This window comes from Ochotona curzoniae, unplaced genomic scaffold, assembly GCF_017591425.1.
Source record: "Ochotona curzoniae isolate NIBS_2020 unplaced genomic scaffold, NIBS_Ocur_1.0 scaffold_4701, whole genome shotgun sequence".
Classification (NCBI taxonomy): Eukaryota; Metazoa; Chordata; class Mammalia; order Lagomorpha; family Ochotonidae; genus Ochotona; species Ochotona curzoniae.
The window spans coordinates 41779323-41844287 of NW_024467122.1; the positions used below are offsets into that span (position 1 = coordinate 41779323).

Below are 64965 nucleotides of genomic sequence, written 5' to 3' on the forward strand. Positions count from 1 at the left end.
GTCCTTTTATGCGTTTGGGGATTGAACATTTGCAGTGAAGTTAGAGTGGAAGCCGAGGCTGAGGACGAGGATCCTGACAGTCGCTTTCCTTTCTTGTGCCCACCAGGCATGAGCACCGTGCCAGAAGTGATCGTCGCCCGGCACTGCGGACTTCGAGTCTTTGGCTTCTCACTCATCACTAACAAAGTCATCTTTGATTATGAAAAGCTGGAAAAGGCCAACCACGAGGAAGTCTTGGAAGCCGGGAAACAAGCTGCCCATAAACTGGAACAGTTTGTCTCCATTCTCGTGTCCAGCCTTCCGCTCCCTGGCAATGTCAGCTGACCAGCCCTGGGGTGGCCAGGCCTCTCCGTGTTCGGATCCGAGTAGCTGCTATCTACTTGGGCCCCCTAGCTGGAGTCACATGCCTGTGTGCCCTTACTAGCAACAAGAGGGAGATCCTTATCCTTTACCTTCTCTACTTTGTTCCACTAAACACTCCAGTGCCCGGTTCTCTTGCCCAGTTGTCTTCTCAAACAAGTTTGCTCCTAGTCCCTCATCTGCCGTAAGACCTGGAGCTGGTGCCCTATGACACACGCGTGGACGTGCTTGGGATTTGACCTGGGCCTTTGGACTTTGCACAGTAGCTGTTGCTACCTGTTTGGGACGATGCTTCTCACGTTCCTGGGGATTCAGTTCTGCCTCACTAACACTCTGGAGACCAAACAAGGACTAGACCAATACCTCGTAGAAGCTTTATTTAATACTGAAATGTTTTGAGAATAAAGAAGAAAAAAAAAAGAAAAGAAAATCTTGTGCTTTCTTGTTGCAATTTGTGGTGAGCCTGAGGCTCAGGCCAGGACTGTGACTCAGCTTCAGAGTCAAGGAGCTGAGACTGAGAGCACTACCGCAAAGGAGGGAGGAGCCGCGAAAGGCAGCAAGGTGGCCGTAGGTGGGGAGGAGGAGGACTCGCTTCTGCTCCGTGGTGACCACTTCCTTCAGCCCAGTGCTAGGCCTTCTGGTTTCACTCCTAAATCTGTGAAGTTTAATCCCAGAACCACTTGGAGCATACATAATCCATAAGTGGGAATGCTCAAGGGAAATTTTGGGCTTCTCCCTCCTGGGATACTACTCCCAATGGAGAGCGTAAAAACTAGGACTGGGGCAGGGGTGGCTATACAGAAAGTCACCCAACAGCATGTGTAGGCTGGGAAAGCAGTCGAGGATGGTCCAAAGCCTTGGAATCCTGTACTCAGGTGGGAGACCTAGAAGAAGCTCCTGGCTTTGGATTGGCTCAGCTCCAGCTGTTGCAGCCACTTGGTGAGTGAACCATCATCGGACGGAAGATCTTCCTCTCTCTGTATCTGCCTTTCCAAAAAAAATAAATCTTTTTTTTCCACATTCTTAAATTTTTGACAATTTATGTAGTCAAATATGGGAAAAACAGTTCAAGGGCTACCAGAAAGTGGGTAAGACTGTTATTTCCACATTGTTTTTTCATGTATCTCAGGTAAAGGGGGAGTTAAAGGGAGAAGCTCCACCCAGTCTCCCACCCATCCCACGTCCCTGATGTGGGGCATGCTCTGAGGGTCTTGCTCAAGTGGTTTTGATAGTTCAACAGTTATGAATCGCTGCCAATCTCGCCACTCCAAGCATGATGATGTGCTGAAGATTCCACTGATTGACATAGTTCATCTTAGAGTCTCCTCTCTCTGTATATCTGACTTTCCAATAAAAAATAATTAAATAAAGCTTTAAAAAAATCATTGGTCTTTAAAGAGACCACCATATGCTTTTTCTTATTTCCTGGCTCTGCTGCCCTAATATGGACAGCTGTCAAGTCAAGACCAAGTTCCTGACATGCACTCATTTTCTTCCCTCCAGAATCCATATTATACCAAACAGTTGTAACTATATCATCAGCAAGCCATAGTTTAAGGTGCCAACAATAAGTTAAATGCTCTATGATATTATGATCTCTCTCAGCTCCCCCATATATGTACACACACACATAGTTACCTAATTAGTTGTTCAAGGTTTTACTCATAGCTACCTCCCCAATATAGGCCATAGCAACCTAAAGACCTTCCCTCATTCCAAAAGAGTCCTACTCCATTTCTAAGAGAAAGAAATGCTCAAGAATCTGAATAGACAGGTCTTGCTGCATTTCCCCACACAGTCTGTTATTAGCAATCCTGCCTATGCAATGACATCTCCAGTAGATTCCAGAACAGTAATCAGACACCGCTGAACGCTGAAATTCCTGAAGGGTGTTGCACCAGGAGAGTGTGGAAGCTCTGCATCTCTTCCCCCAGGCCTCATCCTGGGCATCTCCATTACCCTTTTCAACATCCTGTGTAATAAACCAGTAAATGTTAGTGTTCCCTTGAATTCTCCCAATACTCAAAAGAATGAATGGCTACAGGATTGCAGCTGGCTGGTCAGAAACACAGGTAAAATAGCCTGGGCCTTGCAACTGCCATTTAAAGAGGGAGAGGGGAGCAGTCTTGGAGATTAACACCTCAACCCGTGGGATCTGATGCTATGTCCGGGAAGGTAGTGTCAGAACTGAATTTGAGAACATCCAGCTTGTGTCAGTTGCAGAACTGATTGCTTGCTTGGTTTGTAGAGAAAACCTCACACATGTCTGGTATCACAGTGATCTGTATTGTGAGAGTGAGCAAGAGAAGCTGAATTCGGGTTGGTTTTCCCTTGCATGGCCAAAAGTCCCATTTAACTTCTTCACCACAGCACAGGTCACCTTGTCTTCTTTTCATTATTACCTAAGTCCCACTTGGTTTCTTTCTGTTTCAAGACGTCTCCAATAAAAAAAAAAGGATGTCTCCAATCATCCAAAAAAAGAATTATTTCCCCAAACTCACATCTATCCTCCAGCTGTGACTCTCCTATGTTACAAAATTTCTCAAGAGTTGCTCATTGCATTTACTTTTCATCTCTATTTCCCCATCTCTCATTCATTGTGGTTTCTATTCTACTCAAGAGATGACACACGCCACTGAGACCACTTGCCAAGGGGACCTTGACCACTCTCTCTGGTTGAAGTAGGTTTTTTTTTTTTTTTAGATTTATTATTATTATTTGAAAGGCAGATTTAGAGAGAGACACAGAGAGAATTTTTTCATCCACTGATTCACTTCCCAAATGACCACAATGGCCAGAGCTGAGCCTATCCAAAGTTGAGAGCCAGGAGTTCCCTCCAGGTCTCCCACATAGGTACAGAAGTAAGAGGACCTGAGTCATCCTTGACTACTTTTTCAGGCCATAAGCAGGGAGCCGAATTGGAAGTAGAGCAGCTAGAACTATAACCATATGGGATGCCAATGCTGTAAGACAGAGGATTAGCCAATTGAACCACTGAGCCAGCCCCGAAAACTTTGTACTCACCTCCCAAGACAGTCTGCTTTTCTGGTTTTCTTGTACCTCCATGATGGCTCCTTTTCACATTTCCTTTTTGCATCCTTCTTCTCATCATGAGGATGGAATGGTGTCCAGACCATATGTGCTAAATGCCATTTATGTGTTAATAACTTCCAAATTAATGAATGTAGCTTAAGCCCTGTCGCTTGATGTCCAGACACATTTACCCGAGTAGAAATTCTATATGTCCATCTGGAAGAAAAGATTTTTCCAATCTTCACAGCTGTGAGCAAAATTTAGCTATCCTGCCAAAATCACTTTTTCCTTCAAGGCTTCATCTGAGTAAATGGAACCTTGTTTTACCTATTAAATCATATTAAAAGCTTGGGAGCCAATCTAAACTTTTTTCTTTCTTCCTCAGATTTTTTTGACTGCAAACCCTTTCTACCTTCAAAATATCTCCAGTCTGAACTTTTCTTTCTGACTGAACATTACCACCAATGGTGGAAGCCAAAACCAACTGGTAGCTTGGTTGGTCTACTACAGGGCTCTCCTAATCAATCTCTCTACTTCCATATTTACTTCATATCATTGGTTTTTCTATGAGGCAATCGGTGAAATTCTGTAAAGATGAGTCAGTTAAAAATGATTTAAATGATATTCTTTCATGCTCAAAACTCAGACTTTGTACCACGACCTACAACATCTACCTATGTCTCCATCCTCTTATCAACCACCATTCTCTCCTTTCTTCACTGAACTCTAGTGAAATATGTTGTAAGACTCTTTCTGGGGGCTGGTGTTATGGCGTAACAGGTAAAGCCTCTGCCTTCAACACCAGCATCCCATATGGGTGCTGGTTCATGTCTTGACTGTGTCACTTGCTCCCTGCTAATGCATCAGGCAAAACAGCTAAAGATGGTCCAGGTACTTTGTAAGAATGGTTTTTTGTAAGTGAAAGTCTTTAGGTTTTCTTATATGCTTACTCTGCCAATTTCTCATTCTATGTTATGAATGGATACAAACCATTCATTATTTAAAAACAAACATGGAAGTATAGTAAGAGTAGCTGGATATTTTCTGCCAATCCCTGATTCTTTGTAGTTGTTCAGCTTCTAAACTGTTTTATACTTGTTAACTCTTCACTTTAGGATAAGCCCTATGTCAGGTCTCCCAAAGATGCGAGGAACTGATGTGATTTTACTGGGTTCAGGAATTTGCTCAGATCAAATTATCTTAGCCTGGAAAGTCTGAGAGATCCTTGGAGAACCAAACTGCACCTTGAAGCAATGATGGTGAGCACTGCATAATCTTCAGACTTATGAGGCACCCCTGCCCCTGAAGGAGCTTTGGGCAGATCTACAGGTGCTTGTGATCTCAGCTAGACTGGACAAAGATGAGCATGCATGCATAGTCTCTCCACTTCCAGTACAGGAGCTTTCCATCCTAATGCAGTAAGCTCTCTATGAAAATTCTAGAGTCAAAAGCTTCTGCTTCTGTCTGAACTGGAAAGTTTGGTTTGTCTCAGTGAGCTACTATGAGCCCTTGGGCTAAATAACCCTCTTTGGCTTATGTAAATAATATTATGTTGACTCTCATCAGTCTGCACCTGAGTTTTCCATTTGTCAACATGGGTTGGCCACCCAGTTTCTAAATAACTGTAACATTTACTTAACAACCCTGCACAACACTTTTGTCCTTTTGTTTTCTCCTCATCTTATTTGAAATTTGTTCTTCTGAAATTTGAATGTATTAAGTTTCATGAAAAAGTGCTGGCGTGTGTGTGCGTTTTGTATGTGGACCATCATCTTCCCATGAAATCATGAGGAAGCTTAAAATCCTTCATAGTTCCAACACAGGATGCCAGCCAACATGGCTCCCTAGGCTGCTGAGCAGCAGTAGATGCTTGAGGTTGTATGTTTACTCATTTATTAAACAAATGGTTTAGGGTTAGGGATAGAGAAAAGAACAAGAAAACATTCTTACTTTTTGTAGTCTGGGGTCAGACTACAAATAAATATGCATGTCAAAAATATACAGCTGGTGCTATCACACAGCAGGTTGCTGTCACTTGTGATACTATCAACTCATTCATGTCTGCTTGCCTGTTCAGGACCTGGCTGTTCCACTTCTGGTCCATCTCCCTACTAGAGTGCCTGGGAAGTCAGGGGAAGATGGCCCAAATGCTTGGACCTCTGCTACCCATGGTGGAGATCCTTCAGGTTCTTAGGATAAGACTGACAAGGCCTTGGGCCATTGTGGATATTTGGGAAATGAATTAGTGGATTGAATACTCTCTGTAACTTTGCCTTTAAGTAGGTAAATAAATCTTTTAAAAACCATGAAAATTGTCAAAATTGAACAGCCAACAAGCAAGATGGAAATAAAAATATAAATATGAGGACTGACACATTGGATTAACTGACTAATCCTCCAGCTCAAACCATAAACACTCCATATGGGCACCGGTTCATGTCCCATCTGCTGTGCTTCCCATCCAGCTCTCTGCTTATGGTTTGGTAAAACGGTAGACGAAGGCCCAAAGCCTTGGGCCCTGCACTCACATGGGAGACTCAGAGGAAGCTTTTGGCTCCTGGCTTCAGATTGGCTCAACTCTGGATGTTATGGCCATTTGGGGTGTGAACCATTGGGTGGAAGATCTTTTCGTGACTCCTTTCTATAAATCTGCTTTTCCAATAAAAATAAATCTTTAAAAAAGTGCAAATAAGAGAAGATAAAAAGAACATGAAATGACCCAGCACGGTAGCCTAGTAGCTAAAGTCCTACCTTGTACATGCCTGGATCCCATAAGGGTGCCAGTTGTAATCCCAGCAGCCCCACTTCCCATTCAGCTCCCTGCGTGTGGCCTGGGAAAGCAGTCAAGGCTGCCCCAAAGCCTTGAGAGCCTGCACCCATATGGGAGACCCAGAGGAAGCTCTTGGCTCTGACTTTGGATCAGCTCAGCTCTGGCTATTGCTGCCACTTAGGGAGTGAATCAGTGCACAGAAAATCTTTCTCTTTGTCTCTCTTCCTCTCTGTATATCTTACTATCCAATAAAAACAAATAAAGTAAATCTTAAAACAACATAAAATGAACATGAAAAATAAGAAAACAGCAAGTGAGATAGTCAACTTAATAAAATGGACATAGAAACTCAAAATGGAAATGAAAGTGAAAGGCAAATGGAGGAGTAGGATTTTCCAACCCAGAAATAACACAAGGGTAGATTCATCCAGAAGGATATCAAATTTAATTTAGACCAAAGCTAAAAATCAGGCAAGATTAAAGATAGGAAATTTCTCCTTTTTATTGAGTTCCAAAGTCATAGTAACAGAAAAACCAGGCGCATGACCAGTATTTGTTCAAAAGATATCCCATAGAAACAAAACATCATTAATGAAAAGCAGAGGCCTATTTACAAGAGAGAAAGGCAACAGAAATCTAAGCCAAATTAAATTTCGGCCCAGAACAGAACGAACAGCTCTCCCCTCACCCTTTCATGAGCTGATGACATTACGTCTTTGTCTCCATTACCATGAATAAGCCATAAAGTTTTTGTAAGTGGCTAAAAAAGAAAAATCAGGATATATTCTTCTTTTGCTTCTAAAACCTTTGAGATCACAGGCATGTAAACTTGGCAGCACTGACTTCATTCATTAAGAAAACACTAATTTATTAATGTGAAATGATCTCTAGGATAGATTAAAACAGAGCAGCAAGAGGCACAACAGTACACAGAGCACTCTTTTCAATGTGGAAGAGAAGTAAAAAGAAGAATTTGTCTGGCACCAAAAGACAGATACTGTATGCTCTCTCTTGTATGTCGAAGTCAAAATGTTGATCTTAGGAAACTAGAGAACTAGAGTGGTCATCAGAGCCCGGGAAGGGTGCCGCGGGGGAGGATGGAAGGGGGCGGTTACCAGGTACCGGTGTGTGGAAGGAAGGGAGGAGGCGCTTCTCACGCTCTCCAGCATTGCAGGATCACGGTGGCAGGCGATACTTACGTGAATAATTCAAAATCATTGGCCGAGAAGATTTTGAACATTCCCAAGAATGATGAATGGTATGGGTGAGGGATATGCCAATGATCCTATTCTAATCATTATACATTGTATATATTAATGAAAATGCTTAATCACACCCTCTGAACAAAATTACGATGTGCTCACTAAAAAATAAAAACAGAGCGGCTAGCATTGTGGCACAACAGATTGGGCTGCCTGCTGCTTGTGAAGCCAGCACCCCCAGAGCACTTGGTTGTTCCACTTCTGATCCAGCTCCCTGTTCTTGGAATTGGAAAAGTAGTTATAGGATAGCCCACGTGCTGGTACCCCTGCACCCATGTGGGAGACCTGGAGGAAACTCCTGGCTCTTGGCTAGAGTCTAGTCCCTGTGGTTACAGTTATTTGGGAATTAAGCCAGCAGATGGAAGATCTCTGTGTCACTCCATCTCACTTTTTTAAATTGGAAAGTCAGATATACAGAGAAGAGGAGAGACAGAGAAAGAACTTCTGCCCGTTGATTCACTCCCAAAGTGGCCGCAACAGCCAGAGTTGAGCTGATCCAAACCCAGGAACCCAGAACCTCTTTCAGGTCTCCCACATGGGTGCGGGCCACAAGCAGGGAGTTAGATGGAAAGGGGGCTGGGCCTGGCACAATAGCATAGTGGCTAAAATCCTCACCTTGCACGGGCCTGGGATCCCATGTGGGCACCAGTTCTGAAACTGGCAGTCACACTTCCCATCCAGCTCCCTGCTTCTGGCCAGGGAAAGCAGTCGAGGATGGCCCAAAGCTTTGGGACCCTGTACCCGCGCGGGAGATCTCGATACTCCTGGCTTTGGATTGGCTCAGCTCCAGCCGTTGTGGCCGCTTAGGGAGTGAACCATCGGACAGAAGATCTTCCTCTCTGTATATCAGACTTTCCAATAAAATTAAATAAATCATAAAAAAAAAAGAAAAAAGAAAAAAAGAAAGTGGGACTGTGGCTGCCAGAACACAACTGGAGCCCATAAGGGATCCCAGCGTTTACAAGGTGAGGACTTTAGCCACTAGGCTACTGTACTGGGACTCTTCATCTGTTTCTGACACTGCATGTTAAATAAGTCAATCATTAATAGATAGCTAGATAGTGTTGTGGCATAGTTGGCATCATTTTCATCATTCCATCCAGGAGGCAGATCAGAGATTGGAATGGAAAGATCCCTTTGTGTGACAATGACTTAGGAACATATCTAGAACTCTTCATCACTCTGTGCTTTGGTTTATTCTGATGTGGAGCCCTAGTCCTCTTTCTCATCCTTCAAGGCTAAGCTCAAAAGTTTAACAAAAGTTTTTCCCTAGAGCCAGAACGTGTGCAGCAGGTTAGGCTGCCACTTGCAGCACTGGCATCCATCCCACACGGACACTGGTTTGAGTCCTGGTTGCTCTACTTCTGATCCAACTCCCTGCTAATGTGCCTGGAAAAGCCACAGAAGATGGCCCACGTGCCCGTGCCCCTGCACCCACATGAAACCTGGATCAAATTCTGGCTGCTGTCCCTAGCTGACCCAACATTGGCTACTGTGACCATTTGGGAACTGAACCAGCAAACGGAAAATCTCTTTTTCTATGCTTTTCCTTCTGTTACACTGCCTTTAAAATAAATAAAGATGAATAAATTACACCTAATAGCTGTACTGCACTTCCCTCTAAATCAACTTCTAGACACAGATGTGAGCAGATTGCTTGAAGGCGCAGTGATGGATCTCCTGGTGAACAGAAGTACAGAAAACTGATGACAGGGACACATCTGAAGCCTCTGCATTTGGTTCTGTGAAAGAGCTAAATTGCTGAAATCTTCCCATTGCAAGCACTGGATCTCACAAGGACTCTGGTTCGTATCCTGACTGCTCCAATTCCCATCCAGTTCCCTGCTTATGGTCTGGGAAGGCAGCAGAAGACGGCCCAAAAACTTAGAACCCTGACCCATGTGGACACCTGGAACAAGTTCTTAGCTCCTGGCTTTGGATGGGCTAAGTTACAGGTGTTATGGCCACTTGGAGAATGCAGTGGGTGGAAGAGCTATCTCTGTCTCTCCTCTCAGAAAACCTGACTTTCCAATGAAAAAGAATCCTTTACATTGAGTTCAGCTCCTATCAGAAATACCTCTCCATATCATATTAACAGTAAGTGAAAGGTTCGTTACCGTTAGAGGCTCATCAAACACATAGGCCCGGGAGGGTAGTGTGGTTTTTCAAAGCTGCTAGCCAGTTGAATGCACATTGAAAAGCAAAGATAAGGGAGTGCAGTGAGTCAACAATGAGCAATGCCTGAGAGCAGCTTCATAGCTAAGATCTAGCCATGCAAAAGAAACAGACAAAGCGAGAAATGCTGGAGGGCAGGGGTACCCGCTGCACTGTCAGAATGGAGCAGAGTGTATATGGCTGCTGAAGTCACAAACAGTACGGGAGAAAGGGCAGACAGAACAAATACACCCAGAAATGAAACTAGGAAGTGGCAGCTAAATACAGCGCAGAAGCTGAGATCAGTGAGCGCATCCAAATATCATAAGCAGATTTAGAGTGAAACCAGAAGGCCTAGCACTGGGCTGAAGGAAGTGGTCACCACGGAGCAGAAGCGAGTCCTCCTCCTCCCCACCTACGGCCACCTTGCTGCCCGTCGCGGCTCCTCCCTCCTTTGCGGTAGTGTTCTCAGTCTCAGCTCCTTGACTCTGAAGCTGAGTCACAGTCCTGGCCTGAGCCTCAGGCTCACCCCAAATTGCAACAAGAAAGCACAAGATTTCTTTTTTTTTTCTTCTTTATTCTCAAAACATTTCAGTATTAAATAAAGCTTCTACGAGGTATTGGTCTAGTCCTTGTTTGGTCTCCAGAGTGTTAGTGAGGCAGAACTGAATCCCCAGGATCGTGAGAAGCATCGTCCCAAACAGGTAGCAACAGCTACTGTGCAAAGTCCAAAGGCCCAGGTCAAATCCCAAGCACGTCCACGCGTGTGTCATAGGGCACCAGCTCCAGGTCTTACGGTAGATGAGGGACTAGGAGCAAACTTGTTTGAGAAGACAACTGGGCAAGAGAACCGGGCACTGGAGTGTTTAGTGGAACAAAGTGGAGAAGGTAAAGGATAAGGATCTCCCTCTTGTTGCTAGTAAGGGCACACAGGCATGTGACTCCAGCTAGGGGGCCCAAGTAGTAGCAGCTACTCGGATCCGAACACGGAGAGGCCTGGCCACCCCAGGGCTGGTCAGCTGACATTGCCAGGGAGCGGAAGGCTGGACACGAGAATGGAGACAAACTGTTCCAGTTTATGGGCAGCTTGTTTCCCGGCTTCCAAGACTTCCTCGTGGTTGGCCTTTTCCAGCTTTTCATAATCGAAGATGACTTTGTTAGTGATGAGTGAGAAGCCAAAGACTCGAAGTCCGCAGTGCCGGGCGACGATCACTTCTGGCACGGTGCTCATGCCTGGTGGGCACAAGAAAGGAAAGTGACCGTCAGGATCCTCGTCCTCAGCCTCGGCTTCCACTCTAACTTCACTGCAAATGTTCAATCCCCAAACGCATAAAAGGACACTCAACACTAAATTAGCACGGGGCTTATTGCTCCGTATGACTTGAAATAAGTGGGGCTTTACAGGGCTTATTTCTGCATTGCTTATACAACAGTACCGAAGCCATGTTTTTTATAGAAACAAAAACAAACATATTGTGGTCATTTTGAAGTTGGTTCTGTTGACACAGATGTCTCTGTCTCTGAGCCAGAGGTATGGCTGTAACAAGAACCCCTCCCTCTTGAAGACTCCAACCAAAGTTCCCCTTCTCACCAACAGCATCCGCCCCCAACTTCTGCAGCAGATGACACTCTGCGATAGTCTCGAAGCTGGGACCTGCCACCATCACATAGGTGCCTTCTTGCAGCTCTCGCTGCTCCCCCATCTGCTTCCAAGTACTCAGAGCCTTCTGCCTGATAGTCCGGTCATAAGCATCTGACATGGCAGGGAAACGAACTCCAAACCTAGGGCACAAGTTGGACCAGCTCAGACACCGGAACCTTAGGCAAATGCCACGGAGCATGCACATCTAGGAACGAAGGAATGAGACACGTACCTGTCCTCATTGGGTCCTTTGAGAGGGTTCTGTCCACAGAAACCAGGAAGGTTGATGTGATCGCGAATCAGCATGATGTCTCCAACCTCAAATTTGGGGTTAAGACCTCCAGCTGCGTTGGTGACCACCAAGGTGTCCACACCCAGAAGCCGGAAAACCCTCACAGGGAATGTCACCTTAGAAACACAAGATGAGAAAAGGTGTTCTGAACTCTCCCATAGCTGCCTCTGTAGAAGTACCCGAGGAAGCGAGGAATACAACACAACAGACACTTCTCTTCCTTTTCTCTCCGGGCTTACCTTCCAGAGTGGGTACCCTTCATACAAATGGAACCTGCCTTTCATCATCACACACGATCTGCCATTCAGGAAGCCAAACACCAGCTGACCAGCATGACCTGGCACTGTATAACAGAAAGGGGGAAGTGGGGAGAATGATTAGGCTCGGGCTTTCATACAACACGTAGCCATTGGGCACCTGCTGTGAGCCACTTGCTGCTCCACAGAGGAGGGCATAATTAAGCAAAAGATATTATCTCTGCTTTCAGCAAGTTTGGTCTGTTATGGTCGACGGGCATTAGTCATAATTATGCAAACACAACCTGCAATTAGAGGTAAAACTGATCCATGTGAACATACAAAGGAAAAGGAAAGGCTTGCTAAAGAAATTGCAAAAGAATGAGAAAGCTACATTGTAAAACAAAGAAAAAAGAGCAAAACATAGTGATTGTCATAATGATAGACCTCTTTCAAAATACCAAAATTATCTCCTTCACTCTCCTATATAGCTCCCCAACACGGCAAGGGAGCCCACTTATCACTTAATGCAGTGCCCAGCTCACTGGGGATGGGAATGGCAGATGCAGCCAATGTCACTACTACCTTAAAACAATTAAAAAAAAATAAGAAAACCTTCCTTTTCGCTGTAATATTTCCTTCTCCAACCCCCATTCTCATCTCTCTATTCTAGGCTTCCATTCTTGTCCAAAAAGTTTAACCATCTTTATTCAAAGGATGAATTCTGCAGAGACAGAAGATAGGAATCTTAAGCATTCATGAATAAGCCCAGGGAAGCAAGTTACTGACAAAATCAATAAGTCAACCAAATAAAGTACCCTTGGCCCTCCCTTGCCAGTTTCACCTTGCCGAGTCTGGCCATTTGGTGCTTTCCCAAGCTCTCAGGGCTCCCCTGTAGATAAGGGGCTATCTGCTGCTTTGCCTTTCCAAAGGGTCAGGTAGTCAGGTCTTTCCACCCGTGCAGCGAGCTGTGGCTATGTCTGCAGAGCACCCTATGCCACCTTTCCACCTGCTGCTGTGCACAAAGGTGTGTCTTAACCCAGACAGGGAAGGTGTGACTTTGACCCGGATCTAGATACTGCTTGCCCTCACACTACTATAGACAGTCTGAACGTGCTGACAGTACCGGGAGGAGGCACGTGGCTGGGAAGTGGGCAAGTGTTTTATCCTGGGGTCATGAGGAGCTCTGAGTCAGCAAAGCTTAGGAAAGATGGAATGATGCCACCCTAGTTGCGCTAACACATACTTGTCCTATTACCACATTTCTGCCACAAAAGCTTCCATCCCAAGTCATTCTGGCTGAGACGGGACATTTTTCTTCTCTTACATTGGTTGAGCAAATGCTGGGGCATAGGACAATAAGCTTTGACCTCCTTGATTGGATTCCACAGCATCCCATCAATATATATCCCCCCCACCCCAGGGCATCCTGTGAGTGCTGGTTGGAGTCCCAGGCATTTAGGGAGTGAACCAGCAGATGGGATCTCTTCTCTAACTGTCTTTCACATAAAAATAAAAATTTATATATACTTATTTATATAAATGTTTTATATCTAAATATTTATACAAACATATGTACCTATATATTTCCCTTAGTCCCACCCCCAGCATCCCTCTGATCGTACCTGTACTTTGGGGAAAATTGGGTATCTCACTGTAGTTAAAGGCCTGGGCCTCCGTTAATTTATCAGTCAGACCTCCTAGGCCAGAACCACAGATCACGGCCACTTGAGGGCGGTGCGTGGTGTGAGACAGCAGCCATTCTGCAGTGTTCTGATAATCTTCATATGTGAATCTAGAAGAGAAAACGAAAGTGAGTGCTGCTCCCAGCCACAGGTGTCCAACAAATGACCAACAGGTTGGCAGGTGCACCGAGACAGCAGGGGACAGAGAAACTGGCTCCGAGGAGAAGCCACAGCATACTCGCCCACACATTCCACCAGCCCTTTCTGAATTCAGCCTGGTGAGAGATAGACATGAAATTCCCCTCGCGGGAGAGCCTAAGTTTATAAAGCCCATGTCTCTACCAACAGCCCCGCCTCTGTCCTGTTACCCATAGCTGATTTCATCTCCCTTCTTAGATGACTTCATCCAGGCAGGCAGGTCAAAGGCTCAACCAGAGTCTGAAAAGCTTCGGGAGAGCACTCACAGTGGGACCAGTGTGGTGGAGCCACACCAGAGGGCGGGTGCTGGTGCCTGGGGTAGCATTGTCACCCTGGGTTAAGCCACCGCTTGCTTGCAACACCAGCATTCAAATGTCAAGGTCTAGTTCTGGCTGCTCCACCTCTGATCCAGCCTCCTGCTAACACGTCTGGGAAAGCAGAGGAAAAGATGGCCAAGTCCTTGAGCCCCTGCCACCTATGGAGAAGGCCAGGATGGATTCTTGACTCCTGGCTTGGATCTGGCCAGTAGATGGGAGATTCTCTTTGCTCTCTGCCTTTCGAATCAATACATCTCATTTTAAAAAGTGGGATTAAGACTTTACTGTGGGCAGTAGCAAGTCTAAGACAATTTTGCTCAGGATTTTATCTATGCCCTAGGGACATACAAAATGTAATGACCGGACTGGAGCCAGCCTGGGACTCTGGGTTTACACTGTTGCCTGTGATACCCGCATCTCACAAGGGGGTATGGGTTTGAGTCCCAGTTGCTCCACTTTCAATCCAGTTTCCTGCTAACATGCCTGGGAAGGCAGTGAACCATGTCTCAAGCACTTGGGCTCCTGCACCCGGTGTAAGACCTGCATGGAGCTCCTAACTCTGTTTTGGGCTTGGCCCAGCCTCACGTGCAGCAGCCATCTGAGCTGTGAATCAGCACATGGAAGGCCTGTGTCTAAATCTCATTTAAAATGCAATGAAAGTTACCTTTAGGGCAGGAGGAAATCCAATTTCCTTTTGTTGTCTCACTCTGCAACTCTTTTCTCAAATACCAAAGGATCGATGTTTTAAGGAGAAAAGCACTAGGAACCGGCTAGAAGGTCTGGGTGCCATTCATGGTTCCCTGGGTTCTTTCTGGGATACCCAGGCCCACAAAGATCCCTGTCATCAGACGTGCAAGGGTGCATATAAAGGCATACAAAAGCACACCTAAGCCACAACGCGGTCGCCAAAAGCTAAGCCAGACTGACGGCATACATTCTCACATGAAGCTTGTGAAAGACACAAGGCCCACACTTGTGGCTGGAACACTTCTGGAGAGTGGCCAGAGAATTCCCATTTCCGTAAGACGGCTCACATAACTGATTCCAAAGTCATGTTTGGGAATCTGGGTGGAGAGGGAAGCAGAACTCAATCTAGATTCTTGCTGAGGTTGTCTCTTTCAGTGAGTAATCTCTGCTTTCATCTGCCTCCGGTATAAAGTAAGGCCATGTTATTTGCCCCGTCTATCACTGGACAGACTCAGCTCCCAAGTGAATTTAAAACTTGCTAACCAGCTCCTGGAACACTGTCTCGCACACCTGACACTTTCTCTTCCTTCTCTTCACCAAGACTCTACGTCCTTGAAGGATCTGGCCACCTACACTACCCAGAACCCCTGCCTCTACTTCGCCAGCAAGAGTAACTCAGAATGCTTCTTACAGTTCCAAGTCCAGTTCTCACTCCCCTCTGAAAAGCCAATGATTGCCTGCGGTGGCACTGAGGTGTGGCAGGGCTGCAAAACTGGCCAAGCCAACTGAGACACTCTTTCCCTTCAAAAGCAGAGCAGAGGAAGCCAGACTTACTCCCCAGGACACGAGGTGGTGGGCAAGGGGGAGCTGGGGGTGATGGTGAGAGCAAGTGTCACAAAATGAAAAAGAGGCAATGAGGCTGGTAAAAAAAAAAAAAAAAAAAAAAAAAAGAGTCAAATGGTATCTCCAAGAGGTGCAAAGGAAAGCAAAATGTTGGAGCAGCTGCCCCCTGGTGTAATAGCCCCAGCTCAGGGGTTTCCTCCCTGGCCCTCAGTCCCCCAGGGATTCCCCGATCCCTGGGCAGCCGAAAGTTCCTGTGATCCCCAATGCTGGTGAGTTAGACTGGAAATCACCTGACAGACATGGTGAGAGCGGCATCCCAGAACAGGGTGAGGATCGAGAGGAGGGGTCCCGCTCAGCTCAGTAATAATTTCTGTCTTCACTGGGAGACATCATTCTCCATTGACTGATCTCATCTCCAATTCGGAGGGAAACCAACGAGAAGCAACCTGCGAGGGAGGCGGGCACGCTTCTCTCTAAATGGGGAACTGGGGCTTCGGGCACAAACACCTCGTGGCTTTGAGATCCTAGGATGGGCTGGAGGGCCGTCTGCCCTGCTTCGAAGCGGGTCCTATGCCTCTGTCTCCACTCGCACCCTAATCCAGGCACGCGAGCTCCCACACAACGGTCCCTTTTACGAGGAGCCCGCACCACACCAACCTGTGCCCTTCCCGCCGCGGTGGCGCCACCCTAGCTCCATTCCCGCGCGCGCCCCTGCCAGCGCGGGCTGCCTCACTGCTCTGTCGCCTCGCCCAGGACACCTAGGTTCCATGCCGGGCCTCTGCATCTCCAAGGCATTTGCGCCCTCTCCCGTCCCCCTCGGGGCCCAGCGAGCCAAGTTTCCCAGGCTTGGTGACAGCCATTTCCCCTTCGCAGCAGCCTCTGGGGCTCCCTGGGCTTGGTGCCCGACTCACTGGTTCTCCATGGTCCCGCGTCGTCCTCTCCAAGAGCCTTTGCCTAGCTGCGATCCGCTCCGACGAGAGAAGGACGAGGTGGCTGGCTCTAGCAGGCACAGTTAGTTCACTGTTCCCGAGCGCAGGCTTATATCTCCGGCCCAGGAGTGCGCAGCCAATGGCAGCAGAGCACGCGGGCCGGCCCTTGTCGCCATGGTGATATAACCTGATTCACTAGCCCCAGGCGGAGCACAAACCTTTCTCTCAGCTCTGGTCCCTCCCTACCCACCCCGGGTTTTAGGTGGTGGCACCCAGCATGTTATCCCTGTACCCGCTTTGTCCCCGGGTCGGACTTTTGCAGCAAGGAGGCCTGGAAGATGGAAGTTGAGCGGTTCAACCTGCCACCCGGCTGCTGCTCATCTAAGGTAAATCCCTAAACCACGTGAAAAGAACAACTTTCAAATCGCGGATTAGAAACGCAACGACGGAATACAATGAAGTGGGTCATATACTTACACTTTTTTTATGTCATAAACCTTCCCTTTCAACCTCCCTGGGCAGTCAGGGCAGATCAGGAGGCAGTGTGTTACTGGGGACTAGGGAAACACTACATTCAGCATATAAATAAGAAAAAAACAATGAAGTGAGTGGGTGTCTGGTGTCCTGGACAAGGGGAGCCTTGCAGGGAGATTGAGAGAAGGAACCCGTCCAGGTCCGGATGGGGAGAAGAAAAGTTCTAGGGCAAGAAATTCTGGATCCCAGGCACGGAAGGATGAGACGCCAGTGTACGGAAAGATGGGAATGATCCTTTAATTTACTTTGGACTGAATCTGTGCCATTCAGATAACTAGAAAAAATCCTGCCCCAAGATGAAAAATGCTTCTAACACAACTACATAAATTCTCGGTAAAAATTCAGTTGTTTTTATTTTTCTCCCTAGTTTTACAAATTAACCAACCTCATGTTAAATGACAAATCAGTGGCCCAAAGCTTGGTCGATGGCGTTGCCCAGCTGTTGTTTCTTGCAAAACTCTAGTGATTGCTGCTTGCCATTTACCCATAGCCAAATCACACTGTTCTCCAAGCTGGCTCTCCCCTTCCTTGAACAAATATTTATGGGACATCAACTATACACCAGAACTGTTAGTGATAGGAAGGGCAGCAGAAACATGATTGGTACAGGGAAATGAAAAAGGAATGTGAAGAACTGGGACCAATGTCAGACAAATGGATTATTCAGGCACATAGTAATTTTATTACTATCCTTATACATTTCATGATTTTAACAAAACTAACAAGAGAGTGGTCTAAAACTAAAGTTTCACTTCACTAATGACACCATGCAGTTTCGAACCTTTGAAGGCATTCTTTTCAGTGATGGGGTCATGAGTAAAAAATGGCCCATGTATTTGATTCCTTCCTGAAGGTGTTGTTTTCAATAGCTCAAATCTGACTCAGTTTACACAGAGGCAGGATTGGAAGAGGATAATTTCTAAATTGTTAGAAATTTAAACAGTTAATTTTAGTGGACTCTGCAGTAAGTGGCTGCAAAACAAAGGAATGGTCAATATATAGGAAACATGAAACATTGGCTTATTTTGGTGCAGGAAAACCTGAAATCCATGCACTTCTTACTGTGAACTTTTTCAGGGCTGACCAACAAACAAGCGTTCTACCAAAGATATGTACGTGTAGATGACAAGCAAAGCCAGGAGTTTTCCAGACCACACCTCGAGGGGTGATATACCTTCCAAGGTCACATTCTCCATAAATACATCCCTCAGGACTAATTTACAAAATAAAGATTTATAGAAGGAAAATTGATAGGATATCATTGTATGAAAACAAAGGTTTGAATATACTCAACAGATATTTTCAGGCAAGGGTGTAGAAACAATTGATGGGTTCTGTAGACAGGCTTATGGGAAATGTGTAAGATCTTCCATACCTCCTCCTTTATCCTATGTGGGCTTTATTTTTTTTTTAGGATTTAATTATTTTCATTGCAAAGGCAGATGTACAGAGAGGAGGAGAAACAGAGAGAAAGATCTTCTGTTCGATGATTCACTCCCCAGGTGATCACAGTGGCAGCAGCTGAGCCTATCCGAAGCCAAGAGCCAGGAACTTCTTCCGGGTCTCCCACACGGGTGCAGGGTCCCAAGGCTTTGGGCCGTCCTCGACTGCTTTCCCAGGCCACAAGCAGGGAGCTGGATAGGAAGTGGGGCCACCGGGATTAGAACTGGTGCCCATATGGGATCCGGGCATATTCAAGGTCAGGACTTTAACTGCTAGGCACATGACGTTCATTCTATAAAAGCCTGATGCCACTAATAAACTTTGGCTATTGATACAAAAAAAAAAAAAAACAAAAACAGTGTGTTGTTCATCTCCGCAGTTGCCTTTTTGTGTAATGGAACCCAGAACATCTTTCTCCTCTCTGGGTATAGCTTGTTACACACAAATCATCCTTTCCCGATCTCTCTCTTCCCACTTCCCTCCCCTGTGTCTAGCACACCTCCTCTGGCCACATTTTTAGGTGTGGTCTATCAAGGATGGCACTCCAGGGGTCCTGTCCTACACCTGTCCTTAGGAAATCATTTTTACGTATCTTACTTTCCTGGTAGAGTTGGACTACCAATGTATATTTTATGAACAAGTAGGTTTCTGCAGTGTTGTGAACAGAGACTTCGTGGCTCAACCCATGAATTGCCCAAGAAATGTCCATCATCTCCCTTTACATCATCTCACACCACATCTCCACATTCTATTCCTTTAAGACTGCTTTGATCTGCTCTCAGTACTCCAGCCCAGACTGCCCAGGTTCCCAGGTCACATTGCACTTAGTATCCCAAGAATGTCACACAGCACCTCGAGGTCCAAAGAAATACTTCACAGTTTTGTTTTGAAGTCATGTGCTTCCAAAAGCTTACTAATCACTTGGGAAAGAAATATATGAAAACTAGAATTTTTTAAAAAAATTCATTCTGAAGAAAGTTCCAAGTACTTATGGCTTTGCAAGTACTTACTTATTCCAAGTATTGCTTGGCTTTGTACAATTTAACAAACCTTGAGATCCGACTTTGCAATCCTCGTCTGCTGTTCCATATCAGAAGCATCTCCTAAAACCAGCTTTGCAAACGTATTTTGTCATTGGAAGGAATGTAGCATAATCTAATGTTCAAAAACTCATCTCAAACTAAGAATCCACATAGCACACAAGAACTCTAAAATATTGTCATCTTTCCTTTTAGTTTAAAAAGAATATCCCCTGGTATCTTTGTGAGTTTATACTCTGGCGCAGAGTTTAGGAACTATGACCTCGGTTTTTCTGTTACCACATCATCTCTGAAGCTATGGAGTGGAAATGAGTGGCCCATAACCCAACTGTCTGAGTGAATCCCATCTCTGCCCCCTTGCTTACCAGCTGTATGATCTTAGGCAAGTAAAACTATTCCCGTGTTGTTGCTGTCCCGCAGCGATGGACTTGGTGCACAGAGCTGATAATAACACGCGTGGACCCCGACTGATGGTCAAAGCCGAAGTTTATTAGGGGCATCAGACTTCAAACACTGAGAGTCCATACTGTTTCCCTCTCTTGATTGGAATTCCTTTTGTTTTGTATATTCCCCCAGGTGTTCTCATTTACATGCTGTTTATACCAAAGATAGCCATTTGGTTATTGTCATGCAAATATTGTCCAATGAACTGCAAACCTGTGCTCGCTGCCCTTCCAGGCTCACAATGTCCTCCTACACTGTGTCTCAGTTTTCTTATGTGTAAAATTGTGATAATAATAGCACTTACTAGTATACAAAGATTATATGAAACAGTTATTCAGTGTTTAGACACAGTATCTAGTATTATCATAAACGCACAGGAAATGATGGCTAATGATATCATTATTCTCTTTGCTCTTTTCCAAAGATTTTTATTCATTTTTATTGGAAAGTCAGATTTACATAGGGGAGGAGAGACAGAGAGGGAGATCTTCTATCCGATGATTAACTCCCCAAGTGACCACCACAGCCAGAGCTGTGCTGATCCCAAGCCAGGAACCAGGAACTTTCTTCATGTTTCCCAGAAGAAACAGGTGCAGGGTCCCAAGGCTTTGGGCTGTCCTGGATTGCTTTCCCAGGCCAGAAGCAGGGAGCTGGATGGGAAGTGGGTCTGCTGGGATTAGAACATCACCCATATGTGATCCCAGCATGTTCAAGGCGAAAACATTAGCAGCTGGGCCCCCTTCTCTCTCGTTAGTGCAGACCCACCTAACCAAAATCACAGTTGGGGTTGATTCCTCTGTTAGGAAATGTGAGGAGTCAGATAGGATGATAGGCAGTCAAAGTCTCTGGTTCCTGGTGAAGCTACCTTTTCTATGTTGATCATTCAGGAATAATGAAGAATCAATGACCAAAGTACAAGAAGGCCTGCCTAAGAGAAAATGAGGGCTGAAGCCAGCTTTTCAAAAGAACTTTGAATAACCCCTCCCTCCACTCCTGTTTCATCCACTCAAATGTAAATTTTTTTCTAATGAAACCATTAACCAGTTTCTTTACAGGTCTCAGAGTGTCCCTCCATCTCTCATTCCTCCCACCAGCCACTGCCATTAGTAAACTCAGCTTGAAGAAGCCACAGGGAGAAATGCCCCTTTTCCTTTATGTATAACAAAAGGGAGGAATGCAAGGAATTATTCAAACATCCCACCCTGGGCCCTGCGCCATTTCATCTTCCTCATAGCTGAGGAAATTCGTGCCAGTCCAGCCATCCACCACCAATCAGAAGTAACCTGGCATTTCACCTGAGAATCCCACCCCCAATCTCCCAGCCCCTTCCCCAACTCTGCCTGCTTACCCATCATTCTTAGGCAATCACCTGTGACTGTCTCAGGTACCAATCCCCTGGGGCCTGCCCTCAATTTTTCCCATTCTCCGCCCCCCCAACACCTTGCAGGCTCACTTGAATGGCATAAAGGTGCCCTCCAAAAGGCTCTGTGTCTTACTTCTCCTACCTTCCTCCTCCCAACCTCTCGTCCTCCCCTACTGCCTCACCTCCCCACCAGCTCCACCCCATTCTGAGATACAAAAAAAAAAAAAAAAAGACAGCAACTAAAGTACTACATTGTCCAAAAACTAACCTTCATTCTTATCTGGCTTTGTAAAATAATAAAATTAAATAAGATGAAATAGTTGTAAAAATTCAGTCTCCTAGTTATATTTATTAGATTTCAACTACTCAACATCTACAAGTAACTACTGGCTACCCTAGTGCACAGCACAGTGCTATTCTTTATCTAAGTTACAGGACCTACAACTGTGAGTTTTTTTCTAAACTTATGATGAAAATACTTCTAGGATTACCGTAATCAGGAATCAAAGCATCGCCAACCTGAGTGTGATTATAATCCATTTCTGCCTTATTATCTTCTCTCTCCTTGCCATTCCTTGCTTGTTGAGAAGGACTCCTTTGTCCAGGCATATATTTAGTAACACACCCATCCTCTATCCTCAAGATCAAAGAAATGGGAGTGGCAGGGACAAGTGCCACGGCTGCCCCATGTTGTTTTGTGGAGGGAGATGGCTCCAGATAGAACTTATTACAGCAGCAACTATACAAGCAAATACAGCTTCAATCATTTTTTAAACTATATATTTGTTTAGTTTATATATTGCAAAGGCAAGGAGTCAGAGAGAAAAACAGAATTTTCGCATCTACTGATTCAGTCCCCAAATGCTTGCAATAGCTAGCTACTAGGAAGTCAGTCCAAGTCCCTGCCAGGAGGGTGCCAGGGACCTGAGAACAAGAACCATTACCTGCTGTCTCCCACAGTGCACAACAAAAGCAAGCTGGGATTGGGGATGGAGTACCCCCTGGAACCCAGGCCCTCCAGTACAGGATCTGAGCATTCTAACTTGGGTCTCCACGATCATGACAAATGTCCACCCTGTAATTTTTCACAAATTTGTAAAAAATAAAATCTCAGAACTCTTCTGTACTAATGTTAGGATTCTTGGGGCTGGCACAATGGCTCCATTGACTAATCTTCTGCCTGCAAATTGACACTCCATAAGGGTGCCAGTTCATGTCATGGCTGTTCTACTTCCCTTCTAGCTCTCTACTTGTGGTCTGGGAAAGCAGTGGAAAATGGCCTGAAGCCCTCAGATCCCATATGCATGTGGAGACCTAGAGGAGGCTCCTGGCTCCTGGGTTTGCATTGGCTCAGCTCCAACCGTTCTGGCCATTTGAGAGTGAATCAACTGATGGAAGATCATTCTCTCTGTAAGTTTGCCTTTTCAATAAAAATACACAAATCTTAAAGAAGGAAAAAAGAATGACAGGATTCTTTTTAAGATGGGAATCCCACTTTGTTCCTGCCACTATCACCTAAGATGTTAAATTTCTTTAGACCACTAGATGTTCAGTCATGTCTTTACCCCGCCTCCATCACATAAGTCCTTGATCTTCTACTTTTCTCTACTTTAATATAGAAATTGAAAATATTCTTTGATCTTATGGGTTTTTTCCATTAACGGCAATTCTTTTTAAAAATGTATCTATTTTTATTGGAAAAGATACAGAAAGATCTTCCATCTGCTGGTTTAATCCCCCAATGGCTGCAATAGCCAGAGCTGAGCCAATCTGAAGCCAAGAACCAGGAACTTCCCTTGGATCTCCCACATGGGTGTAGGATCTCAAGGCTTTGGGCCATCCCCGATTGCTTTCCCAGGCCACAAGCAGGGAGCTGGATGGGAAGTGGAACATCTGGGTCACAAACTGGTGCCAATATGGATGCCAGCACTTGCAGGCAGAGGATTAGCTAGTTGAACACTCACACCAGCCCCTAACAGAATCATTTTAACTTATTTTTTTCTAAAGGTAGACCTCCTGGGCCCAGTGGGTTCGTTAGCTAGCCTAGCAGCTGAAGTCCTAACCTTTAATGGACCAGAATGCCATATGCATTCCGACTCTAATTCCTGCTTCCCCAATCCAGCTCCCTGCTTGTGGCCTGAGAAAGCATTCAAAGATGGCTCAAAACCTTGAGATTATGCACCCACATGGGAGACTAGGAAGAAGTTCCTGGCTCCTGGCTTTGGATCAATTCAGCTCTGGCTGTGTGGTCACTTGGGGAGTGAATCAAAGGACAGAAGATCTTCCTCTGTCTCTGTTTCTCTCTCTCTCTTTCTTTCTCTCTCTCTCTCTCTCTCTCTCTATATATATATATATGACTTTGCAATAAAAATAAACAAATCTTTTAAAAATAATAAATAAAGGTGGACTTCCTTAGCTGGACTTCACTCAGTGGCAGGATCAGCACAGTAGAGAGAAAGGACAGCTTGTATCTTCAATTCCAAAGACTTCTGCTAAGTAGTTCTTCAGTGCTACAGATTTAAAACAAAAACAATCACAAAAGCTGGGATGGGTAGGATGCATAAGGAACAAAGGGCCAAGGTAACTAAAACAAAATCCCTTAAAACCAAACTACATCCTATTCTACCCTCCAACCAGCTCTCCACATCACCCTCATTTCTGGTTAACTCATTTTGCATTTACCAGAAATGTTTTCTGTACAGGAAATGGAGCCATGTCTTGGGTTATTCTCCCACAGGGAAAGAAAAAGTGACAGGGCATGTGAAATATCTGGGCAAAAAAATCAAATCAACACTTGAGTCCTACTAGTCAGACAAATGTTTCCTGCCCTGCTCTAACCAGGCACACCCTATCCTAGTTCCTCTTGGTTGGAAGCCTGAAGAAACAAATCATTTCCAGCTTTTTCAGTGCTCATATGTTGAAGCTTGCCACCAATTTGCCCATATTTGGAGACAAGGCCTTTAAGGAGATAATTAAGCCTAGATGAGGTCAGTAGCATAGGGTTGTAGTCCTATAGGACTGATGTTCTTAGAAGAAGCAGCAGAGAGCTTGGGCACGGTAACCTAGCAACTAAAGTGCTCGTCTTTGCATGCACCGGGATCCCATATGGGCGCCGGTTCTGATCCTGGCAGCCCCGCTTCCCATCCAACTTCTTGCTTGTGGCCTGGAAAAGCAGTGTCCATATGCGAGACCCAGAAGAAGCTCCTGGCTCCTGGCTTCGGATTGGCTCAGCTCCAGCCGTTGTGGCTGCTTGGGGAGTGAATCAACTGACAGATCTTCCTCTCTGTATATATGACTTTACAATAAAAACTAAAATAAATCATAAAAAAAAGCAGCAGCAGAAAATTAGGCACAGGGCAAGATGTTGGCCCGTTTGGGCAGTTGGCAGCTCAGTTGGAGACTGCCTGGGGAGCTCGCCTCCTATTTGGAGAGCTGGGGATTGAGTCCTGGCCCTTCCTGAGGTCAGATTTCCGCTATTGTGTGCCCTACAAGTCAGCAGGTGACAGCTCTAGTGCGTGGGTCTCCATAGAAATCCAGCTTGAGTTCTGGGCTTCTGACTTTGGTCTGGCCCGTCCTGGCTGATGTGGGCATTTAGGAAGTGAGCAAACAAATGGAAGATTTTCTCTTTCTTCCTTTCAAATAAAATAAACTACTGCAAGCTAAAGAGAGAAGCCTCAGGAGAATGTAAACCTGCTCATGCCTTGATCCTGGATTTCCAGTCTCCAGAACTGAGAAAAAACAAATATGCATAGTTTAAGCCATGAATCTGTGATGTTCTGTTATAGCTGTACTAGCAAACTAATCACCATCCATGGCCTGATTTTTCTTGTTCAAGTAAATTACAAGTAAAATATTTGATACCCAACAGTTCCCAGAGATAATAATAAAATATTTAACTCATATAATATAGGCACAGGTCATAGGTGCCATTTCATGTTCCGGCTTCTCCACTTCCCATCCAGCTTCCTGCTTGTGGCCTAGGAAAGCAGTAGAAGATGGCTCCCAAGCCTTGGGACCCTGCACCCACTTGGGAGACCTAGAAGAAGCTCTTGGCTCCTGGCTTTGGATTGGCTCAGCTTCAGACATAGTTGCTACTTGGGGAATGAACCAGTGGATTGGGAGATCTTTCTCTCTGTCTCTCCTTCTCTCTATAAATGTGACTTTCCAATGAAACAAAATTAACAACTCTTTAAAAAAATAATAATAGGCAGAAACTGGCCAGAACCAATGCCAGCCCCAATGACATGCCCCTGCTGAGTGCCCACCTCACTTGGGGCTGCAGCTAACAGGACTGCTCAGTACTCAGCAGAGTTAGCTCAGGATGGGTATAGGCTAGTCAGTTCATTTAATAATCATTTAGCAAGCTGCTTCTCCATGCCAGGCATGGTGTAAAGGAACCACTCTACCCCAAGGATTTTGTGTTCTGTCACCTCTATGCTTCTACCCTTTGCAATGGATATTGTAGGTCACAGAAGTGCAAAATGCCATAGAACAGGAGACCTCGCTTTTATTTCTCTCTCTTTTTTTTAAAGATTTATTTATTTTTTATTGGAAAGGCAGATATATAAAGAGAGGAGGAGACAGAGAGAAATATCTTCCATCCAATGATTGACTCCCCAAGTGACGGCAATGCCCGGTGCTGAGCCAATCCGAAGCCAGGAGTCCAGATCCTCCTACGGGTCTCCCATGCAGGTACAGGGTCTCAAGGCTTTGAGCTGTCCTCAACTGCTTTCCCAGGTCACATGCAGGAAGTTGGATGGGAAGTGGGGCAGCTGGGATTAGAACTGGTGATCATATAGGATCCCGGGCGTGCTCAAGGTGAGGCCTTTAGCCACTAGGTCACGGTGCCGGGCCCAACCTCACTTTCTGGTCCTGCTTCTAGCTCTCACTTAGCACAAATGACACTTATAGAGTCTGTTTCTGCACCTGGTCGGGTCTGGTATAGTGGCTCAACTGACTAACCTTCCCCCTTCAAGTGCCAGCATCCCATATGGATGCCAGTTTGTATCCTGGCTGCTCCACTTTGTATCCCTTCTAGCTTCCTGCTTGTGGCCTGGGAAAGTAGTGGAAGATGTCCCAAAGCCTTGTGACCCTGCAACCCACAGGGGAGACCCAGAAGGGGTCCTTGGCTCCTGGCTTCACGTCAGCTCAGCCTCAGCTGTTTCAGCCATTTGGGGAGTGAACCAGAAGATGGAAGATGTTTCTGTCTCTATTCTCTGTAAATCTGCGTTTCCAATAAAAATAAATAAACCTTAAAAACATGAAGATGTTCTTGGCTTGTCTGTCCTTATCAGTGTGCTCTGAAATCAAATGAATGTAGATATGAAAGTTCTTTATTGACTGTGAGAAGTTACAAATACTATCATGACTTTGCACCTCTCTACCTCTTGACCTAGTAAAGAGATAGATCCAATCCAGCAGTGTAATCATTTTTCTTTATACTGTGTATGTATTTTCTCTTGCTGTTCTGGCTAGCTGAAGTGATCTCCTGTGTCCCTGAACTTGTATTATTTTGGCTCATTTTATGTAGTCTGTGCTGTGCCCTACATTTTTAGTAAGGACATTTCCCCATGCAATAAAAGATCACTAGTGATGACGTTTTGGATTATGAATGTTTAATTATGTCTCCCTACCCTGAGTGTAAATCTCTTATGGAAAGAAACTTGTTTCATGTCTTTCCTAGTGTAGATATTTAAGGAGTATTTGTAGATGTGTTAGTTGCTGAGATTCTGCCCACTTGCAATAGACTGAAAACCACAACCGAAATCCTTGGCAGCTGTTCTCACTATGGATGTGGGCAGGTTTTATTACTTGCTGTGTTCCCTGGAAAACAGTAATAAGGAAGTTGTGATAATGCTATAATCTAGACCTGAAGATGGCCTTGCTTCTCCTGTCTCCATCACCTGAAGAATCAACACACTATACACGGCCCAGCCACGGGCCCACGTTGTGGTGCAGCGGGGCTTAGCAGCTAGCATTCCACATCAGATGCCACTTTGAGTCCCAGCTGCTCTGCTTCTGACCCAGTCAATGCATCAGAGAAGACAGTGAAAGATGGCCCAACACACCAAGGACTACATCCCAACTGCCAAGGAGACCACGGGGAACTGGAATACCTTCGAAGGCCAAGAACTCTGAGGTCATCCACCCCCGTTTGGATCTACCACATGGGAGGGAAGAAGCCCAAACCTTTCCTTGCAGGATCCAAGGTCATTGGAACAACAGTCAGGAACCCTGAGTGGTCTGCAGAAACAGAACAGTAAGCTTCCTTTGAGACTAGGGAGAGGAGCTTTCTCTGGTCCTCACTTAGTTCCAACTTTGGATCCCCACCCTATCTTGCAACGACCATCAGGGTCGCTCTGGAACCCCTCCACCCAAAAATACGCACACACAAATTAGAATAGATAGACAGAGAACAACAAGGAAAGCTTGGAACCAGACAGGAAATGGTCAGTGTGGACTCACACATGCCTTACTAGGTAGGACACAAAGATTAGTTACTCCCCACTAAGGTACTGAAGATTTCTCTGCACACCCCTCCTAAAACTGTTCTGCATTTCAACTGTTGACATATGCCTTGTTAGAGTTATAAGCCAGTTTAGACTATCCCAAAATCTGCCAAGTTTAGCAAAATTAAGCTTCAAAACTATAAACTGCTGATTGCTAGAATGAAAATAGACACAAGACAGCTGAATAGTACCCTACAGCCATTTTAAGGTGTATAGCAGCCGGTTCTGTGTATAAACTAAAATTGAAATGTCAATGAAGTTATCACAGGATGTGGTTAAGAACTTGCATTTTTTAAAAGATATTTGTTACTCAATACCATGTCAATTATTTTTCCACAATGTTGTAAATTGTTGTTGATGTTATGTTGTAGCTTTTAATTGATCAGGATGATATTCTGCCAACTCTGCTTTCAGACTAGAGATGGTCTCCCCAAGAAACCATTGAATTGATCTGGACAATAAGATGCTGGACTCTATGCTTGCAATGAAAGAATCTTGACTGATTCTGAACTGTAATACTGCAACAAGGTAGAGGAATCCACCATGGGGGGAGGGTATTGAGAGGGGTTGGGGGAATCCCAAAGCCTATGAGACAGTGTCACACAATGCAATGTAACCATTAAAAATAGATGAAAAAAAAAAAAATAGCCCAAGAACTCAGGCTCCTATCAACCATGTGGGAAACCAAGATGGGGATTCCTGACTTCTGGGTTCTGTCTGGCCCAGGCTGGGCTGTTACAGAAACTTAGGGAAGAAACCATCAGACAGCAGGAGATTTGTCTCCATCTATGACCCTGATTTTGAAAATCAATTAATTAATAAATCTTAAAAAAAAAAGAAAAGAAAAAGAAAAAGGCCCAGCAGAGCTAATACATACAACTAACACAAGTACAGGTCTACAACGCCTCCTGGACCAGCCAGTTGCTTCCAGGCCCCCTCTGACTGCGCGTTCATGAGATCAACATCTCTGCTCTCAAGTGCTTCGCCTAGAACTGTAGGTCGTGAATGATTAGTCCTCTCACAGAACAATGGCTTCTCCAAGGGAATTTTAGAATGAAGGACCTTACTCTCAGGTAGTTTCATCATCAGAACACTTACAGAGCATTTCCCTTAATCCCTTCCACACCCACCACGGCACAGCTTTGGGCAGGATTAAGAGTCATCTACAACAGTGTTGCAGGCATTACTTCATCATACCTTCCCTTCAGTGTCACACATATTTATTTGAGAAGACATTTTTCCTGTTACTTAATACAGACTTCATGTCATTCCTAGTCACTATCCATATATATATCCCTATTTATATATATATATATACACACACACACATATATATAATTAATTTTCTAATTTGAAAAGTAGATCCTAAAGAGAGAGAAGAGATAGAAAGAAAGACCTTGCATCCACTGGTTCACTCCCCAAATGATCACAGTGACAGGAGCTGAGCTGATCCAAAGCCAGGAGTTGGGAGCTTCTTGGTCTCTATCTACTGGTTGCCCAAGGCCACAAAGCAGAGAACTGGACAGGAAGTGGAATGGCCAGGACAGGAACCAGCACCCATATGGTAGAGGACTAGCCTGCTGTGCCACTGAGCCAACCCCATACATCCTTGCATTTAATCTAAAATTAAACACCACCTAGAGCCCGGCATGGTGGCCTAGTGGCTAAAGTCCTTGCTTTGAATGAGCCGCTGGTTCTAATCCCTGCAGCCCTGCTTCCCATCCAGCTCCCTGCTTGTGGCCTGGGAAAGCAGTTGAGGACAGCCCAAAGCCTTGGGACCCTGCATCGCATGGGAGACCCGGAAGAGCTCCTGGCTCCTGGTTTTGGATAGGCTCAGCTCTGGCTGTTGTAGTCAATTGGGGAGTGAATCATTGGACAAAAGATCTTCCTGTCTCTCCTCCTCTCTGTATATCTGACTTTGTGATAAAATAAATAAATAAATAAATCTTTAAAACAACAATAACAACAACAGAAAGAAAAACAAACAAAAGACATTTCTATTCAGCCATTCTTGTGAGATTTTTGGGACTATATTCTGTTTTCCATCTCTCCCCTTACCTTTATGTAGATACAATTAGGTCTAAATGACCATCAAATATAACTTGGATGAGGGTAGGGAAATGACAAAAGCACACACACACACACACAAAATGTTGCAACCACTCAGTGAATTCTTCAGTATTTGTGTACCAATACAAGCAGAAAGAGCAGTAGAGTGGCCTGCTTCCTTTTAGCCCTATAATCCTTTCCCCATTTTGTGTCCAGAAGGCCTTTAGTTAGTTGGCAGGGATCAGAAGGAAGATCTAACTGCTTGTTACAAGGACAGTAGCTTCTAACTATAAGCTGGCCTGAGGAAAAAATGTGCCTCACCATCAGCACATAGGCGAGGTGTCCAGCTCCTGGGGCAGCCACAAGGCCGGGACAATAGCAGTTCCTTCATTACTATCTGAGGCCGGCTGGACTTCAGTTTTGAGCTCTGTGGAGAGGCTTCCAGCAAATTGTTCATGGCTTTCAGAGTCTGCTCCTTTATCAGTTCCCATTGCTTTCCAGGGGTGATTTGGATAAAACCCAGGTGGGGTTCAGGATGCTATGAAGGCCATGTGAAGCTGCTGGGGAGGGCAGAGGCTGGCAGGGCACACTGCCCCTTGGCTTGGTGAGTGACGGTCAAGGTTATGCTTCAGTCTCCGGGAAGGGGTCAAGCAGAACCTTTCCCTCAGGGGTTCTCCAGGGAAAAGTAGTCATCTCAGACCAGAAGACCACTCCTCTGATAGAACAGATGAGACATTTCCCAAGAGCAGGTGGTCAGAATTGATATCTGGGCATGGGGAAGAGGACTTTGTGCCAGGACCCCTGAGGATGCCAATCTCTGTGGACGCTCATGTCCCTTATATAAAAGGCACAGTGTTGCAATATAATGTAAGCACAATCTCCTGAGTACTTTAAATTACTTCTAATTCCTAACACAATGTGACTGCTGCATAAATTGTCACATTGTATTATTTAGAAAATCACAAGGAAGAAAAGCCTGTTCAAGTTCAGTCAGATAAAGCTTTCTTGGAAAGGCAGAGTGATAGACAAAAAGAGAATGTGATGGGGCTGGCACTGTGGCAGAGCGGGTAAAGCCTGCAGTGCTGGCAAACCATATGAATGCCATTTCCAGTCCACTGGATGCATTAACGGGAAGCTGGATTGGAAAAAGAGGCAGGACATAAACCCAGGCTGATAGGGGCTGTGAGTAATGCAAGCCAGGGCTTACCGATATGCTTGCAACACCTATACCCAGTCACAGCTTTTTTTTTTTGAGATTTATTGTATTTGAAAGGCAGATTTACGGTGAAAAGGATAGAGAAGGTCTTCTAGCCACTGGTTCACTTCCTAAATGGCAACAACGACTAGAGCTGAGCCTATTTCAAGCCAGTAGCGAGGAGCTTCTTCTAGGTCTCCCACGTGGGTGCAGGACCCCTGGACATGGGCCATCCTCAGCTGCTTTTTTTTTTTTAATTTGTTTTTATTGCAAAGTCAGATATACAGAGAGGAGGAGGAGAGACAGGGAGGAAGATCATCCATCCGATGGTTCACTCCTAAAGTGACCACAACAGCTGGAGCTGTGCCAATCCGAAGCTAGGAGCTTTTCCGGGTCTCCCACACAGGTGCAGGGTCCCAAGGCTTTGGGCTGCCCTCGACTACTTTCCCGGCCACAAGCAGGGAGCTGGAAGGGAAGCGGGGCTGCACCCATATGGGAATCCAGCCCATTCAAGGTGAGGAATTTAGCTCCTAGGCCACCGTGCTGGGCCCTCTCTTCAGCTGCTTTCTCAGTCCATCAGCAAGGAGCTGGATCAGAAGTGCAACAGCAGTACGAGTATGGGGTGCTGGTGCCACAGGCTGAGGATTAGCTTGCTACACTACTGCACTGGCCCCAAGTCACTACTTAAAAATTGTAATATTTCTTTTTCTTTTTTAAAAAAAGATTTATTCATTTTTATTACAAAGTCAGATATACAGAGAGGAGGAGAGATGGAGAGGAAGATGTTCCATCTGATGATTCACTCCCCAAGTGAACTGCAACGGCCAGTACTGCGCCCATCCGGAGCCAGGAACCAAGAACCTCATCCGGGTCTCCCACATGGGTCCCAAAGCCTTGGGCCGTCCTCGACTGCTCTCCCAGGCCACAAGCAGGGAGCTGGATGGGAAGCGGGGCCGCCAGGATTAGAACCGGAGTCCATATGGGATCCAGGGGCGTTCAAGGTGAGGACAATAACCGCTAGGCCACGTCGGGCCCAGTATTTCTTTCTTGCAAGTTAAAAATAATACATACTTCTTCTGGTCTGTGGGTTGTTGACTCCATGGTTGAGGACACCAAATATGCAAAAAGGCCAGTTGTACCTCCCATTTCCTATTCCCAGGGGACCTTAGCATCTTGTATTTGCCTAGCTAAGGAACATCACTTCAGTAACCCTGCAAAGCAAACATTTCTTAGTGAATCATTTTTTCCTTTTTTTTTTTTTTTTTTGCCTAGCCTTCACCATTAATCCCTAAATAACAGCCTACCCATCCCATACTTACAGAACTAAAGAAGACTTTCCATATCATTCTCAGAAGTAAGGGCAGTACGCCTTGACTGTCAGTCAGCCCAGATCTTAACTCTGAATCATCAACAATGTTGAAACTACAAAGAATACAAGTTCCCCTCAGTGTAGGAGGGAAGGAATCCTAAACACTTCATCTGTTTAGTACCCTGTACAAGGGCTCTGACGAGGAGTGACAGAGCCTGATCTGTCCCGGGAAAGCCGAGGCAGATAAGTGTGTGCCCAGATTTTGAGATCCCCAGAAATCACCAGGAGTCTGAAGTCGGTTCAAGTGCACAAGTTATTCAAGCGTGGCATGTCCGAGCTTGGGTTCTTGATAGAGAGCAGTCAACCAGCAGACCGACCAGCCAGCCGGCCAACCGGGACCAACACCCCTTACCGGAGTGTGGCCCGATGAACAGCACATCCATAGGGTTTTTAATAGGGGTAGTTCACAATAGCTTGGAAAGGGACAATTCACAATAGCGAGCAAGGTGAGGAGAAATACCACACATTCCCTACCTAACTCGGCTGGACAGCCCCTGCCTCCAGCAACTAAGGGAAGCACCCACCTAATTACTTGGAGCCACCTGTGAGATAACCAGACTTAGATGGGCCTTGATTCATGAGAATTGGGGCCCATCAGTGCTAAAGGTCTCATAGGCCGTTTGGCTTGCAAACTGTTTCTTAGTAGCAATGAGCCATGAGCAAATAGTTGGGATTTTGATACTGAAGTTCCTCATAAGGATGATCAGAAATGGGTGGGTGAAAAGGCGCTCTGTTCAAACGTCAGTTGCTCACTTGAGACTTCTTAAACACTAAAGTAACCTCCATGACCAACTTCCTCGCTCAAGGCATAGAAGCTGACCCATCTGCCACGAGAAGACAAATCACCCTGGAGATGACTGGTAAATTCAAGGAACGTTTAGTGTAACATTAAAGGGTTAATGGTCACAAAATTCAGTGGCGGAGACACTGCAATCTGGTAACCTCTCAATCTGACCAGTGGGGGGTCGGGAGGGTAAGATTTCGTGTCCTGTTCTAGAACTGATCCCAGCAAGAAACCATGGATTACGATCTTTGCAAACGTTCTTAAGTTTTTTTTTTTTTTTTTAACTTACTTATTGGAAAGGCAGAGTGACAACGGAAGAGGAGTGGGATGGGGAGGAAAGACAGGGAGAAGTCCATTTCCTGGCTCACTCCCTAAAATGCCCTCAACAGCCAACACTGGGTCAGGCGCAGCCAGGAGGGAAAACTCCATCTGGGTCTCTATGCGGCCGGCGGGGGACCATGATCCACGACCTTGCCAGGAGCTTTAGCGACAAGCTGGATGCGAAGCAGAGTAGCCAGAGCTCAATCAAATCTCCACTACGGGATGTGGGCGCCACAACGCCATCCTTGACTTTTGAAAGGCATCCCCCCGCTCCCCCAGGAGGGTACCTAACAGGGCCTGATAGCCTACCCCTCCTCGGTCGGTCGCTCAGAACTGCCCAGGATTCTGCACTCTGGGACTGTCCCTCTCCTCAACACACTGAGGACACGCCCTCGCGTTCTGGCGCTAAGTTCGAGCCAATACAGTGGTTGCCCAAGAATCACAGGACCACCAGCCAATGGGAGGCCGCTTTCCTGGTAAAGAGAGGCAGGAGCGTTTCAGTGATGTCGCCAGGCCAATGAGCAGAAGAGCACGCGTCACGTCACCCCGCGCAACCGAGGCGGCGTAGCTCCCCGCAGCACATGACCCGGCCCCACCTCCTGGGCTGGAGGTAGCGCGATGGGCCGCGCCTCCAATGGCTCGCACAGCCTCTAGTCACGTGCGATTTTTGCAAGCTCAGCTGCTCTCGGTAAGTCATGTGACCGTTGATATACATCTCACGCTACCCAATGGAAACGGAAAGCCGCCTTTCTTAGACTCGGGATTGGCTTATCGCCGCGAATAATAGCACGGCGAGGGCGGAGACAGCCTATCACGTGCTGCGGGGCGGAACGGGGCGGGGCAGGCCGCTGGTTGCGGGGTGAGCGGGGCTCGCGGCGCGCAGGCGCCCTGGGGACCCGGTAGCGGCGGCGGCGGTGGCAGCGGTGGCTGCGGCGGCGGCGGCGGCGGCGGCCGGATCGCTGATCGGAGCGGGAGGCGGCGGCGGCGGCGGCGGCGGCGGTAGCAGCCATGGCGGCAGATGGAGAGCGTTCCCCTCTGCTGTCCGAACCCATCGACGGAGGCGCTGGCGGCAACGGTTTAGTGGGGCCGGGAGTGAGTGGGGCTGGGCCCGGGGGAGGCCTGACCCCCTCCGCCCCACCGTATGGAGCCGGTAAACATGCCCCGCCCCAGGGTAAGCCGGGGCGGGTCCGATTTATTCCCCGGGGTGCTGAGAGGAGGCGAAAGGCGGGGCCGAGGGCGGAGGCGGGGTCCGAGCGTCAGGTGCAGGTCTGGCACCTGCCATGGGGTGAGGTTTCTGTCCTCACCCACGTCAGGCTAAAGTTTCCTCCTCTCTGTAATCGCATCCTGAGCGTGGGAAGAGAAGGGGGTTCTGAGGAAGTGGAGTGAAACGCCGACTATGAGAAGCCCGGCGAGCTTGGTCAGAAGGGTTGGGAATCAGAGAGAGCTCCCTGTTTCCGTGGAGCATCCTTGGGGGTAGGGTGGGGGGTGTCTGTAAGTGATCCTAGCCCTTCTGTCTATCTTCTTCCTCAGCATTTCCCCCATTCCCCGAGGGGCATCCTGCTGTGCTGCCCGGGGAAGACCCACCCCCCTACTCACCGCTGACCAGCCCGGACAGTGGGAGTGCCCCCATGATCACCTGCCGAGTCTGCCATTCGCTCATCAATGTGGAAGGCAAGATGCATCAGCATGTAGTCAAATGTGGTGTCTGCAACGAAGCCACAGTGAGTTCCACATATAGAAAATGGGCCCTAGTTTCCTGGATCTTCCTTTCCGATCTCTTGATTGTAGACCCACCAAGCATTCTTAACGAAACTCAGGTTTCAGTTCCAGCAGTCCCCCCAGGAGCCACTCCCCACAGCTAATGTTCACCATCCCGGGTGGCTTCACACCTATCGTGGGTACTGAAGCCTAGTTCTCATTTGCAGATCTTGTGATGCAGGCTTGCTTTCATTTCTCCTTTTTGGTTAGGGCCTTCTTTATCTGTTTTCTCCTCAAAGTGATTTTGGAGGGAGATGGAAGGGATTGGGACTAGAGATTTGCTTGCTAATGTCACCCTTATTCTCTAGCCCATCAAGAATGCACCTCAAGGGAAAAAATATGTCCGGTGCCCTTGTAACTGCCTGCTTATCTGCAAAGTAACTTCCCAGCGGATTGCCTGTCCTCGGCCCTACTGGTAAGAGGCGGGAGCAACCCTGAGTAGGGAAAACTGGAAAGCTGAAAACTGGTAGTGTTCGTAGAGGATTTAGAAGGAAAAGAAGCCATGGAACACGGCACTTCAGAAATGTTGGAACCATTTCCTCATTTCCCAATAGACACATTGGAATGAAACAGTATCCTCTAAGAGAAGTGAGAGCTTGGGGGCCTGGGTGCATTATTGTGGAGTTCTAGGGGAGTCGGGAGATCTTGGATTGAAGCTGCTTTCTCCCAGGATTCTCTGAAGTTGGATTGGAGAGAGAGTATCTTAAGTGTCTTAGACACTGAGGAACTTGACAGAGAGAGAAGCTAGTGTCCCATTGTGGGAGATCCTTTGAACACAAAGCTTTTCACATAAGGTCTTTTGTTTCATATATAGCAAAAGAATCATCAATCTGGGGCCAGTGCATCCGGGACCTCTTAGTCCAGAACCACAACCTGTGGGTGTCCGAGTCACCTGTGGACACTGCAAGAATACTTTTCTGGTAAGGAAGGGTGTGGGGAGCCTTGGGGGGGTGGGGAGAGGCCAGGAGTGAGTACAAGTATATGTGTCAGGGTAATGGCAATGAATCCTGGGAAAATTTGTCCTGTTGTGACCTATCTCCCACCCTCCCCCGCTCTGGGCTTCTCTGGAGAAAGTCCCTGCTTCTCTGAGTGTCTTTTCCTTTCTCCCTAGTGGACAGAGTTCACAGACCGAACCTTGGCACGGTGCCCTCACTGCAGGAAAGTGTAAGTGATTACGGACAGAACCGGCACCGGAGTGGTGTGTGCAGTGAAGCTACCGGACCACTGCAAGTTGTTTGCCTCCCCACAGGTCATCCATCGGGCGCAGATACCCGCGAAAGAAATGTGTCTGTTGCTTCTTGCTTGGTTTACTCTTGGCAGTCACTGCTACTGGCCTTGCTGTGAGTAACCTCGACCCTAACCCCTTTTGTTCCTTAGCTTCATCTCCATAGGCCTCAACTCGGGAAGTAAGGCCTCTAAAAAAAATAAACTAGGGGTAAAGGGCTGCTTTGTTGTCACATGTGGACTGGCTGCTGTCTGCAAAGAAGTACAAAGCAGCCATTCTCTGTAGAGAGGATCCCAGAATATAGAACTAGATGGTGCTGTGAATTGCCCTTAGGAAGCCTGACTCAGTCATCAGGTATCAAAAGAGACTTGATGTCTGTCTGGGTTGCTATGAGATTATCCCTGTCTTGGGGGAGCTCTAGAAAAGTTGCTGGAGGTGTCTTCTGTGTGGATAGGGATCAGGGACTGAAATCTGAGTTCTGCTCCTATACTTGGGGCTTCTAGGAAGTAGTGGACTATCCACAGTAACCTCATTTTTCTTCCCCCTTTATCTTGTCAGTTTGGCACATGGGAGCAGGCGCGGCAGTATGGAGGCATCTACGCAGCCTGGGCATTTGTGATCCTGTTGGCTGTGCTGTGTTTGGGCCGGGCCCTCTATTGGGCCTGCATGAAGGTCAGCCACCCTGTTCAGAACTTTTCCTGAGCTCTACGATGACCCACAGACTGTGCCTGGCCTCTCCTGGTGGGGACAGCGACACTACTGAGGGAACTGGGCTGACTCCCTGGGCTTCTCGAAGGAGGTCGAGCAGCTGCCTTCCTTTTCCCTGGGGAGAGATAGGAAGGACCCAGGCCATGGCTTGGTTTGGAGGGGTGGAGGAGACCCTGGCCATCTGCTTCCCTCCAAGGATTGCTGTTGAGGGCAAAGTAGACAAAGCATTGCCCTGATGCCTGGGTCCTTGTGATGGTTCTAGCCCTTTTCTTCCCGAATGCTTCCTGAGCCTTTTCCTGTTCCTTAGACAGTCCAGGGCGGCAGGGCTGGGCAGCCCTGGGGGTCCCTTCGGGTCCTTGGCACCACTGGGACCTTGCTGCTGCTATTGCACTTCACCAGGGGCTGGCTCTGGCCTCAGTACCCTCCACCTCCTCTCCCACATTCCATGTCCTATGAGGGTGGGGTCAGCCGCTGATTGTACAGAACCACAAGAACTGATGTACATAGAACTATTTAATTTGGGGTACGTTCCCCTTGTCCTGTATTTCCCTTAACTCTTCCTTCAAACCTTCCTCACCCCCCAGCTGCAGTATTTGACTGGGCGGGGTGGGACTGCTGTCTTGGGGGAGGTTAGGAACTCATCCTGTGCTTGTAAATAAATAAGGTCATGACTCTGCCCTTTCCTAGTGGTCACCGCGCATGTATGAAAAGCAGACAAGAAACACAATGTGTAGCTCCACAAAGGAGTAAAACTATGAGCTTTTATTTTCACATATAGTTAACCATTTCTTTTTTTAATAAAAAAAAAAGCATGAGTGTGGAGGAAGGGACATAGAACTTCACAAAACCAACATCTTAGGAGCCTTTAGAGAAACCTAAGTCTGTGATAGGAGCCTACTTGAAGGATTCATGGCTACACAGGAGAAAAATACAGTGCAGATTTCACTAGAGAGCTCTGAGAGAAAGAATCCTATTTCCTGGCTCAAAATAATTCAGGGGGAGGTGTCACAGTGCTAGGTATAGGGTGATAGGGCAGTGATCACTGCCCAGGGCCTTAGAACGGATCTTGCTGTCACACAAGGCAGGCAACAGAGAGTCGGACAACAAAAAGTAATCAAGGCGCCAACCAACGTTCTTGGACCGGGCATTCATCATGTAAGTCCAAAAGGTGTAGGCATAGGCAGTATCGGGGTATAGGTGCCGAAAGCTGTCGGTCAGTGGCACAGCCTGCAGCAATTCCCCAAAGCCCTGGCGCTCTTGTGGAGTGAAGCCTGCATTCTTTTTGTTTCCCTTGGGATTGCGAAGGTCAATTTCTTCATGCGCTACATTGAGGTCCCCACACAGCACAAGAGGCTTGCGAGAAGCCAAGCCCTTCAGGAACTTTCGAAAAGCTTCATCCCAGCGCTGTCGGTACTCCAATCTTACCAGACCGCGCCCTGCATTAGGCACATAGGCTGTTACCAGCACAAATGCATCAAATTCAGCCACAATCACCCGGCCTTCCTGATCATGCTCTTCTTCACCTAAAATAGTGGAAAAGAATCAGCATGCAGAACCACAAGGAAAGAGAAAACAAGAATAAAGCAAGAGTGAACAAAGGGATGGAATAATACTAATACAGTAACCGGGTCCTGGGGTCAACAGGGTCTTACCAATGCCATAGGAGACTTTGAGTGGGCACTGGCGGGACAGCAGGCCCACCCCACTGTAGCCTTCCTTGTCTGAAGGAGCTGACCAGTACTGATGAGACAGTCCTGAAAGCTCTTGAAGTTCAGGTGGCAGTTTGTTCTCTGAACATTTGGTCTCTTGGAGGCACAGGATGTCTGGGGCTTCTTCCTTTATCCACTGTGAGTGAAAAGGGTGGGGAGATGGATCCATTCAGCAGACAGCACCTGAACAATCTGTGTGCAAAGGAGCAAATTCCTTGTGCACAAGCAGATCTGTCTAGCATCACAAAAATCAAACAACTGCATAATTGACAAGGAGAGGATGTAGGAAGGAAACACCTCATATGCTTTACTAAGGGGGTGTTTTTCCTAAAGGCAGTGAATAGCCAGTTAAGATTTTTTGAAAGCAGTAGATACTGGAATGGAGATGACGCCAGAGTAGTTCCTGGAATACAGAGTAATTTGGAGCCAAAACAGAGGAAGTCCAGTAAGGAGGTTTTTTTCACAACAGCAACAAAACTATGGCAAGGAAGAAATAAACAGGCAAGTCTTGGTGAAGTATTCCTTGTGTCTCTCCCATAAGAAAAGAAAAATTTATATCCTGGGCACTAATATGAAACATAGTGAAGTTCCAAGGTCATTCCTTTTCCCCTCCTCGAACCCCACTCACATCTAAGCCTTTCTTCTTAATCCAGGCTCGAAGCCCATCCACATTCCAGGAGCAGATCTTGAGAGTGGCAGCTTTGCCACTAGGTGAAGTTTTCTGATCTGGGGGGTCCTCGTACAGAACGGGGCCCTCTGCGGTCGCCTCTTTTTCGTTCTTTTTGGCTGTTTTACTCTTTTTGGCTTCTGGTTCTGTATAACGAGAATACACAGCAATACAAACTGGAGGTTTACAACATCGACCCAGAGTTCACTGTAAACCCACGGGACCCTGCGGTTAACGTCGTTTTCTCCAATTTCTGCACCAGTTAGGAATCGGCCCAGTTAGGAGTTGGCCCCTATTGATTATTGCATAAAGCCTATTAAAAAACACTCCTCCCACCAGCACTGCAACCTGCAGAGGGGGCTTCGCTTTCTCACCCGTCTTCGGCTCCTCCCCGTCTTCTGCCGCGGGCCTCTTTTTCCCACGCTTTGGCATGCCTATAAGGATCGCCCTTCGGCACCTGAACCAAGTCGCCCAGCGAAGCAGTGTTTTCACCGCAGTGCCTACAGATGCAAAGAAACGGTTCAGCCAGTTGGGACTGGGAAGAAAACTCCATCTTTGGGCGTCCCCGCACTAGGTCCCGCTTTTCCAGCCGCATAGTCTCTGAACCCCGTCCCGTCCCCGCCTCGGTGCATCAGGCCTTGGGCGATTCACTCCCTCCCTCAACAAGATAACTTCATAGAGCCTTTGCAGCAATCGCGAGAACTGCCCCCACGGCCAACTGCACACCTTAATAAAAGATCCCGTCGCAGACTATCAGAGGCCCCTCCTGTAGGCAAATCAGCAGCCCCAAATCTGAACAGCCACGGTCCCAGGTGGGATCCTTACCCGAGCACAAAGGAGCGAGCACGCCGCGCTCCCACGTGGGTACCTGGTGTGATCACATGACCAGGGGCAGCGCCTGATTGGACTGTTTGCCACCACGTGACGGAGACTTACCCCTCCGGCAGCCCTAGGAGGTCTGGAGGCCCCCATGCTTCGTTTTCAGGCTGTTCACGTTTCTGCCAGATGAACGTACGACTCATTCTGCGACCGTGATAGAAGAAACCTGTGCTGTGCGGAAGTGAAAAGCCTCAGTGGCAAAGACGGCTGGGCCGCAGGAGAGCGGTGGGGAGTGGGTAGGCAGGGACGCCGCGGAGGCCGGCTCGGCGTTCCTGGCAGCTGGGAAGACACGTCCCGGAGGGGTCCTTGGTGAGCCGGCCGAGAGGGCGCAGGCGCAGGCGCAGGCGCAGACGCGGGCTCCGACCCGCGGGAGCCTTCTGGTGTTTACCAACAGTGGCGTTGTGCGTGTGCGCCGCCGCCCGGGACTCCGAGCGCCTCCCCGGCTCCCTGGCGGGGCGCTGGTCGGCGCTTCCTCTCGGGCTGCACTATGCCCACCGTGCTGGGCTTCGAAGGCAGCGCCAACAAGATCGGTGTGGGAGTGGTGCGGGATGGCAAGGTGCTGGCGAACCCGCGGCGGACGTACGTCACGCCTCCCGGCACAGGTGAGCCAGGCTGGGGTGGCGGCTTTCCCCTAAACTTGGGCGAAATGCGACCTGGGCGCTTCCTTCTGGTAGCCCCTGATGATGTGACAGGACTGTCGAGTGGCAGTCCCGGGCGCTCGGACTCTCGGACTTGTTGAGGGTTTTTTTTTTTTTAGTGCATTTTGTGTGCGGAGAGCTCATACACTGGCTGGAGTGCTGCAGTAGAGATGGACTCAGACGATGAAAGATGCGGAGGAGAGAGGGTGGAAGGGCTTCTCAGTTAGGTACCAGGTAGAAATGACTGGATTTGTGATACAAATCTTTACATTTTACTGTTTTTGTATCTACTCGAAAGGGTGTGAGAGAGATCCTTCATCCACGGATACAATTCCCAAAGGCTTATCTGGGCCAGATAGAAGCCACCGGCCAGGAACTACAGCCGTCTCCCACTTATGGCTGGCAGGGACCCTTGAGCCATCATATGCCTTAGATGCGCATCAACAGGAACTTGGACTGGAAGTGGAGCAGCCAGAACTCGGTCCAGGCACTCTGAGTTGTGAGTGCCTCCAGCGCCTAAATACCCATCCTATTCTGACTTAAAATGATAACGTTAGGGGTCCTGCGCTGTAGTATGTAGCAAGGTAAACCTCCGCTTGCAGGGTCAGCATCCCATTTGTGCGCTGCTTCAGTTCCAGATCCAGCTCCTTGTTGTGGCCTGAGAAAACAGCAGAGATGGCCTGACTGCTTGGGCCTCTGCACTGGGCAAGGGAGATCTGGAAGATGCTCCTGGCTTCAGATTGACCCGGCTCTGGCCTTTGTGTCCATTTGAGGAGTGAACCAGTGGATGAAAGATCTTTCTCTTTTCATTTTCTGTTATAACTCTGCCTTTCAAATAAAATTGAATAATTTTTTAAAATATAATGCCAACACCTTAAAGTTTAGTTGGTATTACTTATAAGCTGCTATGCCTTAATTACTGTCTTCCAAAACACCTGCACATGCAGGAGAGGGAAAATGATTTTCATGTGCCTGAGCAGCTTCCCTGAACAAATAACCTGATGGGCTTTAGGTGTTAGAAATGGCTACAAATGTGTGTTTAAGCCCTCACTATTCTAAGCACTTGGGTGCTGCAAATACAAAGACAAATAGTCACTGTGTTAAGATCATTAGCATTAAAATATGGAAACCATAGATCATTCTTATGCTGTAATTGTTCTGTGTGAAACATAATAATGCAATCAGGTCCAGGTCTCGGCCTGAGGTACACTCTGTGCTGAGTCCTGAAGGCTAAGCGGGAATAGCACTGCTGATGGGTGAGCAGCTTGTGGAGAAGTTACCAGGGTGATGACTTGGGAGACAGGATGCTTGAAAATGAAAGCAGCATTCCTAGCTTGCTAAAGCTCGGGGGTTCTCATTGCCATTGTCTGAAAATTCCACTCTATTTCACTACAAAAAAACCTTATGACCTCTGGCCTGTGCCCATTTTCTAGGATTCCTTCCTGGCGATACTGCCCGGCACCACCGAGCTGTTATCCTGGATCTGTTGGAGGAAGCCTTGACAGAGGCTGGGCTAGCCTCTCAGGATGTTGACTGCATTGCCTTCACCAAGGGTATGGCTGGGAGAGGAAGCAGGGATGGAGGCAGAGGGGCCTGGCTGGGTCAGTGTAGCCTGTGCCTTGCCTCCGTTACCATGTGAGCCCTTCCTCAGTTAGGTATTCCCTGCTCCCCCCCACCTGTGTTCTTCCAAGCCAGGATTCCAAGGACCATTTCTATCCCCACCTAGGTCCGGGTATGGGTGCCCCCCTGGTTTCTGTCGCTGTTGTGGCTCGCACCGTGGCCCAGCTGTGGAACAAGCCGTTGCTAGGTGTGAACCACTGTATAGGCCACATTGAGATGGGCCGCCTCATCACTGGAGCCACCAGTCCAACTGTGTTGTACGTCAGTGGGGGAAACACACAGGTATTTCGAATACTGTATCCTTTTCATCTTAACTTCAGAGGCAGTGGACCACTTCCTTCCTTCCTGAGTTGTGGGGACTGCAACAGAATTGTTTTATGTGTTCACCGGAAAACCCACAGCGGATTTGTAAGAGAGCAGATTTTGAAAGGATAATTAGAACATTAGGAGACTTCTGTACCTTTGATTATATGTATTTTTTAACAAAAACTAGGAATTTCCAGTTTACAAAAAGAATGGTAAAAATGTAAGCTTTCGTTATTTTGAAGCATTTTATTTTTTTCTGTAAATTTTAGCAGTTAAAACTCAGGAGAACTAGCAGGGTTTTTTTGTAAGATAATTAGACATTTTGTGTTGCTATAAAGGGAAACATGAACTTTGTTATTCTAGGAATATAAAAATATAAGAAAGAAGCAACATTATAAATGGTACAAAAGACGTTAAATGTATGAGTAAAACTAACATTGCTTGGGATAGTCACATAGCATTTTAAAGTTGTGATTGGGTTTCTTTCCCTCAGAACACCACATAGGGTTATTATTAGAAATAGCTCAGTATGGCCCCCAGCTTATGAAAGGGTTATATTCTAAGTCTTTGGTTTGTGTAATAGTTAACTGTAAGGTGCATATTCCTGTCATGACAATGTGGAAACTTTAGTGAATAGAGAGGACAGTTGAGGCTTGGAGGACAACAAGTCTTGGGTGGTGGAAAGTAGTAGTAGATACTGTTGGAGTTCATGAAAAGAAGTGATAAGATTTCCTCTTCCTGTTCCCTTTTGCTTAGGTGTAAAAAGAGGGGGTGATGATTGGGTGTGAAAGGAATAAATAACAGAAAGAAAGCTTTCCAACAGCAGAGAAGTATGGAAAAAGTGAGCCATCCCTGGTAGCTGAGGGGAGCTTTCTCTGGTCCGTAGAAGCCCTCAGTGTGAGTCCACAGGTGATACAGGTATTTGCTGAGTTGGACACGTGACAGATTCGCCTATGGAGATGGCCTTTACTGAGTTGGGTGGGCCATTAGCCTGGCCCCCGTCTGAGGTTCTGAAGTTCATCAGAACTACTTTTCAAATACCACTGCCATAGAAGGAGGCTCTAGACTGATTCTTACTTCCTGCTTGCAAGTAAGGTAGTCTGCTCCTAACCTGTGCTGTCAGGGCTGCTTCTAAGGAATATATTGAACCTGTAAACTGGAGAAATAGATCTGAAATTATAGTTTGCCTTGGCTCTGACCAATCTGTCTTCTGGAGATTAGGAATCTACTCAAAATTTTGCAGGGGTGTATGTTTCTTAGAGAAGAGCTGTTTAAAAAGTCAACCAATTAGGATTTGGGGAAGCACTTAGCTGCATGTCTCATTTGAATCTCCGACGGCCATGTTGATCCTCGGCCACGTTCTTCCCCAAAGCCAAGCACTACAGACCTAGGGTTTCATGGACATCCTCATCACCTTTAGGTGATTGCGTACTCAGAACATCGTTACCGCATCTTTGGGGAAACCATCGATATTGCTGTGGGGAACTGTCTGGACCGTTTCGCTCGAGTGCTGAAGGTAAGCCACAGGGGCTGCAGAGAACAGAGATGTGGCTGAAATCTGGGGGCGCCTTCAAAGTGGAGGAGGGAGGTAAGCTTTGCTTCCTGCACTGCTGAATTTATCGTCTTCTGGTTATTGTTTTCCTTTTTGCCTCTGGTAGATTTCCAATGACCCAAGTCCTGGCTACAACATCGAACAGATGGCCAAGAGGTAGGGGGAACTGAGTGGAAGGAGGCTGGCGGCCGGCGCTTGCGGGAGTTCCCTGGAAAGGCTTTGCAGGGTGAGCAGCAGCTGGCTGTAGGCTCAGTACCTTTACTTATCCCCACACAGAGGCAAGAAACTAGTTGAACTGCCCTATACTGTCAAGGGGATGGATGTCTCATTCTCAGGGATCCTGTCTTTTATTGAGGTGAGTGTGAGAGGTGAGATGAGGGACACTTTCTTGATTTTTTGAAAAAGATTTATTTATTTTTTATTGAGAAGTCAGATACACAGAAAGGAAGGGAGAGAGAGGGGAAGATCTTCTGTCTGCTGATTCACTCTCCAAGTGGCTGCAACAGCCAGAGCTGAGCCAATTCCAGGCCAGGAGCCAGGAATTCTTCCTCCAGGTCTCCCACATGGGTGCAGAGTCCCAAGGCTTTGGGCAGTTCTCAACTGCTTTCCCAGACCACAAGCAGGGAGCTGGATGGGAATCAGGGCCACCAGATTAGGACTGGTGCCCATATGGGATCCTGGTGCATTCAAGGTGAGAATTTTAGCCATTTAGGTTACCATGCCAGGCCCACTTTCTTGATTTTTTAAATGAATCATGTCTGTTTTACTTTCTGTTTTATTTCTTGCATATACCCTAGTCCTGGCCTGTATTAGATGCTGAATAAATTCCTAACATTTATTTTTATTGAACATCTTTCCTGTGCCAGACTGTTCTACAAAGTAGGGATACAGCAGGAAGCAAAACAAAAATTCCTGTTTGTGGGGACCTTAGATTTTTTTTTTTCTAAAGAGGGAAATAGGCTGTGGCATGATGGCTCAATTGGCTAATCCTCCCCTTGTAAGCTCTGCGATCACGTATGGGTGCCAGTGGATCACATATGGTGTGTCCCATTCAGCTTCCCATCCAGCTCCCTGCTTGTATCCTGGGAAAGCAGTCAAGGACCCGTGGGACCCTGCTCCCACGTTGGAGACCAGGAAGAAGCCCCTGGCTTCGGATCAGATCAGCTGTGGTCGTTGTGGCCTTTTGAAGAGTGAACCAGCAGAAGGATGATTTCTCTTTGTCTCATCTCTGGAAATCTGCTTTGTAATAAATGATTCTTAAAAAAAGGCGGGGGGAGACAGACAAGAGAGATGAAGGGGAAGCAATAATTTGTAACACATCAATGAGTGTTAGTGCTGATGAGAAATATTGAACGAGCTCTGTAAGGGGTGGGATGTGTAACAGCAAGTGTTCAAGAAGTTGTTACGTTACAGACTCTTGATGCTGCCAACATATGGCGTGGTATGTGTGAAGGGCAATGTGTGGTACAGGATGTGCTCATAGTGTGAATTGTGCTGAAAGGTGGGGATCCCTTGGCACTTTTGCTCTCATGTAATCCCCAAATCACTTTTTTTTCCCTCTCCTTTAATTGTAGGATGCGGCCCAGAGGATGCTGGCCACAGGGGAGTGTACTCCTGAAGATCTGTGTTTCTCCTTGCAGGTAATGGAATAAAAAGCTGGTGCAGAAGGTTTGGGCTGGGGTTGCTTTTACATAATAAAGCAGTACTAACCTGGGGTGCCCTCTGATGTTTTCACCTGATCTGTCCCCTGCAGGAAACTGTGTTTGCAATGCTGGTAGAAATCACGGAGCGAGCTATGGCGCACTGTGGCTCCCAGGAGGCCCTCATTGTCGGAGGGGTGGGCTGTACGTATGCTGGAGCAGTGTTGCCCTTTCCTTTTGGTGGCACTAGGCTTCCTTCTCCTGTTGTTCTAAATGGCTGAGAATTGGAGACAATTATTGGTTTCACTTCTTGTCCTGTGCTGCTTTCTGCCCCTGGCTCTCTACCGCATTATCCCAAGTGTGCATGAAGCTTGCTGCTGGGCCATGGAGAGATAGTTGAAACCAAGCTCACCCTGCCTCCTGCCTCTGTAGGTAATGTGCGGCTACAGGAGATGATGGGGATAATGTGCCAGGAACGTGGAGCTAAGCTTTTTGCCACAGATGAGAGGTAAAGGCCCTTTCTCGTTCGGTTACTGGGATTTGCTGCCTGCAGATTCTAAATCGCATCTCTTGCTTCCAAGGTTCTGCATTGATAATGGAGCCATGATAGCCCAGGCTGGCTGGGAGATGTTTCAGGCCGGCCACAGAACTCCTCTCAGGGATTCTGGGGTCACACAGAGGTGAGGGGTTCACTCCTTGTGGGGATAGACAGGATTGTTTGGTGGAAACAGGCTAAAGTCGGCAGGGGAGGGAGGGTACTTACAGTGGGGAGGCAGGGAAGAATGCAGAGCTCTGAGGGTTAGCCCATCTGCCAGACTTTTCCTGCTTTCCCACAGGTTTCGGACAGATGAAGTAGAAGTGACCTGGAGGGACTAGCAAGATGAACAGAATCTAAGAGTTTCCTCAGGGGAGCCCGCGGACCCTGGGCCTTAGTCTCTGTCTTGCCTTGGGAGCTGGGCCACAGCTGTGGACTCCCTGTCACCCTGGCGAAGCTGTGCACTGTAAGCAAGGTTGACATCCCAAGATGACTCGGCAATAAAGTATTTTTGGTTTTATATGTTGCTAATTAGATTGTGTTGCTTAGAACGTGGAGTTGGTGTGGGGTAAATTCTTGTTGCTGGTGAAGGAGCCAGGGGTTCTGACAGCTCTCTCAGAGGCCGTTCTGCTCAGCAGCCAGAACTGGGGAGGGACATCATAGGTGCTATCCTAACATCGCCGTAACATAAAGTTTTCGTATCAAACCCAGTACTGTCTAGTGGCTAAAGTCCTCACCTTGCATGCGCCGGTGGGCACCGGTACTAATCCCGGCAGCCCCACTTCCCGTCCAGCTCCCTGCTTGCGGCCATGTTTGGATGCTGCGCTCCTCCTGGAAGGGCAGGACTCAGGTGTCACAGGGTATTGGCTGGTTAGATTCCTGCTTGTGATTTTTGAGAAGTGATTCATCTAATCTGCAGTCACAGTGCAAGGTTAGACCGTCCAGGATTGTCAGGCTGGAGAGATGAATACAGAAAGAAGGGTGGGCAGTACCCAGAGCAAGTCTGAGAGGGTCTGAACAAAACCTACCACGGTCCTAGTCCATGGCTGTGGCATTGGCAAAGGCAGCGATGAACATGCGTGAAATAAGCAAATACCTGCCTTGGGGGAGTAGAGAAAAGGACAGCTGGTCTGTAGCCTTGGCAGTTGCTGACATTCCTAGGGGCTCTGTGAGATAGGGATGTCACAGCAGGCTTACCAGCCTTCACCCCTGGCAACTGGCTGAGATAGAAGCCAGTGATGGTAGCCTGAGGCTCAGTGCAGGGTAATGAGTCACATACCTGGGTGGGAATAGCGACTTTTGCTAGGCCCTGCCCTCTGCCTCCCTTCTTACTTCCCAGGAGAGCTCTAAGCTCATGACTGTGTCCACACTAGCCGTGATCCAGACAGCCTTGAAGGTGATGTTCCATATGCTGAGCACAGCCAAGTAGTGATGGAAGAACCACCCCTGCCAGCTAGTCCCTGTCTCAGAGACACCCTCCAAGAACACTAGAATGAAGTTCACTCTTCAAGCCACCTAGGTCCTCAGCCATTTTTTTCTTTGTATCAACTATCACAGACTAATAACTTGCTGTGAACACAGGGGAAGAGGTGCAGTTGATCTGTTGTTGATATTGGCAATTCTGTCTTTGGGAACCTTGGGCTCTGATCCAGTATAGTGACTCCCATGAGCCAGCAGAAGCACACTGAGGCCTTGCTGGGTGTGGGCCTGGGGTTCTCCATTGTATCAGGAATGTGGCTGGTCATGGGCTCCTCTCAGTAAGGTGGAAGTTTCGCTAGCCCCTGATGAGATGGCACAGATGTTACTGAGATACTTTGACTCCTTCGTAGCCAGTCTGTCTGTGATCTAGACCGTAACTAATGTGCCTGGAGGCCCTTAGTGGGAAGGGCAGCACCAGATTACATCCTACCTTCAGGAATTCTCTGGTGGGCCTAGTGTGATGGCTCAATGGCTAAATCCTCACCTTGCAAGCACGAGGATCTCATATAGGTGCCACTTCGTGGCCCGGCTGCTCCACTTCTTATCCAGTTCCCTGCTTATGGCCTGAAAAAGCAGTGGAGGATGGCCCAAAGTCTTTGGACCCTGTGCCAGCAGGTGAAAGACGTGGCCCCTGGCTCCTGCTTTCAGATGGGCTCAGTTCCAACTGATACAGCCATTTGGGGAGGGAGCCAGTGGATGGAAGATCTGTATGCCTCTCCTTTCCGGAAATCTGATCTGCCTTTCTAATAAAAAATACATTTTTAGAAAAAAATACTTTTTTTCTGGCATGAATCTCACCCTGGTAGAGCCCCACAGAACCTCCAGAGTTGAGTGATGTCCACCCAGGACCATAACATTGGCATAGAACTCGTAGTGGGACCCATGTCATTGTCCTTGTAGGCAGGTGGTGGGCAGAGGCTGGCCCAGCGTACGTCTCTGCCAGATTACAGTTTCTTCACTTCCTGCTGGGGACTGGAGGTTCTGACCGCAGTGTCCTCTGCAGAGGGAGGTTGTGAGAGCAGCCTGAAATGTCTGAGCTGAGGAAGAGGAGGCAGAGGATGACCACCATGTTCCCGCTTGTTAGGAAAGTCCCTGCAGGGAGTGCTGCCCTTGGAGCCAGGCGTACCTTGGGGTCATGATTCAGTTGGTTAGGTTTTTCAAGGCCACAGGTGGGGAAATGGAGATAGCTCCAGACGCCAGAAGGAGTAGTTGGCTTTTTTTTAATTATTATTAATTTATATTTATTGGAAAGGCAGATTCAACATAGGGAAGGAGAGACGAAAGATCTTCCATCTGCTGGTTCACTCCCCTAGGTGGCCACAATGGCAAAAGTGAAGTTGATCTGAAGCTAGGATCCAGGAGCCTTGAGCTGTTTCTGGGTCTCCCACCTGGGTGCAAGGTCTTAAGCCTTTGGGCCATACTCTGCTGCTTTCTCAGGACATAAGCAGGGAGTTGGATGGAAAGTGGAGTAGGCAGGATATGAACCAGTACCCAAATGGGGTGCCAGTGCTTGCAGGTAGAGGATTAGCTAATTGAGCCATTGTACCAGCCCCTTGGCAATACTAAATCAACAGTTGGGCCTGGTGCAATAGTCTAGAGGCTAAAGTCCTCACCTTGCACGTGCTGGGATCCCATATGGGCTCTGGTTCTAATCCTGGTGGCCTGCTACCCATCCAGCTCCCTGCACTTATGGCCCAGGAAAGCAGTTGAGAACGGCCCAAAGCCTTGGGACCCTGCACCCACATGTGAGAGACCCAGAAGAAGTACCACGCTCCTGGCTTTGGATCAACTCAGCTCTGGCTGTTGCAGCAGCTTGGGGAGTGAATCAATGGACAGAAGATACAATTCTCTGTCTCTCCTCTGTGTATTTGATTTTCCAATAAAAATAAATAAATCTTTTAGAAAAATCATAACAGTCATGTCTCCATTCTTGTCTGTCTGACTTGTCCAGCCTAGAATACCCTTTTTTATAGGCCAAAGGAGTCTGCCTCTGGCAATAACTGGCTGACTTGTCTCCCCAAAGAGGGCAGGGAGGCCATGGCTTGCTGCCATCCTCCCCAAATGCTTCTCGTAGGAGACTGACCCAGAGTTGGTTGATTCAAAGCTTTTGCCAGATTTTAGGGGCTTCAGGCACGTGCCAGTGATAGCATGAAATGGGAGGTGCCCTGCAGAGTGTGGTTTTTGCCAGCTCAGTGAATGTGCCTGTGCACCTCAGCCTCTCTGCCTCTGTGATCTCAAAGTAGTGGAGCTTAACCATCTGTTCCACTGTGGGTCCTTATCCTAGTGGCCCAGTGAGAGACTTGACTCCTGTAAAAACAGGTCTGGGCGTCAGGATCTCGGCTCTGGACAGAGAAACTCTTTGTGAAGGTGTCACCAAGGTCTTCCAACCTGCTCCTGCCCTTGCCCCTTCACTTCCACTCCATGTTTATCCTCCATGAACAGGGTCTAGTTAGATTTGTACTCCATGTCAGTATGGTGTGTTCTAGGCTCCCAGGTCTATCATGCATAGAAGTCAACAGCTGAAATTCAAGTCTGACCAAAGCGTATGCTTCTCTTCTCTTGCCCAGCTTTCTGCTGGTCCGCAAAGTGCAGAGTCCACCAGTTCCATCACCTTGCCATTCTCACCTACTCTTCTGCACCCAGGCCTTCCAGCTGGCTCACTCCACTCATGCCCCATATCCTTTTTGGTTTCCAAATTCGCCTCACTCAGCACCCATGTCTGACCTACAGGTGGAACAGGGTTGGGGGCAGTCATTCTGGGATGGAGCCCAGGAGATAGGGTGTCAGAGTTAAGGTGCTGGATGCCCAGCGCCTGTGTCCTGCCAGCACCAACTATAATTAGCAGGAGAGGGCCACTGACAAGTGGGAGTGAGTTCCCAAGCAGAGGGCATGCAAGTGAGAGGGCAAGCAAAAGGCTGGTGTCTATTGAAGGTAATTTTAAAAAATGGGAGGGTCTGGGGCCTGGGTACTGCATGTTTCACACACTTGGCTACAGTGCATGAGCCCTGGCACTTCAGTGCATGGAGTAAATGCTACTCCAGCTTTAGCATGTTACCTTGAGGTAGCAGTGGGGCATTGGAGGAGGAAGGACTGGCATTTAGAAGGGCTGGGGATATGGTTCCTCAGGGTCCAACTCTGGCACTCTGCTCACCTGCAGCCACCCTGCAAACCCGGGCCATGAGCATCTGGGACACAGCACAGCCTCTCTTGGATTCACTATGCCGGCCCGGAGAACCCCGTCCTGGCCTCCGTCCCCAGATGAGGATCCCGGTTTGCCTTGCTTTCCTCTGGAGAAGCCCGGCCCCCACTTCCGGGTCCCAGGAAATCTCCCCTCTGCAGCTTTGCCACTGGAGGAAGAAGAGCAAGATGAAGAGGATGTGATCGATGAAGGCAGGCTGTGGCCTGAAGGGATTCGCAGTGAGGAGCATCCCATCCAGTTTTTTGCCGAGGCGCGGCGGCTGCGGGAGCAGAGGCTGTTGCTAGATGAGGAGGTGTCGGTCGGTGGGCAGGTCTATGGGGTGCACCGGGTAATTTTGGCCGCAGTGAGCAGCCTCTTCCGAGAGAGGCTGCGGGAGGGCGGTGGAAGCCCTCGGCCCCCTGTCAGCCTCGCTGTGACCCCTAGGGGCTGGGAGTCCGTGCTGACCTTTGCCTATGAAGGGGTGCTGGGCCCCATCCCTCATGGGGAGGTAGAGGTGGTGGCGGATGCCCTGGGAGCGCCCCGGGTGAAGGCAGCCGCCCAGCAGAGATGTGAGGAGGCCATGGAAGACGGAGAGAAACCCGACCAGACAGAGGAGCTGTGGGCGAACCTGCGTAGCATCGAGCTCCTCTACCAAGAGGGCATCGGGTGTGACCTGGAGCTGGAGGCGGACGGCTGCCGGCTGCAAGGTGAGGGCACAGGGTCATTGCTTTTCTACAGATACCTAGGCTAGGAAGCTGTGTGCAAGCAACAGGTGGTTCCATCTGCTCACTGCAGCAATGGTTTTGATCCCTGAGGCAGTCAGAATTACCCTCAGGTGACTTTTGGGGCCTCTTGGCACCGACTGGCATCTGGGCATGCGCAGTTGAGTTGTTTTCCTGCCGCAATGATGGATTTGTGGTGTGGCTTTCCTCGTACAAGCAATGAGATTTCAGCCAGCTGGCTGAACAAGCAGAAAGTGATGGACTCCAACAGGGATTAACCAATGGCCCTGCTTGGCATCTTCTATTTGGGACACAGATAAGCCAGAAGACAGTGGTGCAAAGGGCCATTACTTCCTTCTACCTAAGTGTGCCTGCCTCCACGGAACATCTGTGGGGTCCTGCAGCGAGGGAGAGAGATCTGGTGCCATTTCACCACCATCCTAAGGCTACCAGGCCCTGACACTTTGAATATGATTTGGCTCAGGACCAAAAAGCCAAGTAAAGTCAAATAAGTATTTCACTAGCATTTAGTTAAGTGCTGAGCGCCAGGAATTTCTACACGTGGCATCTCTTCCGATAATCACTGGAAGCTAGTGCTGCTTAGATTCAGACAAGGAACAGTAAGCTTTGAGAACCAGGATACAAACCCCTAGCCGCCAGGCCAGTTGGCTTCTCTGAGGCCTAACCTGCCTCCTCGGCAGTTAGGTCAGGACACACAGGGTCTGGAGAATGGAGTCAGAATAGGGTCACATAAAAGTTTAAATCACAAAGGATTAGTTTAGAGTTTACCTAGTTCAGATGTTAATGCTTTACCAAGAAAGAAACCAGATTCTAAAATATGTCAAAAACCACATTAGAGGAAGGGACTGAGAACCATTTCTAGAACTTTCTAGAAGGGCGATAATCCCAGAAGTTGTTATTATTGTTTCCAATAGAACTAGGTAGCAGGGAAAGTTCAATTGGATGATTATAAAATTCTCACTAGGGTTTGAAATTTAGCCATATTTATATCAGTGCTTTTATTTTTCTCAGTTTCCAACTGAGTCTTTGGGAGTACATCCCTGAAGACCCCAAGGCGAGTGTACAGAGGTGAATGCAGTGGTTGTCAGCCTGTCACAGTAGGCTCTGAGCTCCAGGTGGAGTGGTGATATGGAAACTAAGCCAGCTTAACTTGTTTCAAAGAATGTCAATTCCCTCAGACAGTGTATGTTTGGGACCTGTTGCTGATGCTTGCTGCTAGGGAAACATCAGGTCAATACTGCTTGAAAGGCAATGCGGCATTTCAGCAACATCTGCCGCCATGCCTCATGTTCACGTCTCAGGAAGCTTCGCTGGGGGCTGGGGCCCTCTGCTAAGAGAAATTTTAGCAGACTGTCACATTTATAGCAAAGAGAAACCAAACATGGGGCTGGTGCTGTGGCATATCAAGGCAAGCCTCCACCTGTAGTGTCAGGATCCTGTGTGGGCACCGGTTCAAATCCCCATCGCTTCACTTCCAATCCAGTTTCTGCTAAAGATTTGCAGAGTGGTGGAGGGGAAAACAAAGATAAACACTGAAACATCCATCAGCTAGCTGAATTTACATTATTTGTTTTTTACATATTTTATTGTGTTTGTTTTTCATCATTATTATTTTGCTTCTTTTAAAATTATGATGCCTGGCATGGTAGCCTAGTGGCTAAAATCCTCGCCTTGCAAGTGCCAGGATCCCATATGGGCACTGGTTTGTCTCTTGGCTGCTCCACTTCCTTTCCAACTCCCTGCTTGTGGCCTGGGAAATCAGTAGAGGACGGCCCAAAGCCCCGGGACCCTGCACCCCTGTGGAAGACCCAGAAGAAGCTTCTGGCTCCTGGCTTTGGATTGGCTCAGCTCTGACTGTTGTGACCACTTGGGGAGTGAACCAGCAGATGGAAGATCTTTCTCTCTGTCCCTCCTCTCTATAAATCTGACTTTTCAATAAAGATAAATAAAGCAATCTTAACATTATGACATTTCACTCATAAGTATGACAGTACTTCAAGAAGTGCAGAAAAAATGGAATTAAAAGTATGAGTTCATTTTGATGTAATTTTTTTCATAATGCATGAAAAACGTATGCATTTATTTCAAGACTTTTTTGCATCAAAATAAACTCATACTTCAAATTCTGTTTTCTATAAAATATTTTTAAGACACTAGTCCATAGATATTAAAGTTTACTTATTAATTTTTGTGCATTTGAGTGGTAGGGCGAAAGAGAGAAAATTCAGTCTTCCAATGCTGGCTTATTCCCCAATAACTTCAACAGCAGAGCCTGGCTCAGGCTGAACCCAGGACTATGAACTCAATCCGGGTCCCCCACATGGCTGGCAGGATCTCAAGTATATAAGCCATCAACTGCTCAAGCCAGCTTGTGCATTAGCAGGAAGCTGAATCGGAAGCAAAGGTGACACTTGATCCCAGGCTCTCTGAAATGGAATGTAGGCATCCCTGGCAGTGGATTTACCAGCTGCATTGCGACACTATCTTCCCTCTGCAGACTTGGTGAAGTGCCTTCATATTTGTGTGTGTCTCTTTAAAGGTATTTTCTTAATACCTTTATTATGTCCAAGAGCATTAATAATTCCTCTTTAAAAGGGTTAATATTATTTTGAAAATCAGAGTTATAGAAAAATAGAGGGAGAGACTCTCAGAGAGAGAGAGAAGGATCTTCCATCTGCTGGTTCTTTCTCCTGATGGACACATCAGCCAGGGCTAGGCCAGGCCAAATCCAGGACCCAGGAGCTTCGTCTGGGTCTCCCATGTGGGTGGCAGGAGCCTGCACACTCGAGCCATCTTCTGTTGCATTAGCAGGAGCTGAATCAGAAGTGGAGTAGCCAGGACTTGAGTTGACACCCATGTAGGATACTGGCCCTGCAGGAGAGAGCTTTAAGTGCTTGCAACAACACCAGCCCCTAAATTAAGAATTCCTTTATTTAATCTATACACACTTATGTTTTTCCACTGGTCCCAAAATTGTCAGAACTACTTTGTTTAATTCAGGAACAAATCAAAGACCGTGCTGTATTCAATTGTGTGTTCAATTTCTTCTGATCCAGTATAATACTCTCTCCCCATTTTTTTATAAAGTGATTTCTGGAAGAAGCAAATTATCCTGTAGAATGCTCCATTTCCTAGCCTGAATGATTTTTCTTCATGACTTTAACTTGTTCCTTTACCCTCTCAATTTTCTATAAACGTGATTTTAGATCCAAAAGACTAGACTACATTTTAGGCTAGAATATTCCACAAGAGATAAATGAGTATCTTAAACTGAGTTGCTTTCAGAGGTGTTTTCAGAGATCTAGATGTCTGGCAGTATTTGTTAAAGGGACAGTTTCATTGTCACAAGGGTCATGGCTGAGCCGGCACACAGACATGCTCATAGCAGCCTCAGATTGGTGACAGTGGGTGGAGATGACCTGATCAGAAAGCCACTGCTTGGAAGTAGAAAATAACCCACAGCCTTCTAGAACTCAGTCTTTAACATGAGTAGTGGAATTAGATGATCTCAAAGTTTTCATGTTTCAGTTCCCAAAGTCCCATGAACAATGCCAAGGTGGGGAAATGCTATGTGGAGGACATGCAGAGCACATGGGAAGTTTCAGGTGCTTAATGCTGGGCAACAATGAGATGGGGTGACAGCCATTCCTGAGTGCTACACAGGATTAGAGAATGAGCTGTGTCAGAGGTTCTGTGGTCATAAGGCAACATCTTTATTCCATGTACAATCTAAACAGTCTATATAAGTTGCTGGTTGTAGCATCCTTTCTGTTTTGTTTTTGAGATTCTTCTTCTAATTGTTCTAAGGCATCTTCAGACTATTAATATGAAAATCGGTCATGGAAGCATAAATTTAAAAAATAAACCCCCTAGCATCTTCTCCAGACCAGGTAGATCAGAATCCGAACTTTCACAAGTTCTCCAGGTTTTCTGATGCATGCCACAGTTCAGGCTGTAGCCTTGAGGGTTGGGTGGTTGGCCCAAAGTTTGGGGTTGCCGGGCTGGAGTAGTGCCCAGAAACGTTTCAAATCTCTGGGTCCTCCTGTGCTTCTCCCTTTCTGCAGTGCACCGAGCAGCCCTGGCCTGTGGCAGCGAGTTCTTCGGGGCCATGCTCCTGAGTGGGATGAGGGAATCCCAGGGCACGCAGGTGTCTCTGCGCACCATGTCTGCTTGGGACCTGCAACTCCTCGTCTCCTTTGCCTACTCTGGGGTTGTTCGAGCTAGGTGGCCAGGACTGTTGAGAGCAGCACAGGCCGCCCTGCAGTACCAGAGCTCTTCCTGCCTGGATGTCTGTCAGAGAGCCTTGTCCCGAAGCCTCAGCCCCGCACGCTGCCTGGCCCTGTACCCCCTGGCCGAAGCCCCTGGCCTGGAGCAGCTCTGGAGTAAAGCCCGTCATTACCTCCTCACCCACTTGCCCGTGGTGGCTTTGTGCCCCACTTTCCCTTCTTTGCCAGCTGCCTGCCTGGCAGAACTCCTGGACAACGACGAGCTTCACCTCCAGGAAGAGTTGGAGGCCTTTGTGGCTGCACGGTGTTGGCTGGCTGCCAACCCGGAGACGCAGGAGTCAGAGGCCAAGGCCCTGTTGCAGTGTGTCCGCTTCGGGCGCATGTCAACTAGGGAACTTCGGAAGGTGCGGGCAGCTGGGCTACCCTCCCCTCTGCCCCCGGAACTGCTACACCAGGTGATAGTGGAGGCTGAGGTCCCAGGTCAACAGAGATGGAGAAAACCTGACCGGGCACTGGTGGTGATTGGTGGGGACGGGCTCAGACCAGACATGGCCCGAAGAAAGCCGTCCCGCAAAGTGTGGTGGGCCCAGGCCTTCCGCTGTGGCATGGGACTCGTACGGACTGTGGAGTGGGGGCAGTTCCCTGGCCTACCTTCCCCAGGGCGCTTCAGGCATGCTGCTGCCAGCCTGGAAGGAAGTGAGCTCTATGTGTGTGGGGGACAGGATTTCTACAGCCATTCCAACACCTTGGCTTCAACTCTCAGGTATGGAGGCCTCTAAGAGAGGGTTGGGTGTGGCATGGCCCCAGGTGGACAGGTCTGAGAAATCACTGACTCAGCTATCCGCACACTCACCAGTCTGTCTCCATCTCTTGTTCCACTGTGTCTAGGTGGGATCCCAGTCTAGAGGACTGGGAAGAGGTGGCACCTTTATGCCAGGCTCGGAGCTTATTCCCTCTAGTGGCACTGGATGGACAACTTTATGCCCTAGGAGGACGGCATGATGGTGTTGCCCTCAGTTCTGTAGAATCCTACAACCCTGAGCTCAATGTCTGGAGGTGAGAGGGCTTGGGGGTATCTGGGAGAGACCGGGAGACTTGAAATGCAAGAATTGACGATGCCTATGGCCTGATCTTGTGTCCTGTTCTTTCTTAGGCCGGCTCCTGCACTTCCAGCACCGTGTTTTGCCCATGCAGCTGCCATTTTGGAGGGTCGGTTATATGTGAGCGGTGGCTGTAGTGAGAATGGCCAATTTCTGGCCTCACTGCTGCACTATGACCCCAAACTTGAAAATCCAGCAACATTTCTGAGCCCTATGGGGGTGCCTCGAGCTGGCCACGTCATGGCTGCTCTGGGTGGACGTTTGTATGTGGCAGGAGGAATAGGAGAGACTGGGGACCTGCTGAGCTTTGAGGCCTATCAACTGAGAACTGATAGCTGGAGTCGCCTGGTGCCTCTGCCCTCTCCCCACGTAGGGGCTGCAGGTGCTGTGCTACAAGGGGAGATACTGGTCCTGGGGGGCTACAGCCACCGGACCTATGCCATCTCACACCTTATCCATGCCTACTCTCCTGGTCTGGGCCGTTGGCTGTGCCTGGGAACTCTGCCAAAGCCTCGGGCTGAGATGCCTGCCTGCATCCTGGCCCTGCCTGCAGTGCAGCACCTAGCTTCAGCTCCCACCCTGCACCAAACCAAGCCTGCTGGGTGAAGAATGCACAGTAAGGTAGTGGTGGGAGGAAGAGGAAAGAAATATCTTTAAAGAAGGACAGGAATTATGAGAGGAGGAAGAAAAATCTTTGTTCTTGATAGCATTTTGTTTTCACCTAGGACTTTCAAGCTCAGGCACTGCTTTTGCACATATGATCTCCACTGAGGATAAGGTGGTGGCAGAGCGCCTGAGGACAGGAGGAGGAGAGGGCTTGAGGATGGGGGACAGCTGGGTCACCTGAGTAGTGAGACGAGCCCAGGAGTGACTGCCTAATGGTTAGGGAATCTTGGTGGAGGCTCCAGTAGCCAAAGAGCAGGGGCCATGAGGGACGTTAGAGAAGTGATTTGGACCCATGGGTCAAGGAGGAAAATGTGAAAGAGCCAAGCATGAGTGAGTTTGAGGAGTGTGGAGTGGAGAACTTCCAACGGCCAGCTCTTTTCTTTTCCAACACCTGCGCCACCTTATTGTTCTTCCCTCTTGACAGTATTCCTTCTCAGCTGTCTGTGGACCCAGCCTAGGGTTTGGTCTGCCCTCTCACCACAGGCTGCCCCTAGGTACCTCTTAGTTTCCATTGGAGGTGGAAGTTCCCATCGGGAGCTGGATGCACAAGGAGCCTGAGAACGGCCCCCCAGGATAATGAAGTGGGAGTATCGTGTAGGCAGAGGCTAAGGGAGGAGGTGCTGTCAGCAGAGATGGGTGATGTTAGGTCAGAGGGCATGGTGTGGCTTCCTTTCCCTTCCTTGGGGACAACACAGGTGTCCGGAGTGAAACACAGAACAGTTGAGGCGTAATGGCCCGTGTTATAAGGGGAAGTGGCGGGGAGAAGAGCGAGAGGCAGAAAAGGCCCCGAGAGAGTTGTTTCCCCTTTCAGTGTCTCTCCCACAGAGTTAATTTTAAATCCATTTCCCTTTTCTTGGCCAATGGGTCCAGATGAGACAGATGCTTCCTATCCCCTTCTTTGGTCCTGCCCTTCTTCCCTCTTTTTTCTCTTATTTCTCCCTAGTCCTTTACACAATTAATAATTATCTACTGTACGAAGCAAGGTGAGAGGCATCAAGAATACAAAAGCCATAAAATTCTTAATCAACTGACTTGACCCAATGCAAGTTCCTAGGGTTTATACAGATTTGGGAGAAGGGAAGAGAGAGAAAGAGAAAGAGAGAGGTCACCCACCTCTTGGTTCATCACCAAATGCACACAACAGCTTGTTCTGGGCCAGGCTGAGGCCAGGCGCCAGGCGCCAGGAGCCAGGAACTCAGTCTGTATCTCCAATGAGTGATAGGGACCCAACCACTTGAGTGATCACCCATTGCTTTCCAGGGTGTGCACTGGGAGGAAGGTGGAATCAGAAATGGAACTGCATCTCAAATCATGCGCTGAAAATGGTATGTGGGCATTCCAAACAATATCTTAACCACTGCACTAAAGGTTTGCCTACCACCTCAGTGTAAGTTTGACTGTAGATTTAGAAGTAAGTACCTGCTCCTGCAACAGTCCCGAGGAAGGAACTGTGAACTTGACCCAGGGAAGGTACCATCAAATGGAAACAGTTTGACCCAGATTTTGAAGGTCGCCCAGAAATCCAGCAGTTAGGAGAAGGGAGAATGCGTTCCAGACAGGAAAGGGAAGTGCATGGACACTGCTGTGCTGTGCTTTTCTGGTGAAAAGATGTCAGTATAGCGCAATACTTCACGTGCTTCTGCAGCTGCTGCCAACCTGCCCTCCACTCCTGAACCCTTCTGAAGACGGTGTGCCACCGCCCCCTGCCCTCCCCGCCCGGTTGTAGTCCCCTAAGTCTTACCTGTGGACGTTTCCATTGCTGTACCCAGGAAGTTGTGGGGGTGGGTGGAGAGGAACAGTGAGTGCTTGATATAGTTCTGTTTTCTATTCCTACTCTTTATGGCACCTCCCTTTATTTTTTTTTTATTCTAGCCTACATAGTACTTGACTTGTGTCTATTCTTTTGAGATTTCAATTTTTCTTTTTTATCTATATAAAGGGATCAGATTTCATATATTACATATAAATATGCAGTTTTGAGAACATACTTTTCACCCTCATTTCCTCCCTTGCTCCTTCCTCTTATTTTTCTTTTGATTTTTTTAAAAAGATTTCTTTATTTTCATTGGAAAGGCAGGTAGATTCACAGAAAGGAGGAGAGACAGTGAATCATGCACTGGTTCACACCCCAAATGGCTACCACAGTCAGAGCTGAACTGATCCAAAGCCAGGAGCCTCCTCTGGGTCTCCCACGTGAGTGCAGGGCCCTAAGGCTTTGGGCCATCCTCTGTTGCTTTCCCAGGGCACAAGCAGGGAGCTAGATGGGAAGTCGAGCAGCTAGGAGACAACCTGGCATCCATATGGGGTGCTGGGTCTTGAAAGGGGAGGATTAGCCAGTTGAGCCATTGCACGGGCCCCTCTTTTAATTTTTATGATGACTTATTTTCCATTTATTTTATAATCACAAGCTTGATCTTCCACTAAGCAAAGGATTCAACTAGTAGTAAGTAGAAAGTCAGTCAACTGTTCCTCAGGAGTATCAGCAAGGACTATAAGCAGTAGTCACATCTCAAGCTGTCAGTTTCATGCATGCATTGCATTTTTGTGCTCTTTTAGTTACCACAGTTAGGAGAAAACATGATACTTGTCTTTTGGGGACTTCACCATTTTACTAGGCATAATGGTCTACATTGCATCCAGTTTACTAAGTTTTTCTAGTTTGTTCAAGGTAGACTAAGCATTAAATAAAAATGATGAGGCTCAGTAGGACATATAAGACAAAAGCGGGAACATGGAGGAAGAGAGGGAAGAAGAAAATTAGGAGATGAGAAAACTAAGGATGAGGCAACTGCTGTAGGTGTTTTCTTTGTGATCTCTACCCGAAGACAGGTTCAAATAAAGCCTTCACAGTGACGAAATCATTCATGCCTGAGTTTCTGTACTGTGAAAGACTTTTAAGCCTTTTCCTGTAATACAACTTTGCTGTCATATGTAAAATTCCCTGTAATAGGACTTGCGTCTCTACTCCCTGCTGAAATGACTCACCTTCTTTGTTGCCACAGCTTCCTTATTAAATCTAACAATTGGTGACCACTCTTCCATCTTTCTGCTGAAATTGACTGATTTGAAAACTGGTTCTTAACCCCAAAAATATTTTCTGTCTTGTTTCAGAGATAGGACATTCTTCTGGGTTGACAGTCTCATTTCTCAATTCCAAAGGGTGGCAGCAGGTCACATTAGAATGTCTAGAGAGGGGAGTGTTGGCTCTATCCTGGGTGAAGCTGGTAGCTCAGGGGCTAAAGGCATAAAGATGAGGATAATGAGTTACAGAAGAATCCAGCTTTCATTATTCAATTTTAAAATTCAGGTTGTAATACTGAGGTTAGGAAAGAAGATGTCTGAATCAGGATTCCCAACCAATAAATCATATTTCAGTGAGAAAGGATGGTATTTTTTTTTTCTTTAAGATATATCTGGAAAGTCAGATATATAGAGAGGAAGAGAGACAAAGATTTTCTGCCTGCTGATTGACTCCCCAAGTGGCTGCAACAGCCAGAGGTGAGCTCATCCAAAGCCAGGAGCCAGGAGCCTCTTTCAGGTCTCTCACATGGGTGCAGGGTCCCAAGGCTTTGGGCCGTCCTTGACTGCCCTCCCAGGCCACAAGCAGAGAGCTGGATGGGAAGTGGGGCAGCCAGGATACAAACCTGCACCCATATGGGATCCCAGCACATGCAAGACAAGGAACTGTGAACTTTAGCCACTGGGCTGCTGTACAGGGTCCAAAAGGATGATATTGGAAGGTAACAGATTGGAGTCTTATCCATATAGGATAGTTTTCAACCCCCAAAGGAAACTGGAATTGGGACAGAAAATACACTTTTCCTTCAACTTTTTTTTTCTTTTTGGGTGATCGTGCAATTAAATTTTATTTATTTGAAAGACAGGGGCATATAAACAGAGTAAGAGTAAGCTCCCATCCACTAGTTCACTCCCTATATCCTTGCAACAGCCAGGGCCGAAATGGGCCAAAGGCCAAAGCTAGGAGACAGAAGCTTAACCTGGCTCTCTCACTAAAGTGGCAGGGAACCAAGTACTTGAACCATCATCGGCTAGTTTTCAGGGTGTGCATTAGCAGGAAGCTGGATCAAGAGTGAAAAAGCTGGAACTCAAGCCCAGACACCCTAATATGAAATGTAAGCAGACAAAGCAGTTTTTAAAATTCTGAACATATTTCATATTTATAAATAACAGGAATTTAAAATTCCCATTTTAATGCTCCTCATCAAGGTCCCTGGGATGACATTGAGCAACCATCACCCATCCCCTGGGTACTGATGTGGTTAGGCTGCTGGGAGCAGCCCTTTTTTCTCCTCTCCCCACTCCTCCCCAGATACAGGGGGAAAAAAAAAGAAAATTGAAAATAATTGTCTCATCCACTTCCCCTATTCCTTGATCCCAGCCTAATCAGTGGTCTACATGGGCATGCATCCTTTTCCACTATGTAACATCATTAAAAATAAATAAATAAAAATTTCCTTTTTGTTGAAAGGCAGAGAGACAAAGAGAGATCTTCCACCCTCTGTTTCATTCCCAAATGTGTGCAACAGTCAGGATTGGATCAGGCTAAAACCAGGAGGCAGGAGCTCTATTTACATCTCCCACATGGGAGGCAGAGACCCAAGTCCTGGAACCATCGTCTGCTACCTCTCAGTATTAACAAGCGACTGGATTGAAAGCGGGGAGAGCCAGGACTCCACCACGGAATGCAGGCATGCCAAGTGGAGACTTAACTTCTCTGCCACTTAAGGAGCATGAGTGGCACTGGAGGCTTAAAGACACAATCTTGAGCAATATTATATCCAGTCAGTGTAAGGTGTATTAAGTGTGGGTTTCTGAGAAGGTCCTCTGGAGTAGCAGTTTGTTCTGTAAGTCAGGGTGTGTGGAGCCAGGGGTTGTCATGAGAATAATATGCAAAGTGGGACATTCCAAGTAGAAAACCTCATCTGCCTCTTTGCCACATCAATGTCCTTTGATATTACTGCAGATGCAAGGACTATCCCTGAGCCCCCAGCCAGGGAATCAGGAGATTTTTTTAGATTTTTATGAGATTATTAACCTTATTTTCTTCTGCACCACTAATCCACAGCAGAGGAGGATCTGGGAGGATTTGAACACCTGACTGTTGGATCCCTCAGTGCAGGTTTAAGCAATCATGTTTAGTACATACTATAATGTCTCCATATTTTCTATATGTCTTTTTAAAAAAGATACACTTATTTTTACTTGAAAGGCAGAATCAGAGAGAGAGAAGGAGAGACAGAGAGATATCTTCTATCTGGTTCACTCCTCAAATGGCCTCTGTGGCTGGAGCTGGGCCAGTTTGAATCCGGCATCCAGGAGCTTCTTCTGGGTCTCCTACATGAGTGGAGGGACCCATGGGCTCAGACCCTCTTCTGCTATGTTCCAACATGTATTAGCAGGGAGCTGGATTGAAAGTGGAGCAGCAGAGACTCAAACCAGTGTCCATATGAAATGTTGGCACCACAGGTGGAGGCTTAACATACTATGCCATAGCACCAGCCCCCAATTTCTATATTTCATTTTGCTATTCCTCAAAGCACAAGTTATTTCTTCAAGTCCACTATTTCAATATCCAAATAATACTTCCAAATGCCTGGTCTACTCCAAGGCACTAGAATTCCTTGTGAGATTAGAAGTCCTGACTATTTTTTATGTGATTATTATTATGACATGAGTCTGTATGTACTAAGGCAGACCCTATCTTACAAGACTTGTGGGCAAGGGCCAGCACGATGGCTCAGCCAGCTAATCCTCCTCCTGTAAGTGCTGGCATCCCATATGGGCACTGTTTCATGTCCTGGCTCTTTTACTTCTCATCCAGCTCCCTGAGTGTAGTCTAGGAAAGCAGTCAAGGATGGTCCAAAGTTTTGGGACTCTGCACCAATGTGGGAGACCCACCAGAAGTTCCTGGCTCCTGGCTTCAGAGTGACTCAACTCTGGCTATGGCAGCCATTTTGGGGATTGAATCAATAGGTGGAAGATCTTTCTGTCTGTCTCTTCTCTCTTTAAATCTGCCTTTCCAATAAAAAGAAGTAAATCTTTTAAAAAAAATGTGTAGGGCCTGGTTTCTTGAGGCTAAAGTTCTTGCTTTGTGCATACCAAGATCCCATTTGGGCGCAGGTTTGTATCCTGGTGGTCCTGCTTCCCATCCAGCTCCCTGCCTGTAGCCTGGGAATGCAGTCAAGGACGGCCCAAAGCCTAGGGACTTTGCACCCACGAGGGAGACCTGGAAGAAGCTCCTGACTTCAGATCAGCTCAGCTTCAGCTGTTGCAGCCACTTGGGAAGTGAATCAATGGATGGAAGATCTTTGATCTTCCTCTCTGTCTCCTCTTCTTCATATATCTGACTTTCCAACAAAAATTAAAAATAAATCTTAAAAAAAAAAAAGGCTTGAGGGCAATTGATAAACTCTTTCAGTGTATTTCTGAAAAAGACCTGCAAGGCATCAGTGTATTGTTTTACGTAGGCAATAACATCAAAGACATGTCGAGGGAGTGGTAGGTGCTACTGGGACTACACACTGGCCAGGGCATCAGAAGACTTGTATTCTGGTCCCAGCTTTGCTTCCAGTGGGATGTTTGAACTTGGTTCAGTCACCTGTACAAGTTGGACCGATGATCCAGTGAGAAATAAATAGTTAGGAAGTAAGAACAGCTCTGAAGTGTGGCTGGCAAGCAGCAAGCAGTGTTGTTCGGGGTTCACCCATAGCCTCTTAGAGTTGCTAGCCAACAGCCACTCTTCTTTCTGGTCCTCTCAAAGGTATTGCTGAGGGTTTCATTGTAGCATATGTCCTTAATCCTTCCACAGACCAGCCAGTTGCTCTTTTCCCCTTTATGGACTTGTCAAGAGCTAAAG

At 47.4% G+C, this 64965-nt stretch overlaps 6 protein-coding genes across 10 annotated transcripts in view; 4 read left to right on the plus strand and 2 right to left on the minus strand.

The window, feature by feature from the left end:
• Positions 1–775, plus strand: part of LOC121148599 (purine nucleoside phosphorylase) — a 5692-nt gene extending 4917 nt beyond the window's left edge. The window contains exon 6 of the mRNA XM_040968747.1: positions 107–775. Within this exon, the coding sequence (XP_040824681.1) occupies positions 107–324 (218 nt within the window). The 3' untranslated portion in view covers positions 325–775. The remainder of the gene's footprint in view (positions 1–106) is intronic.
• Positions 776–10558: 9783 nt separating this feature from the next.
• LOC121148647 (purine nucleoside phosphorylase) lies at positions 10559–16523 on the minus strand. Its single transcript, XM_040968848.1, has 6 exons — positions 16391–16523; positions 13375–13544; positions 11753–11856; positions 11454–11629; positions 11171–11361; positions 10559–10812 (listed from the first exon to the last, which is right to left on the minus strand). Exons 1-6 carry the CDS (start codon positions 16399–16401, stop codon positions 10595–10597), a joined length of 870 nt encoding a protein of 289 aa, XP_040824782.1. The 5' UTR covers positions 16402–16523; the 3' UTR covers positions 10559–10594.
• Positions 16524–34178: 17655 nt separating this feature from the next.
• PIP4P1 (phosphatidylinositol-4,5-bisphosphate 4-phosphatase 1) lies at positions 34179–37826 on the plus strand. Of its 4 annotated transcripts, none has more exons than XM_040969782.1 (7): positions 34179–34609; positions 34990–35180; positions 35526–35632; positions 36032–36137; positions 36329–36381; positions 36467–36557; positions 37001–37826. In XM_040969782.1, the coding sequence occupies exons 1-7, from the start codon at positions 34468–34470 to the stop codon at positions 37142–37144; spliced, it is 834 nt and encodes a 277-aa protein (XP_040825716.1). In that variant the 5' UTR covers positions 34179–34467; the 3' UTR covers positions 37145–37826. The 4 variants fall into 4 exon arrangements, with proteins under 4 accessions (XP_040825716.1, XP_040825715.1, XP_040825717.1 ...); XM_040969781.1 differs by having other exon boundaries at positions 34391–34630; XM_040969783.1 differs by lacking the exon at positions 36032–36137 and having other exon boundaries at positions 34391–34630.
• A 122-nt stretch (positions 37827–37948) lies between these two features.
• APEX1 (apurinic/apyrimidinic endodeoxyribonuclease 1) lies at positions 37949–40450 on the minus strand. Of its 2 annotated transcripts, none has more exons than XM_040969780.1 (5): positions 40352–40450; positions 39901–40026; positions 39488–39672; positions 38803–38995; positions 37949–38673 (listed from the first exon to the last, which is right to left on the minus strand). In XM_040969780.1, exons 2-5 carry the CDS (start codon positions 39956–39958, stop codon positions 38156–38158), a joined length of 954 nt encoding a protein of 317 aa, XP_040825714.1. In that variant the 5' UTR covers positions 39959–40026; positions 40352–40450; the 3' UTR covers positions 37949–38155. The 2 variants fall into 2 exon arrangements, with proteins under 2 accessions (XP_040825714.1, XP_040825713.1); XM_040969779.1 differs by having other exon boundaries at positions 40253–40396.
• A 274-nt stretch (positions 40451–40724) lies between these two features.
• Positions 40725–47216, plus strand: LOC121149280 (O-sialoglycoprotein endopeptidase). Its single transcript, XM_040969778.1, has 11 exons — positions 40725–41007; positions 42477–42596; positions 42770–42945; positions 44390–44485; positions 44628–44677; positions 44798–44876; positions 46096–46161; positions 46275–46365; positions 46594–46669; positions 46743–46841; positions 46998–47216. Exons 1-11 carry the CDS (start codon positions 40893–40895, stop codon positions 47035–47037), a joined length of 1008 nt encoding a protein of 335 aa, XP_040825712.1. The 5' UTR covers positions 40725–40892; the 3' UTR covers positions 47038–47216.
• On the plus strand, positions 47082–58509 carry KLHL33 (kelch like family member 33). Its single transcript, XM_040969776.1, has 5 exons — positions 47082–47171; positions 51333–52060; positions 56161–57085; positions 57211–57378; positions 57476–58509. Exons 2-5 carry the CDS (start codon positions 51394–51396, stop codon positions 58026–58028), a joined length of 2313 nt encoding a protein of 770 aa, XP_040825710.1. The 5' UTR covers positions 47082–47171; positions 51333–51393; the 3' UTR covers positions 58029–58509.
• Positions 58510–64965: the final 6456 nt, after the last annotated feature.

What these genes read in the sequence shown, in the direction of transcription:
- APEX1 (XM_040969780.1), bottom strand. Translation starts at nt 39,958, where the DNA reads ATGCCAAAGCGTGGGAAAAAGAGGCCCGCGGCAGAAGACGGGGAGGAG. An exon ending in TTAAGAAGAAAGGCTTAGAT is followed by an intron (nt 38,996 to 39,487) that starts GTGAGTGGGGTT and finishes TTTCACTCACAG; the next exon opens with TGGATAAAGGAAGAAGCCCC. An exon ending in CAAAGTCTCCTATGGCATTG is followed by an intron (nt 38,674 to 38,802) that starts GTAAGACCCTGT and finishes CCACTATTTTAG; the next exon opens with GTGAAGAAGAGCATGATCAG.
- LOC121148647 (XM_040968848.1), bottom strand. An exon ending in AAAGGACCCAATGAGGACAG is followed by an intron (nt 11,362 to 11,453) that starts GTACGTGTCTCA and finishes CTTGTGCCCTAG; the next exon opens with GTTTGGAGTTCGTTTCCCTG. An exon ending in GTTGGGGGCGGATGCTGTTG is followed by an intron (nt 10,813 to 11,170) that starts GTGAGAAGGGGA and finishes TGTGCCCACCAG; the next exon opens with GCATGAGCACCGTGCCAGAA.
- LOC121149280 (XM_040969778.1), top strand. Translation starts at nt 40,893, where the DNA reads ATGCCCACCGTGCTGGGCTTCGAAGGCAGCGCCAACAAGATCGGTGTG. An exon ending in CGTCACGCCTCCCGGCACAG is followed by an intron (nt 41,008 to 42,476) that starts GTGAGCCAGGCT and finishes CCCATTTTCTAG; the next exon opens with GATTCCTTCCTGGCGATACT. An exon ending in GATTCTGGGGTCACACAGAG is followed by an intron (nt 46,842 to 46,997) that starts GTGAGGGGTTCA and finishes GCTTTCCCACAG; the next exon opens with GTTTCGGACAGATGAAGTAG.
- KLHL33 (XM_040969776.1), top strand. Translation starts at nt 51,394, where the DNA reads ATGCCGGCCCGGAGAACCCCGTCCTGGCCTCCGTCCCCAGATGAGGAT. An exon ending in GGACGGCTGCCGGCTGCAAG is followed by an intron (nt 52,061 to 56,160) that starts GTGAGGGCACAG and finishes CCCTTTCTGCAG; the next exon opens with TGCACCGAGCAGCCCTGGCC. An exon ending in CCTGAGCTCAATGTCTGGAG is followed by an intron (nt 57,379 to 57,475) that starts GTGAGAGGGCTT and finishes GTTCTTTCTTAG; the next exon opens with GCCGGCTCCTGCACTTCCAG.
- PIP4P1 (XM_040969781.1), top strand. Translation starts at nt 34,468, where the DNA reads ATGGCGGCAGATGGAGAGCGTTCCCCTCTGCTGTCCGAACCCATCGAC. An exon ending in GCCTGTCCTCGGCCCTACTG is followed by an intron (nt 35,633 to 36,031) that starts GTAAGAGGCGGG and finishes TTTCATATATAG; the next exon opens with CAAAAGAATCATCAATCTGG. An exon ending in TCACTGCTACTGGCCTTGCT is followed by an intron (nt 36,558 to 37,000) that starts GTGAGTAACCTC and finishes TTATCTTGTCAG; the next exon opens with TTTGGCACATGGGAGCAGGC.